At 40.4% G+C, this 72,089-nt stretch overlaps 2 protein-coding genes, 1 long non-coding RNA gene and 1 pseudogene across 3 annotated transcripts; 1 reads left to right on the top strand and 3 right to left on the bottom strand.

Moving 5' to 3' along the window:
* Positions 1-5,035: 5,035 nt before the first annotated feature.
* LOC115006947 (kinesin-like protein KIF18A pseudogene) lies at positions 5,036-8,707 on the bottom strand (annotated as a pseudogene).
* A 13,189-nt stretch (positions 8,708-21,896) lies between these two features.
* LOC115006684 (uncharacterized) lies at positions 21,897-37,306 on the bottom strand. Its single transcript, XR_003832103.1, has 5 exons — positions 37,257-37,306; positions 35,619-35,703; positions 23,342-23,607; positions 23,018-23,062; positions 21,897-22,236 (listed from the first exon to the last, which is right to left on the bottom strand). It is a non-coding gene; the product is annotated as an uncharacterized LOC115006684 (long non-coding RNA).
* An 88-nt stretch (positions 37,307-37,394) lies between these two features.
* On the top strand, positions 37,395-39,743 carry dnajc19 (DnaJ (Hsp40) homolog, subfamily C, member 19). Its single transcript, XM_029429975.1, has 6 exons — positions 37,395-37,540; positions 37,945-37,996; positions 38,686-38,759; positions 38,897-38,976; positions 39,156-39,226; positions 39,541-39,743. Exons 1-6 carry the CDS (start codon positions 37,538-37,540, stop codon positions 39,609-39,611), a joined length of 351 nt encoding a protein of 116 aa, XP_029285835.1. The 5' UTR covers positions 37,395-37,537; the 3' UTR covers positions 39,612-39,743.
* Positions 39,744-41,691: 1,948 nt separating this feature from the next.
* Positions 41,692-51,909, bottom strand: fxr1 (FMR1 autosomal homolog 1). Its single transcript, XM_029430211.1, has 19 exons — positions 51,664-51,909; positions 50,303-50,355; positions 50,088-50,181; positions 49,916-49,987; positions 49,502-49,650; positions 49,164-49,257; positions 48,846-48,962; positions 47,948-48,118; positions 47,611-47,689; positions 47,292-47,393; positions 47,022-47,125; positions 45,939-46,070; positions 45,520-45,763; positions 44,622-44,715; positions 44,368-44,483; positions 44,045-44,254; positions 43,638-43,715; positions 42,901-42,986; positions 41,692-42,743 (listed from the first exon to the last, which is right to left on the bottom strand). The coding sequence occupies exons 1-19, from the start codon at positions 51,799-51,801 to the stop codon at positions 42,573-42,575; spliced, it is 2,304 nt and encodes a 767-aa protein (XP_029286071.1). The 5' UTR covers positions 51,802-51,909; the 3' UTR covers positions 41,692-42,572.
* Between the last annotated feature and the right edge of the window lie 20,180 nt (positions 51,910-72,089).

Here is a 72,089-nt window from a genome sequence, read left to right as displayed (position 1 = left end):
GTGTGTTTTTAATAGTTTCTGGACAATAATGAAGCCTTATGTCACAGAGGTATGAGGTATAATAGGCTTTGGCTACACATGCCACTTTTCTGTATCAATTTATTGTTGTTGATTTGTTTAAAAAAATAGACTTGAATTCAAACAAACAATAAAATAAATTAATAAAAATAAAAATGTGACAACAAAGAGGGACTATTTGGGAGTAAAAATAAGTTAACACAGAGATTTATGAGAAGAAATTGTGATATAAAAGACAACCTTGAGACGGTATGTGTCAACATAATCGGCAAGGCGGGCCTGCCCAGCAAAGAATGAAAAGAATGAAGAGGTGAAAGAGATAGACAGAAATACTCGGGCCTCTCAGGATGGATGGATTGATTAAAGAAATGAAAGAAATGGAATTAAAACAGGATGGATGAGATACGATGGAGGTAAGAGCAGTTATTGTGTAAGGCCTGATGATGAAGACAATAAGATTGATCTCTCTTAATAGTTTACTCCTTCTGTCGCATTCAAATTGTATTTTTTTTTGGAGGGACAAAATTAAGACTACAAGAGCTAAAACTTGAAAGCTAAACAAATTGCACCCAAAGTCCTACAAACAGCGATTTTGCACATTGAACATTGACTGAAGTGTATCAGACTCCTGCTGGTATGGAGTGTACACTACTGTAATTCTGATATGGTTGACTTGAATGAAGATTTTGGGCTGACATATCTGAAAATATTTTATGCCAATTATGCCGTGGCTTTTTACAAGGGCTAAGACAATGTTTAGAATTGGTTGGAGGACTTTTTGGAATTGTTGTTGAAAAGACCCGTATAAGTCCTCCTAGACCTGGACATTAGATGCACATTAGACAGACCCTTGGACTTGATAAGGTCCTATATATAAAACATGTAATCTAAAACACTGCATCAATGTTCCAGAGTTTGTATTTATCATGTACAAATGGTGGATTTTTGTTTTGCTTTGTATAAATGATGAATTGTTATTACAATATTCTGCTGGCCTCTTTTGTTTATGCTATATGTTGGTGTTGTATGTGTGTAGTACTGTCTGACTTCATGTTGTAGTGTAACAGTGTTGATATTCTTCAATATGGCTCAAAAAAAGCCACATTTACTCAAAATAATCACAAGAATTTGAATATTTTGCTGTACCGAAAGCGGGGGAAAAGTGATTCTGGAAGATGTCTCCAGATGATCTCCACTGTACTACATGTATATTAATTTCAGTATTCATGCCTAGCAGCCGAGGCCGTGCCACAACCTTTAGGCTGAGCGGCGATGTTAGCAGGATAGCACATGACACTGTTCTCCACACTCTCCTCGAAAGGTCTCCCTCCTCTCGCCTGGTGTTACACATTATCGCAGATTTTCCTCTCTGTACTTATCAGGAATGTGACATTGCTGTGGAGGTGCGCAGCCGAGAGAAGATTTTTACTTTTTTTCCCCCCCACCTTGCATGCAAAGATGCAACCTGTTATTGTAAAAATCAAGCCCCTCTCTCTCCCTGTATCCCTTTAATTGGCTGAAATAATAGCCTTTCATCAATACTGCCTTAAAAATGCTTGGCACCGCCGCTATTTCGCTCACCTCCCCCTTTTTTCTCCTTTATTCAATCAAATCATGGTCAGTGCGGATCTCCACCGAGGCCACACTGCAGCTACGTCTTTGTGTTTCAGCATTGAGAAATTAGGATGGAGACTTCACCACAGAGAGGCAGAGGAGAGGTCTCATTAGTCCACAGATCACAAAGAGGAAGATTATCAGTCTTCACACAACAGTTTGAGATTTAAATGACATTAAAAGGACGGCTGTCATTTTGATATGATACCTCTATCTGAAGAAAAAGACAAAATCCAGCGAGGAGCTTTTCACCTTTTCAATATGACTGTGCTGCTATGTGATACCAACATCACAGAGGAAAATTACAGCCATACAAAAGTGGACTGTTGTCATTATTTCAAAGTAAATACGCCTTGAGAGTATTTCTTAGTCTCTCTACAGTATCAGTGTGGTGCTATAGAACATCTTTAGAATAGTAGTTATAAATTAAGATAACCTATTATTTTAGGTATACCAGTACATTTATGTATATATTCACGTGATTAAGAATGTACATTACATTATCTTTTTTTTCAAGTGTATAAATATTTTAAACACAAATTATTGGATCAAACTGGATGTTTTTGTACTTACAAGAAAATAAGAATTCTTGTCTCATATATCAGACGGCCTTTAAAGATAACTGAAAATATGTGTGTGTTTGAGTTTAAGAGAGGAAAAAATACCCAAATAGATGTTTGCCTGAGTTTCTTTTTCTCTCTGTACGTTCCCTCACTTTCTCTCTATTTATGCACCAAACACAAATTCACATCACGACGTTCAGCCGCACTGAAAGGCAACACGGCGCTCCTTGCCATGCACATGTAATTTCTAATGAATACATTTTTTTCCCTCCCCCTCTGTCTCTGTCTGTTTTAGGCCACAATCATTTGTCATTTCAGGAGCCCTTTTCATACATTTGCTGTAGAGAAACGCTCCATTATCCGAGCTGACTATCTTTTCTCCTGTCCGGAGTGTCTGCACGAAAGAGACCAGCAGGGGATTCACACACACAAAAACACATTACAGACAAGCGACACACACATATCTTTAGTTGAAAGCGACAGATTTAAGGATGGCTGCACTGCAGCCAAACTGACAGAAACGCTTTTATCACGTCAGCCAAATAATATTATTTTATGTGAGTGGCGAGGTTCTCATGTTGATTTATTGCACGAGCCAATAAAAACCTGTGTTAATTCCCTATAAAACTGTGCATTGTGGGACAAATGAGGGAAGTATAATGGAGTGCGATTAATCACATTACAGAGACATGGTGTGGTGACACACACGCACACACACACACACAGGTTATAATCCTGAGTCATAACTGTCAACGGTATAGTGGCTCACATTGAGTTACAGGACTGACTGGCTTCAAACAGGCCACTCCATAATAAAAATGATACCCACATTAGCAAGGAAATTAGACGTGACATGGAGACATATTTTTTGTGTCATATCCAATTAATTCACCAATTGTGTTTGTGAAAAATGAGCATTTGTAAAAACCTGAAATTCCCATAAAGGGTTTTGTTAAAGTGACATTTTCTTTAAAACGCAAGAAGAAAGCATTCAGTATAAAAGTGGAATTTCTGTTTTGAAATTGTCTTTGTACCAAAACCTCTGCAGACCGGGGAAGCACAGCGCTGTTTTCTGTTGCCATAAATAACAGTCTCATACAAATCACAATCAGTGCAGCTATATTTGGTTTTCTAAAAATAAAATCCCCTCACAATTTTTTAACCTCTAAATCCCTTTTTTTTGGCTTCATGATTTAGGAAGTAAAACCAGGAAAGTGTCTTATGATTTAAAATTTGAAAGCGTGATTGTTCTAGTTTATTAATGCAGTCCACATCCAAGCTTGTCTCGCGGCTCACAAGCAGCATGTCACCACAGCACAGCACCGCAGAGCAGATGACTGAAGTCTTGTGCTGTGATGCCATCTATTGGAGCCCCGGCCGCCTCTGTAACAGGGCGAAGACAGGAGAGGAGAGGAGAGCCTCTTCAAAGCAAAAACCACACAGACAGAGAAGACACAGAAAAAAAAGAAGCTCCAAAGCCCTCCTTCTGATCAACAGAAAAAGGGAATTATGAATGTATAATGGTAAATTTAAGCCGTACAAATAAATGGCGGGTAAATTAAAGTGATGGAATATTTTTGAGAGATTTGAGAGAATACAGATTTGTAACATGTGGCAAAAAAAATCGGAAATGACAAATGGTTGCATGTGGTTGAATGAATATGGCTAATAAAGTATTGTGTATCTGATTTCGTACCAAAAACCTACTTGGCAAAAAAAAAATGAATTCCGATTCAAATCACTCACAAATAGCTTGAATAGAAACAAAAATGCACTGGATGTAGGGAGTCTAAATTGAAACGGATGAATAAAACAACAATTGACATTTAATTCCTTTAGATTTATTTTATTTTATTTCTTATTCAAATGGAAGCAAATACATTGATCTTTTGTTTAGTGAAGCAGGGTCATATGACACTGCAGGATTCTGGATAACCGAGGACAAAAAGATTTAACCAAAAAAATATATATTTTTAAATGAGCCATCTACAGCAGCTGACTACGGGTTTGAGAAGTCCTGCTCTCAGCTATGAGAAGGTGAAATGGTTTTACAGATTTAAAATATAAGCACCGCTGCCATTGTACTTTTACACCTAATCTGCCAGATGTCCTGTCTCGTCCAGGTAAGGCACATAAACCTGTACCAACAACAATGCATAGTCTACACTCAACAGTATCCACAGTCGCACTTTCACTCATTCCAACTCGCACCCATCATCCCTCCTACATACTTGCCAGTCACCTATCCTATTCACTGTTATTGAATAGTTCATGGATATTGTGTACTTACACAGGGTTACTATTAGCTGCATTTCTGTAGATTTTGGGTATCCAATAAGTGTATGTGTTTTGTGTATTATTGAAAGGTTACGTGACTAATGAAAAAGAAGGAACACATTAAGTTGAACTGCTAAAAGCAAGTATCAGGGGCTTTTGTTTGTGGGGGAGTGTGTGGCCCACCAGAAAACTGCAATTTTGTGTTAATTTAGTTTAGTAAACTGAACAGTTAATTTCATTGATTTTCCAGGTCTAATATTATCCCTATTAATGTTGAATGTAAGCAGCACCAAGGTGGAACTGCTGACACATGAGAAGTTGCGCTACGGGTTGTCTTAGGGGGGAAAACTCCGCACCCTCCTCCAGTGTTGCCAACTTGGCGACTTTCTCGCTAAATCTAGCGACTTTCCAAACCCATTTGGCAATTCATTTTGTCAAAAGCTACTAAATCTAGCGACTTTTCCTGGTGTTATTGGAGACTTTGAGACTTTCTGGTGTTTTGGAGACTCTGACGTGAAGCACGTATCGTTCCGCAGTTACTGTCCTCCGCCGTCCCAAAGCTCTCACAGGCGGTCGGTGTCGCAGTAGCCTCGTGCTGCAGTCAGAGCAGAGAGGAGACCAACACTCTCCACGTCCAGACTGCAAATGAATCGCGCATGCGCAAAGCCGCCCTTACAGAGCGGGATGTAAATGTAAATGTTTCTTCACTGTCTCACTAAAATAAATAAAGCATTTGACTCACTCAGCCTCAGTCACTTACTCACCTCGTCCACTGTGCGTGTGTGCCTCTCTGTGACATACGCTAAACATCTAGCTAGCTCACCATGTCTAAAACTGTATACTCAAAAATACAGAAAGTGGGAATTACACCCTCAATTCAAAGGCTGGTTGAAGCCGTTTATTGGAGATGATACACAGGAATACTGCCTGTATTGTAAGGCTGATTTCTACCTCAAACTTTGTGATATAAAAAAACACACGACAACTCAAAAACATACTCAAAAGGCAAAGCCTTATAACAGTTCCACCCAAAGCAAGCTGCCATTAATGAGTAAAAAAATTGACTCGAGGCAAAATAGGAAAACAAGAATCAACAGAAGAAAGTTCATTTGTAGTTCTAAACATATTTAGGGTGCTTTTTAGTCACTTTTTGTCTTTCCCAGGACTTTATTCCTCTCTCCAACAGCCTCCATTACAATTACATGCAAATGGAAATTTTGCAAATTAGGCGATGACGTCATTTAGCGACTTCTAGCGACTTTTTGGACAGCCAATAGTGACTTTCTTTACCGAGAAGTTGGCAACACTGCCCTCCTCAGATGCAATCTGGATGACGAACTGAATGCTCCGTGTCTTCATTGCTGCTGCACTCTATCTGTATTTTACAGAATTCTTTATTGTTGCTGTGGTACCAACTTTGGGACCCGTAACAAATTGTGGGGGCTCGTCCAGGATCTGTTGTCTTTTAGTAGGAATCTGGTTCCCCTCATTGGCCTTGGGAGGATGGAGTAGTTGCCGGGATCTGAGGAGTCCGTTGACGTCAATGCTCGACAGGGACTACCACTGCTTATTATGATAGTTGAATTAATTGCAGTTTGATCACCATTGTCCAGAACCTCAAATGTCATGTTGGGATGCATGGCACTGGAGGAGCTCTGTGGCAGGTCCTTAAGAGTTTTTTTAGAAGGTTCTGGTTTGCACTGGAGTGGGAACATGCCCTCCACAAACCCTTGGGTCTTGGCGACAGTCAGGGGGTTTTGCGGTGGCAGTGACGCAGAAAGATTTCTCCTGATGGGCATTCTTGGATGTGCTTCCGGTTTCAAATCAGTTTTTATTCCTCCACCTTTTGATGATGTAACATCATTGCACAGTGGGATTCTTTTTCTGCACACATCTGCAATGCAGGGGCTACTCTGGTGGTATAGCAGATGTGAGAAAGACAGGACAGGCGCCAATTTGCTGAAGCCCAACTCCTCCTGTGACTCAGCTCCAATCCCTTCACTTTTCACCGTTCCATGTCTGTCCAGACCACACCTCTCTCCCTCAACACAAGGTCTCTAGTTCATGGTTCTCCATCTCATCTGCGGCATTGACCTTCCCAGCGCCCAGCAACGCAGAGTAGTGACGACTATAAGCAACAAGATGTTCACCATTTTCTGCGTGCGCTTGTTCTCCTGATCCTACAGTGCAGTGAGCTCGACCATCTGCTTGATGTGTTGTTTGAAATCATTAACCTGCAGCTCCAGTTTGTGGTAATGTAGGCCCTTATCTACCACCTCTGAGGTCTGATCGTTCGACTTCAGCAGCTTAATCTCATTCTCAACACGATGAAGCCAGCAGTCATTGTCCAGGAAACGGTTTTCTGGGTTTCTCCAGATCCAGCTGTTCCTTCCTGATTTGAGCCCGGTCCGAGAAGACTCGCTGTAGTTGTTCTGACACCCATTGGATCTCTGCTTGTTTCTGTGAAGTGATCATGTTAGAAGCTTCTCACATATCACTGCATACTGGCCAACGTGACTGTCCAAGCTTACAACATTTATTTTCAGCGAGGACTTAATCTTCTTGGTCCTGTCAGCATACTTCAATGTGTTGTAGGTGTCGAATGACTTGGACGAGGGACTAACATTGGCAATCATAACCGCCCTGCAGTTGCCCCCCAGGGAGTCTTTAAGTAGCCGTGTCAGCTTGCTGTCCCTGTACGGTATATGATTTTTCTTACTCTTTGGGTCCGCAAGGGCATTGATATCCTTTCCGAGGGCAAGGAGTGACCGATTGATGTTAGAACCGTCCCGGAAACACCCTTTGGTTTTGGTGGCGCTGGCTCTCTCGGAGCCTGCCAGATCAATCAGCCTCATTTTAGCAACGCTGACATTGGGATTGGGGCTGGCGGTTTTGTCCTGCTGTCTCACATACATCTGATATACAGCATGGGACCGGGAAGAGTTGGCATTCATGTCAGTAGGGTGCTGTGTCCTGTTGCGATTGCCGGAATCCAAAGCCTCAAGAATGTGCTTTGCCGATTGGGGCTGATGTAGTGTGAGGCCCTGAACCACCACTCCTTTAGAGCCGTCTTCTCTGACTGCAAGAGGGCCAACATTAGCCAACAAGTCTCTGATCTGTTCATTGTACACGACAAGATATGAGATGGCAACAGCAAACTCTTTCTCCTCCTTGGCCTCATCCATGCGGATGAACAGCTCTGTCATTGTGAGGTACATCACCCCAGGGTCATCTTGCGAGCCTAACATAGTATGTGTCTTGCCTGCTCCAGTAGCACCGTAGGCAAACACTGTTCAGTTAAATACATTCATCACACCGTCCAACACGCCTTTAGTGGTTGTAACGTGCCAGGCAGGTTGTGTTTTGGTCTTGCTGTGTTTTTCTCTCTCCTCCCCCTCTTCTCTCACCTATGCTCTAATTAGGTGTTGATTACCTGATTGGCTGGCCTATCAGGAGGAAGGGCCCTCAATAAAGGAGGACCAGGAAGAGCTGGCCTGCTCTCTCTTCAGCCTGCGTCGGGGTCTACTGCTGACGTCCTTGACCAAGCAAATTATATACAATTCTATGTTTGTGGTAACATGTGTGTGGTGTGAGGTTGTGGATTTAGGTAAGTTGGGGTACCCTGTACATTTTTCATCCACGTAGAGATTTCTTTGTTAGAAACACTAGTTTAGCAGGTTATTGCCACCTCTGTATGTGTTTTACACAACTTGTTATTAGATCAGTTAGTGAGGGCTTTTGTTTGTGTTTTGTTTGAAAGGACAGTAGTAGTCAGGCCTTGTTTTGTTTTGTTTATTTTGTTTGGCTCAACCATTTGGTCCCTTCCTCACCCTTACTTTCATTGGAACCAGTTTCATTTCAACAAATAAACAATTCTATACGTTCACTCCTACTCTGACTCGCTCAATCATTGGTTGTTGTGTTATTGTCCCCCTTTTCCCCTAGCTACACCTTGGGGACGTAGCAGTGGTACTCTCAAAGATGTCAACTTGAGTAGAGTGCTCGCCGAAGACATGGTCAAAAACAAACTTATGGTCCTTGTTAGCCTTCTTGTTGATATTTATGTTTCGTACTCTTTGGAACCCAAAAGATGCATCCTCTTCCTTGGGGTCAAATATGAGCATGTGGTTCTCAACCACCTGGACCACATTTCGACAGTTTTCACGCTTCTCAGTCTCACTGGTTGGCCTCACCCGCACAACCACCTTTACATGGCTGCACACGTCACTTGCCATTGTGGTCCCTTTGCAGTTAAGTGTTGCTTTAGTCAGTAACGGTTATCTTTCATTGCCTGTGACCACTGTAACGTTTTTTGATGAGACACAAGTTGGTCGTATTGGAAAAATGAATTTGCTAAGGAATTCGCTTGTGGAGAGATATTGAATGTAAGCAGCACCAAGGTGGAACTGTTGACACAGGAGCAGTTGCGCTCTGGGTTGTCTTAGGGGAGAAAACTCCGCCCCCTCCTCAGATGCAATTTGGATGACGAACTGAATGCTCCGTGTCTTCATTGCTGCTGCACTCTATCTGTATTTTACAGAATTCTTTATTGTTGCTGTGGTACCAACTTTGGGACCCATAACACATACACACCAGAATGACATCTTTTACTATTAAATAATGAATGGTCAGTTTCTAGACACTCAGTATCTACTACGTTGAATGAGAATATTTTATGTCAATGAAAAACATTTAGTTTGGAACATGTGGCTATGAAAAGCATCTACACCTTCATGAGACACTACAAGCCTTCATTGAAACCCAAACCAACAACATTCAGTGCCATAGAGAAAGACTGGACATTGGGCCTATATATCTGTAATAATTTATCAATATATCATTGAGCAATTACATGAAACACATGAAATAAGTGCTAAATTAATAAAACTATCTGCAGACTATAAACTGCATTGACTGTGCTTATATCTGATATTATAAAGGTTAATATTGCCTGATAATGACACTGACAAATTTTTAAAAAGGATAAACAATCTTTGTTTTAATTTCATTCTCTCTCAGGAACAATCTAGTGCTGCTGCTGATCTGGCACTTCTGTATAAAAGCTTGTCTGGTGTGTTATGTGCGACACTTAAATGTTGCTTATGGTTTGTACTGGTTTGTATTTAACTGCACAAACATACTGTACATTCCAGTTCCAAAAGATTCTCAGAATGGACTCAGTTTGTGCGTTTTCTGTGTGGGCGGTGTAAATTTCCAGAGCGCGCAGCACGGTTTGTACATTACAGATACCTCAGCACACAGGATTCAGTCTTTGGCTATAAGACCTCTCTGTTGTATGAGTGTGATTAAGTTCCTCTGTGTGCTGGAGATAATGAAAACGATCCTCTTGTTCCCCCTCTCCCTCTCTCTCTTGCTATCTTTCCTCTACGGTGTCTCTCTTGCTCCCTCGTCTCTTCATTCCCTTTGGTTTTACTGCAGGGGGCACTGATAGCACACCCCACACACACAACATGTGTGCACAAACAAACACTTACACAAACATCAGACCCAAAGCAGCAAGCTACAGATGCTAGATGTATCAGAACAGCGAGCACAGAAATATCGTGCAGATGTGGCTAAACTGAAACGGTTAAAAAAGCTGGATTTGTTTGGTTTCCATCTACACGTTTCCTCCACACTAAAGCAAAGCTGCGCCATCATCATTTCTATCACATTTCCATCAAAACATGCCACACAAATAACAGGAAATGTGCAGTCGACACTGAGAATAATGGCTTTGACATTAAACATAATAGTGCACTTCACCAGAATCAAGATCTAAGATGTTTAGGCTGTGAATATAACAACAAGCATTAAGCATGCAAAGCTGTAAAGCTGCAAAGACAAAAACAGGCATTTCTGATTTCATTTGGTCTCGTTTCTAAATGCTGTTGATTGGATCTCCTTCTCAAAATGAGCTGCTTATAAATGTTTTCACCCCGATGATCATAATTGTGAGACGCTTGTTTTTCCTGTGCTTTACTGATGCTCTTTGTTTGTCCATAGGATATGTCACAAGTGAGGCTCTGTATTGGATCGTCAGTACGGAAGTTATTTTCTGGATATAAACTACAAAAAAAGCCACAGAAACAGCCCTGCATTGCAGTGAAACCTCCCCTGTTCGTCAAAGTAGTGGAGTCATTTCAAATGAAATGTTATGAAATTGTAGAAATATTTTAACAATGATGATTTGTGTGGTCAAAGATAATATATTAGACATGTAGTGTTCCTACAATAGTACACAGCAAACAGACGACAACATGTTTAACGTGGTCAAATTAAACAATGAGAAAAGCTACATTTGTCAGATGAGCTAGAGAATAGAGAGCTTGAGTTTTTGAAGCTCACCAAATTACACTAAATCAGCAAGTGCAGTGGGAAATTACACAATGTACAACTTTGCATCGATGAAAGAAAGAAGACAGAAGAATGCCGTCTTTACTGATGGCAACATTCCTGCTATCGCTGTGTGTGTTGTTTGAGCAGGTGTCCACGTCCTTGTCTGTCTGGATGTAGCTGCCTTGTGTTCAGCACCACGGACAGAGCCCACCACGGCAGTTGGAATATTAGCCCAAGTTGTCCATATTTAAATCACCTGCGGTTTCTTTGTATGACAAACAGATAAAACATATGTGTAGATATGCATGTTCAGCTTTTATCTAAATGTGGTGTAATAGTCAAACGCATCCACACAGTATTAAAATGATGTGAATCACATGGCCTTCACTGTCACCAGATCTCAGACAAACCGCACACCTGTGGGAGATTGTGGTCAACAAAACACCAAAGAGGAAATGTATTTGTAAAGACTTTTGTTCCAATCCCTACAATAAAGTTCAGAGACTTGAGTCCAACATCGTCCTGTGGTTTGAAATGGATTGTTAAGCGATTTGTTGTATTCCACTACAGGCTTCAAACTTCTCAAATGTTCTATAACCACCACCGTCACTGGAGAGAAATGAAAGAGTTGTGCAGTACATCTATTCTCATATCTGTTCCTATGGCTGCCTGTGTGTACATGTGTTGTTTTCTTCACAGCACTTGCCTATGGCATCCCGGCTCAAGGCTAAACACTGAATAGCACACATGAGGCTTCACCATCAAGCGCCACAGCTAGCCAATAGCAACACAACTCCAGTGGCCTTGTCTGCAAAGCCGCTGCACTCCATGAGGCCCCTTCAAAAACGTCCCTAACCCCATCAAGTGCACCTTATTATCTGCCTGCTACACTGGCAACCTCATGTTTTGAGATAATAAAAAGGGAAATATAGATTGTATAGATACTGTAGATAAGATTTGATGGATTTATCAAATGAGCCAGTTATACAACAGTACTACTTACATTCCCATACATAACATAATTGATAATAAAAACTAGTCTGTATTGTGCATCTCTAAAAAGATATTTTCTAATGCAATAGTTACATTTGAAGTATATCATGAGTGATGTCCACTAAAACAATGGTGCCAGTGGATTTCATTGTTAAGAAGCTGCTGACTATTTAAAGACAAAAGCATATTAACCAGCATGATTGAATTACCATCTGAAGTAACCACAAAGTGATTTGAAAACAGAGCTGTGTAGGTGTCGATTGAGTTTATGCATTTATTTGGTAAAAGTGGAGAAATGTTGTTTGTAAAATGTTGGTTCTGTTAAACAGTGATACTGCAAAAACACTGCGCTCCATCAACCTTTAAAATATGTTTGTTGCATTCAAGACGATTCAAAAGTTGGAACATTAAACTAGATGCCATTCATTGTTGCTAAGCTTCCAACAAGTAAACTTACAGTAGATGGAACAATACAGAGAGGCACATGTTGGATGTTACACAAACAAGGTGATGTTTAGGTTAAGAGAAAAAAGATCCCAATCAATCTCACTAAGACAATATTAAGATATTAAAATCAAAGTCCCTGCATTGTATAATAAAACAATTAATCACAACCTATAACTTTCCTGACACTAGACTTGACTAGAAATAAAACTCCAAAGCCAGTGGGTTAAACAGAAGGATATACACAATAATAATAATAATAATAATAATAATAATAATAATAATAATAATAATAATAATAATAATAATAATAATAATAATAATAATAAGAGACTTTAGCTTTAAAGATCTGGACAAAACATTCACACAGGTCAGTGTTTTTGCTGATTGACTTTGTTTGAAGGCTTTAGTTAAATAGTTAAAGCTCAACACAATGCAGTGTTTCATATGACTGGGATATAAAAAGCTATGCAATGACTTGTGGTTTTCTCACTTTATTATGTTTAGCTTATATGACAGCTGAATTGTAAACCACTGGCACTTTAAGGTACATTATATTATTGTTTGGAATATGTCTTTGTTTATATGAAGGTTGCATTAGTATGCAGTGTTCGATATTGTCCTGTCCATCTTGCATCGTACACTTACCAAGACAAGTTCCCCAACGTTTGTTGTGATGGCGACAAAGTCAGCTCTCTTCTGAGAGTGTATCCTCTTGTTCTATATTTGTGCGCTGATCTACAGTAGTAAAACAATGTATGTGTCCATTGGAACATTAAAATTGATATACTATTGTACCATTACCCTGTCTATCTTTTGACCAGCTAGGCTAGAACATGATGAGTAAAACATTCCTCCAACAATTGAAACAACCATTTTTTTTTTCTCTTGGGGCTTCATTTAATCTTCCAGTTGTCCACCTCTGGGTGCCGAGCCAGTGTTTGAAACCCACTTACGTACTTGTATGAGGGTGACGGCCGTGGACTGCGAGGCCACTGGGTCTATCTGATAATTGACTGTCAAATAAAAGGCTGTTCCTCTCTGGACTCCTCTCTGACACCCACATCAATCTGTCTTCACTTAGAGAGGGCCTAGCCCCCCCCATCTCCACTCCCTTCACCGTGCCATTCATCCATTCATCCATCCACCACTTCATCCCTCGCCCATCCCCACCCCTCCCCTCTTTCCTTTATACCCAATTATCCGTCCATCTATCTATCTATTTATTGGCCCTGACCATTTATCCCTCAGCCTCTCTCCCTCCTTCGCTCTATCCCATCAACACCACTTCTCTTGACGTGCTAACAGCTGTTTGACAGTAATGGCTCTAAAAGCAGAGCAGGGTGCCAGTCGATGTGTGCGTGCGGTTGTGTGTGTCTTTGCACGTGTGCGTGGATAAGATAGCCGAGAGGCCTTGAGGCCTCAAGAGGCTTGCTCACACAGCCAGCAATGACAACTGATGGCTCACACACACACACACACACACACACACACACGCACCTGTATGCTCGCTTGCACGCCCACACACACACGTTCCAATCAATATTAGGTGAACGTCTATTAAAACTCACAGCTGGCATGTCATTGCAAATACTATTTCTTAGTAGAAATTGCACTCTCATATAGATAAAAGGCAAAAGAATAAACAATTTATTACTCCATCAACATGTTTTGCTGAACCGACACTGTAATTGCACTCAGTTGAAGGACTGGAAAACTGAAGTGTGAATGTCTGTAGAAGCAGTTTTTGGACAGTAGAGGACTGTTGTATACAAGTCATATCTCGCAGCAGTTATGAATCAACAATGTTACATACCAAGCTAACACTTAAATCAGAAACCCTTCATTAGCGTACTTTTTATTTTTTCAAATCATAAATTCTTTGTGAAATTAAACTGTGTTTACCTCCCTTGATGTATACATGTTTGTGTGTTTCTGCATTCTTGCGTGTGTGTGTGTGTGTGTGTGTTTGCATGTTCACCCCCAGTCATGTGTCCCTCCCCTCCACAGGCTGTGTATTGTGATGCTGTCATCTTGCTGTTTGACGGATGGCACACGATTACATGAAGCCTCATCCTCTGGCTCATCATCTGCACCATTAGTTATAGATCCACACACACACACACACACACACAGACACACTTATTTACTGCTGCCACTTATCCAGGCATCTTTAAGGCAGCACACACACAAAGACACACCGTGATGCATTTGTGTGACTTACATGTACATTTTTCATTCTCTGTGTCTTTTGGTCCGTGATGCTCCTTATTTAAATCCCACACACTTAGTTATTCTAATAGACATCTGCGTATTTTATTTCTACAGCGTTATGGTTGAGTCACAAATATGAAAAAGCAACAGAAAACAAGAAAGCAAACTTTAAAAAAGGAAGATCAAGTAAATAAAGAGTGAAATAGAAAAAGAAAAATGTAAATATACTGTAGAAGGTGTAGCTCCTTTCCTTTCTTCCCACTTCCTCTATTTGCTATCCACTTCAGCACTCTCTCAGACTAAATGTGTGCCTATTATGGGTAATCCACTATCCACATTATTGTTAGAGTGTTGAGTGTCGAGTGCTGAAGCTCTCAGTTTCCCACAACGTGGATTCAATAACAAGCAACAGTAAACTATGAAAGAGAAATAAAATGACAGTGCCAGTTTGTGTTTGTGTGTGTGTGTGTGTGTGTGTGTGTGTGTGTGTGTGTGTGTGTGTGTGTGTGTGTGTGTATGTATGTTTAAACAAAAGGCAAATGAGAGGTGTGACACTTTCCTTCCTAGTGACTAAATTGTGATTTAATTTTAAGATACCAGGCTTCAAGATGGTAGAGGAAATCACTGTTTGCAAAATAACCCCAGCAGCATGTTTCTCTTAAAATAACATCTAAGTGCGACACTGACAAGACAAGCAAGTACAGTAAACTGATCAAATAAATTACCTGAGAGCCAAGTAACAGGAAAACAGGACTTTTTCATATTAAAGAGACATGCAATGACCACCATTGTGTGCTTGAGTTGTGGCTAAGCAACAACCACGGGGCAAAATAGTCACAGAAAAAGCAACAAAAGGAGTGAAGTGCAAGAAAATTACAACAGACTTTGATGATTTATGGATTTCTATAACGGCATCTGAAGGAAGAGGGAGCTGCAACCGTGTATACTGCTAGATCTGTATCAGTAATGTTGTAGTATCGGACAACATTTTAATTAACGTTAATGCAAATGACTAATGCATTCAGAGTTTGTCTTGTAATAAGAATGAACTCAATTAGCAAAGAAGATGGAGAGAACTGTAAGAAGCTTCTAGCTTTCTTGAAAGAAACAAATTCATAATGTTGGCGTCACAAATTGTTAACATGTCTTCTGTCAGTGTCAATCAAGACACAGGTAATGTGATTGCAGAATCAAGGTAATGTTGAGAGCTTTAAAACCAACTGTAATACATTTACTAAAGCTAACAATGATGCGTTTGTTTTGCAAATGAGCAATTTCACCAAGAGTCACAAAGGTTGGGTGATGACGGTGAAGAAGGGCTAATATGGGATAAAGTAAAATTAAAAACACAATGTGAATTTACAGCTACTTATAAGTTTATATGGTGAATTGTTGCTTATCAACACATCCAGCAGTTAAAGAGCAACATTGAGTATGAACCTGAAAATGAGCAGAATATGTCTCCTTTAAAACTTGCTAAACCATAAATTGCATGTCTAGATAAGTCTGATAAGTTTATGTTATGGCTGAAACAACTGAAAGTTCAATTTCTTATTAGTGCAATCAAGAAACCTCTTTCAAGAATAACATATTGAGATTCTGTTTTACAATTTAAAGACCTGTTTCATTTGCATGGGATCAAAATAACATTAAATCTCTTACAGTCCTTTAGGCATTACATCTTTTCCATGAGTACCACTAACTTTAACTCTCGCCTGCTTATCAGCATGAAACAACTCCTGACTTCTGATCCACACCTGGAGCTGAGAGCCTTTCTACAGCAACTAACCAGGAGGTTTAACAGCATGACTGTCCCTTGTTCCTCTCCGTCCACTAATGCAGCTCTTAACACTCTCATCACCTCTCGCTATAACTCTCATTAGCTTATCTGGACAAGACAAAAGGGGAATATTAACAGCTCCTAGCCCGTCGGGGGCCAAGCTGTGGTGTCACATCTAGATAGCAGGTATTACTGTGCGAGTCTCCCCATCCTCGTCCCCTGATACAACTCTGTAAGCCTCTCATTGCCTTATCATCTTAAGACAATACCTCCCTGATTCCTCCCTTCTATCTGAGAGTCGCCGTATTTACAGAGATATTCACTGGTCATCCATTACACGTGGCACCTGAGACTCAAATACACGACCACCAAACTAAACCTTAACCCCTCCGTATCCTCATTACCTTATCTTGGGAAGACAAGGAAGAGCAGGGGTAGCTTTAGTTAGCTTAAGGTCTGACTGGTTGACTTTGCTAGCTTTTGGATTAGCTGTATGGCTAACGCAGCTCCCGCAGGCCAAGGTGAGGGCCGTCTTAATGCAGCAGCTTTGGGGTAGAAAGCTGCCTAATTTCAGCTTCTATCGCTTCTAGCAGGGCTTCAGGAGGCTTCCTGAGAGCCACAGTGAGCGGCAGCTAAGACAAAGTAGCACAAGGTTAATCCCAGCTGTGGAGAAGTCAGAAGGTATTAGAGAATATTTAAATGAAGGGACTGGTACACACCTGTTTAAAACCTCCGTGTGGGTGAATATGCATTCTTTCTAAAGAAGGTTTTCAAAGACTAATATGCAAGCAGACACAACATTGCAAAGTAACTCTGCAGTACAGTAAATGTTTGAATTAAATCAGGATATATTTGTGGGAACATGACAGTGGAGAAATGTAGCTTTGTAGAAAAACTTCAAGCCCTGCCAAAGTGACAAGGAAGTGACATTTTGATGGTGCTCGCCTCAACATTGCAGTGAGGTTTAGGTTGTAACAAGTAATGTAATGCATGCCTGCCAACTCTCCCAATTCCACTGTGATTCCATTATGTGCATTTGTATATTTTGTTTTTTTTATCTGTTGTGCTGTTACTCATACAGTTTTGCCAACTCTCACAGAAATTGAAATGAAAAATCTATTTTGATTGACAAGTTCCCAGATTGGATTGTTTACCTCGACTCACACGACACACTTGTTTTCAATGTGACCTGTCAACCCAAAAGGATCTCACTATGAAAAGGGGCAAAAATGTTTCATGCTTCGACTAAATATTAGGTTTAAATTAGAACTTTTATACGAAAAGTGCAAAAAACTAATTAAATAAAATGATTATTCTCAGTATATTAGACTAAACGGTTGATAAAACCTCTTCATGGAGTCCCATCCATATATAAACTGACACTCAGGTCGAGTACATTTGAACGATTCTTCTCTGTGTTGGACATTCCATCCAAACAAAGCCGACATTTTCTGCCCGAAATCCAGACCAAGATTTGTAACGTTGGAAAATAAAAAGCGAGTCTGAACACATGATCAAGTTCCTCCAGCAAGCTACTTTAAGAGAGCGAACTGTGACGTCGACAATGTGAACGTATTAAACACAGTTCAGCACATCAGAGAGGTCTGTCCCCAGCAGACAGGAAGGATAATAGTTCAATCAGAATGGAGTTTTATTGTTTATGTATTATCAGGTACAATGTAAGTAGGTTTTCACTTACAAGAAATAAAAATGTCATGAAACAAACATAGAATTAAATAATTACAATACAGATATTTAAGAGATACTATAAGAACAAATATTATAACATATATGTTTAGCATAAGTGTAACATATACAATGTTAGTGTAGTACGTAACTTATATTTTGGAACGAGAGAGCTGTATACTTATTAGTATTGATCGGTGATGTGCAAAAGTTTACATCTTCGTCTTCTCTATGTAAAAAAAAGGCCATTCATCATCAAATAAGGAGTGGGTCTGAATGAATATGGGCCCAAAAATGTAACAAATATTCTAGATTTAGTTAAAAGGTGCGTTTACATTTGTACACATGGTCTGAGGCAGTTCTAAAATTGTTTGCAGAGTGACAGAGACGATCATATTAAGGTAAGAACATTTTGATGAATCCCAGATTTGTGCGTAAAAGCACAGTTTGTGAACGATGCCCATTGTACTAACACACAGCCTGCCTACTGCTTCCACAAACACACTCATGTGTAGTAAGCAGGGGAATCAGAGTTCATGGGTTAAGTACAGAAGCTGTCCAAATCAGTAGGTCAGCTGGCAGCCAGAGGAAATGACAGGTTTAAAGACTGGCTGCTGCTGCTGCTGCTGCTAATGACTGCCTATGCACAGCTAGCGGGGTGGAAGACGAGCCTGACTGACAGATGCACACACACACACATGCAGGTGCAGTCTCACACACACACTTACAGATGAAATCAGCCCTCGGCCTCTCATGTTCGATGAGCTGTAATTGGTGGTGAGACCCGACCATCCAGTCCTGAGAGTCGGAGGCCCCGCTCACTACTTTAACAGCCCATTAGTGGTTATTAGAGGGTCCTCAGGGAGCTGTACGGGTCACAACACATCGCTAACCTAGCAGAGATTAATAAACCGTGAGATTTAATAGAGAAGATGCTGCTACGGTCAAATTCAAAATAGCGTGTGATACTGCAGAGGGTGACAGGATAACAAGAAGCAGCTGGAATATTAAATATATATGTTGATACTTCCAGTCATGTTTGATGTTAACTGGTGCCGTAGCTGCATGGATGTCTTTTGGATATTTTTGCTGGATAGACCGGGTAGCTGAACAAGTGCATATTTGTTTTAATAAATAATTAAATGCTTATTAAGCAAAAAAAAAAAAAAAGATTAGCACACACTGCTCATGTATTCAAGACACGTAATGCAAATAGTTTCTGATTTATAAGGAAAATAGTCTGTTAAAGTTTAATACATGACTTCAGTTAATGTCTAACAAATGTTTCACTCAACAATATTTGCTGGGAACTTGTATGTGCTTGATGAAATCCTCCTCAGTTTCTTACATTTTTCCCCCTTTAATTGTGGGGTTTCTTTTAGGAAGTTTTTCCTTGTTTTTCCGTGCGAGGGTCTAAAGACAGAGGGTGTCGTATCCTGTACGGTGTGTAAAGCACACTGAGACAAATGTGTAATTTGTGATATTGGGCTATGTAAATTTGACTTCCTAATGAAACGTATAATAAACTAATGTTTCTTTCATAGACCTCTTTAAAACTGCACCGCAACAGTAGTTTGATGTACCGATTCAATAAAATGCTGTGAATGCAAGAGCAGTGTGTGGGAATCGTCTTTGTTATGTAATAGTGAACAGGCAATATAGTGTAATATCGATATTAATACATAGTTTATACTTTCATTCATGTGTTATTATTGCTGGTCATTTAGCAGACGCTCTTATCCAGAGCGACTTACAGTGAACTAACTACAGGGACAGTCTCCCTGGAGCAACTCAGGGTTAAGTGCCTTGCTCATGGGCTCAATGGTGGCAGCCTGGTATAGAACTCACAACCATCTGGTGTTCTATTTGGACGCCGTACCACCAGACCACCAGTTATTAGCATAGTGTTAGTATATAATGCAGCATTAACTTGGAAAACACCATTTTTTGGCAAAGAGATATAAGACTCAATTTGAAAGTTTATTGAATGAAAAGGACATTAAAAGTTTATGTTTTTGATGTTTGCATTATTCATATAATATAAAATAAGTTTTCAGTGGTTAAGTTAAGATACAACATTTTTAGGTAAAATGTAACATAAGGTTAAAGTACTGTTAGGATTCAAATACTACAGCATGTGACTGTATGCAATTTAAAGAAACAAGAAAGTGAAAAGCCACGCACGCACGCACGCACGCATTGCACACACGCACGCACGCACGCACGCACGCACGCACGCTGGGGAGCGAGGGGTTGAACGGTTTGTTGGTAACAATCAAAGCAGCGATGCATGCCGTGTGACTAAGTGACTGTAACCCTCCAGACAGACTGGGACTCAGCCTGTTAGTGTGTGGCAACACCAAGATAGCTCATTACCCATTCTGTTCCAATTGAATTTTAACCAGCGTATTTGTTCCAGTGCAAATTCTGACATTTCAATATGCCAACAGAGAAATCAGCTCATTTGAATGTTTATGCTTGTGTATTGTTCCCTGAAGAGCAAACAGGGGGGAGGAGGAGAAATGTGAAACTTTACTGTTATAAAGTGTCTGAGTAGTCGTTGGCAAAGTAAGATCTACTTTAACAGGGTTTTCTGCAGTGTTCATTACATTTAGAGCTTTTTTTATACGACATGGAGTGCAATGTATTACTGTTTTCACTGTCATAGCGGTGAAGGAAGAGAGAAGCACACTGTAGAGAAGACGTCAGCCAAAGACGAACCCTGAGGCTGCTCTACACTGCTTACATATTATGTACATGTACATAGAAAAGTAAGCAGTGTCGGTACTCAGCACTCGATCTTTAAGTTCTGTAAACAAGCAATACCACAATGTAGAAACAGCCATGTTTTCAAATGTACAAAATGCAGTGTTTGCATCAAAATATACTTAAAGTACTATTACTCGTAATCTGCAAAGTAACTAAGGCTTTATAATGACGTAATGTTTTGGGGTAATAAGTACAATAGTTGCCTCTGAATTAGTGCAGTAGAAGTATGAAGAAGCAGAAAATGTAAAGAAAGTAAAGTACAAGAACCTCAAAATTGTACTTATGCTCTATAGTACAGCAGTTGATTGAATGTATTTAATTACTTTCCAGCACTGACAGCAGCCATGATGATTTTACTGAGACGTGGACACAGTTCCTGATTCACATCTTGAAATCCGACATTCAAAATAAAAGTCATTTGGAAGCATTAAATTAAATAAATAATAATAATAAACCCTCTATACATCTACAGTCCTGTTTCACTGTCAACAGGCCTGTTCACCAGATTAAATAATAACTACATTGTTTGTGTTGATAAATATTGAGTTCTGAGTTGTGTTACATAGTGGATTATCTCTGTAAGAATGATATTAATCGAGTGGCAGTTCAAGGTTTTGAGGCAATATCACTACAAATAGTTGATCCGTCTTTTTTATTTTTTACTCCCAGCAACCTGCGACATCTACGTCTTATTCAGTTTAATATTTACTCCACATCAGAGAATGTTTTTCTACAACCCCAATGCAAAGTGTCTGCTACATTCTCACTCGCTGCCTTGACTTGCTGTGCACTAAAACAATTGTTTGGTCATCACGATCCACTGGAGCTTCACAGAAAATTAAGTGGCATCACGTTGCCCTTTTCTAGTTGTTTGATAAGATCATAAAGAAATACTCCACTAAAAACAACAACTCAATAACTGTGTTTGGCTGTCGCAGACCAGAGTGTGAATTCTAGACTTTAATCCGGACAACTTCTGAGGAGTAAGAAGGTAAAACATATAGTGAGCTACAATAAGATATTTTTCATTTTAAGATGTTTTATTTGAGATAAAAACATCTTAAGTGGCAATAGCCAAGTTTGTTTGCTGTAACTTATCCTTATGAAGTAAATGTTGCACCATGTACTGGCTATACAATAATGATACCATTGGTATTTAGACTGGTTCCTTATAATCCTTACTTTCACTATTCAATTCTGTCTGCCGCCAGGTACGATCTCCCAGGAAAATGAAGGCTTTATTTACATCACAATGCCCTGGGAGACAAAATACACTGTGCCCTGTGTGGTGTAGCTAGCAGCACTAACTCCAAAAGTTGCAAAAAGTCTGCAGATGTGGTCATACGTTCACTTACTAATTGGCAACGTCATCGCGCTAGAGGAGAGGGAGAGACCCCGTGCTGTTGGCATGAGAGCCGTGGACTGTGATTACTGTGAGCAGCATTGGGAATGAATAACTATACAATATATTTGAATGTATTTCTTGCTTTTTCCCAGGTGGTCTGAATGAGTCTCTGAATGTGTTGTGAGTAGTAGGCACTGAGGGAAACAGAAAGAATACCACTTGGAAACACTAGAGTGGGAAAGTTGAACATAACTCCAACAACATCACCTTCCATTCAACAACTTCTAAGATACTTCTCATGTCATGCTGAATGGACTGTCGAAAGGCCGGTGCCACACAGCAAAGTAAAACCTCCCTTCTAATACATCAAGGGTGCATATGGCACAAGGAGCCACATGGAGTTTGTTTTCATCTATTGCACAGTACCAGAATAGAAAAATAGCTCAAAAACAATCCCATTGAAACGCCGCTAAAGTGAAACATCATGACATGTGGCATCATATGTCAAGTTTGAATTTTATGAATTGCCTGTTAGCGGTATAAATGCTTCCCCCCTGCAGCTGTAACTATAAACAAGTTCTCCTGCTGCACTAACATCAGCAATACAAAGACAGGTAAGCAGAGATGTTCTTCAAGTGCAGGAATAGATTCAAAGTTAAAGCGAGAGAGACATCAAAAGTATCAACACAAACAATATACATGTACAAGACAACAAACTTAATATGAATTTCATTCATGCTTTTAGCTATAAAGACTGCAGGAACAACCCTAATTTAATTCAGGCACTTCAGAAAGCACATGAGTTACACAATGAGTGAGGAGGAGAGGCAATGGCTGAGAATTTTAAAAAGTGAGTAAAGGGTGAGATATACAGATAGTGGGCAAGAGATATAGACTTAGAAAGAAAGAAGAAAATAGAGAAAGACCTATACATACATATCTGTAATATTTGTCATATAAATTGTCATAACTCACCATTCTCTGCAGCGCAGGAGGAAACATCAGGTAACAGCAACTAATCTGTAGGCCAGAGACATTTAAACGCACTTTAATTACATGGGATTATGAATAATTAAATTATTTTAACTTCAAGAAGAAGTGCCACTAATTTATAATCAGAACCTAACATAACGACACTCAATTTAGGCTGTCAAGCGGTTATCATTACTTTGACTACATCTCAGGTAAACTGGGTAAATGCTTGTATAGGCATCATGCAGCATCTTTTTAATATATGTTGCTACTCTTTTTCTGAGTCAACAGGTTAAGTTTAGTTTGCACATATAGAAATTGTCAGACCTGAAATAATCCCGTGCAGTCTGCCCAGGTGTCACTCAGGTAATAATCCAGCAGATCCATACAGGTAAACGTCTTCTTTAGCACTCAGGTGCTTTACTCCAGGATTTTCCTCGCAGAGGGACGAAGGAGGAAAACAGTCAGCGTCTTCCTGCCCCTCGTAATCCCTCAGCACAATGATCCCTGTGGGATGTTTCATCTTCTCTGCATCTTCATCTCTCCTCTACGGAGGTGTTGCACCTCTTGAATGCAGGGCTGGCCAGACGCACCTGCAACAGGACGACAGGTAAGAAGAGATCAGCAGCCTCGAGTGCCGGTGAAACCATTCTTTCATCCCTCTTCTCTCCTCAGCATCGCCAACTCTGTCTCTTCCTCGGAGTGTCTCTGCCAAGAGTAGCCAGGCACAGCCGTCCTGTTTTGCCGCTCTTTGCCAAACACACAAACATACACGCACACATACACAGAGGAAAGTGTTGTGGGTTTCTTTTTTTCTTTTTTTTTTCAGCAGCAGCCGAGCTAACCCTGAGCCGGGGCCCGGTCTGCCTTTGAGATGCTCTCTAGCCTACAAACACAAGACGGCTTTCATTATCTTGCCCGTCGCAGCGCAAGGCCTAGCTTCTAAAAGCTACTGATTTCTTTCTTCCCTTAGCCCCCTGCACAAAGGGAGGGCATTTTGTAAATTACTTGCTCGTTTCAGACCAACAAAAGGTACTTTCATTGAACCCTCCTCTCCTCTCTCTCTCTCTCTCTCTCTCTCTCTCTCTCTCTCTCTCTCCCCCCCCCCCCCCCCCCCCCACTGCTCTCTCTATCCTCCCGCCATTTGATTTTGCTCAAATTTGATTACAAGGCTTGAAAAAGGAGGGGAAGAAAAGAGAAGAGGAAATAAGAAAGCCCCACAGATGGCGTGTTCATTCAGTGCTGTGAATGGCTTTATATGGGCTGCCTTTATACATGTGGCAATCCAAAGAAGCTTCAGCCGCTCCGCAAAAAAAAACGAACTTGACAAAATTATTGGTTTGGCGGCTTTCTTACATGACTGACACGGGGAGAAAGAAAAGCCTGCCTTCTCTTTCTTCCGCTCTCCTTGTCTCTGCACCTCGCACTCTCTCTGGGCCGTACACCTTAATCAAAACAAACTAAATGAGATGTTTGACTGTGAGAGAAAGAGGGTGTTTGCCTGCATGCATGTTGTCATATTAATAACCACCTGCCCTGGCTCTGCACTCGGCCACATTCCAAGACGACAAAGTCACACATTCAGCAGAATGGACTGGAAAGGAAATTGATAAAATGAGACACACTCTGACCACTAGATTTGATAACAAACACACATATAGCTCAAATCTAACAGGTCAACTTGAAAACATTAGCCAACACAAAGCGGAGTGTGTTCTGTTCTCTCACAGGCTATAATCCTGTTTCCACAATGGACCACTCACTCTGCACTTGTATTCCTCACGAGGATAATTATAGGTCTGTAGTCTCACACACACACACACACACACACACACACGCACACACACACACACACACACACACACACACACACACACACACACACACACACATACACAGCTTTAGAGCTCTCTTGCTTTCTCGCTAACATACACACACATTTGTAGCAGAAGGGTATCCAGTAAGAAGTGAACTATGACTTGTTATCCCATTACCAGATCATCGCACACTACAGAATGTAGGATGAAGTGATGGTCTGAGACGTGGCATGGCCACTCTGGGTCACAGAGGCTAATATACAGGAGCCAGTTAATTCCTGGATCCACTGACTAGCCATCAGAGTCCAGGTCGCAGGCTGTGTCATTCCATCAGTGAGATGACGGCAACCATCACTGAGGTCAAAGCAACTGAAAGTCTTTCAAAGGGCAGAAATTCAACCGTTTTAAATCCTCAAATTGTCCTGTAGCCTTCTTTGTTTTTCCTTTTTTTCTGATATAAAGAAGATGTGATTGACACACCGAGCAGCTACTAAATTGTTCTATGACTCAGGAATATTTCGGCATGGAAATCAAAAGGTCTTTACCCTGCCAGCTCCCAAGTATAAAGTTTGTGCAATGTCCGATGAAGCCCAAGTGTGAATAGAGCCGCAATATATTGTAGGGGCATTCACGGCGAGCGAGTGGGTGCATTGAATGATGTTTCTATTGCGGCTGGCGTGAAACCAAAGGGAGACAAACATCAGAGGATGAAGAAGCAGGGTCATTTACACGAAGACGCCAACAAAACTTTTTTAACTGGACGAGATTCCAGAACTTTTTTCTGTCAGGGCCAATGCCGGGAACGAACCCGCTACGTGACCACGGTGTAATCCGCGTCATGTCCTGACTCCTGCACACTCTGACAAAGCGCCTAAACCAAACCGAGTATTTCCAGTAAGTGAGAACGCTGCCGACACGGACAATCTCTTGTTGTGTGCTACATTTGTAAAAGGAAAACTCCAGGGCAATGAGAAGGACCTGATTCTCCAGATGTTGGACGGAGTTCATAAAACCGGCTTAAGCGTTGAGAGCTTTGCTAGCTATTCTGTGAGGCTGTACTGAAAAGGCACCGCGCAGCTTTTAGCTAAATGATAACGTCGGCATGATAACATGCTGATGTTTATGAGGTGCCAGGTTAACTATCTTAGCTTTGTGTGTTAGCATTCTAACCTGTCGATTAGTAAGTTACTTAGTTTGTTGTATTTAATATGGACATCACAGTAGCATTAGAATTGTAACATACATTTGTGCACACCTCTGCTAACATTTGCAAATCAGTCATACACCGAAGTAATGTACAAATGTATTACAATTACTCCTTAGGGGAACCCAAACATGTAGTACAAAATATGATCTTAATCAATTTAATAGTTTTGTCTCCTTCTGGACCAAAGTGGTGGAGAGAAAAACAGCCAGACCGACCAACATTGCTACGTCACTAGCACGGTTAAATAAATTGAAATGAAAGCACATAAAAGAGCCTTCTATTTGCTTGACAAATTCCTTAATTATAATCTGTTACTGTTGCTGAGAAAAGTATTCGCCCCCATTGAGTCTTTCCACATAATCTGGTGCAAAATAAATTCATTTTACATTTCTGAGAGGTTTGACCAAAAGTATCCAGAAAGCGCTCATTTCAGTCCAAATGTATATGAAAGAATTTTCTCTTGCTACAGCATATCTGTCAAACATCTAATAAATTAGAACTTTTTTTCAAAAAGCTCTTACTACAAAACAAAAAAGCACTTGTGCTAAGGGAGTTTTTAATATGAAACTTTGTGTAGTGACAGAGTTGTTCTGGTTTGAAATGCTAGATTACACATGAATATCTGTGTAACGTAATATACAGCTTCAGTTAACAAAAAAAAACCTTATTTGTATTTGAAAATCTTGTCTCTGTACAATGTGTGAATGTGGACACAGTTCTGAAAACACCTGGTTAACACATGTTATTACAGCTGTTGAAATTGAGGTACGTGAGAAACACAGAATGCACCTGAACTCCTCTGGGGGGTAAAACAGCTTGGAGAATTGAAATAATCCACTGTGGAATATTGTTTTAATACAACAATAACCCTGGGCTGCATACTCCAACCTAAACCCTCACACACACAGCCACACACCCACCCACACACACACACACCCACCCACACACACACACACACACACACAGCTTCGGAGAGCAGAGATATAAAGCTGTAAAACGCTGACAGGACAGAACCGCAGCTCTCACAGCTTCCATATCTCCCACTTTAGAGATATTAGTACCACCAGCCATCATCACCAGCCGACCCACATTACATTTTCCCTCCAACCTGCCTGACGGAGGCTCACCAAAGCACAGTACGGACGCACTTTCCCAGACATGCTGTTTTTTTTAAAGTGAGGACAATTTGATTCAGTTATTACTGATGAGGGCAGAGATTCCCTCAGTGGTCGGAGAACATTCATAATCAGCGGTTAGGTCTCCATCCGCAAACCTGAAGTAATTATTGTCTCAAGATAAAAAAATGGAAAGCAGGGGTGAGCAGGGGGTTTTTTTCTTTAAAAAAGAGAAAATAAACTAGAGATAGAAATGACCTTAATATTATTTCTCTATCTGGGTATTTCCAATAAGAGTATTCCATCGGAGGGTTTGATAAAAGGATTATGCTGCGAGCTTTATGTGGCTGGAGTCAAATCTGGGTATGGAAGGAGAGCTGTTTGATTGAATAATTCTTGTTTCCTTTCTGCCTGGCTAGCAGTCCTCTTTGGGAAAAGTAAAAAATCAGCATTATGCCAGATTTATACATGTGCCTGTGTCTGTAGAAGTCAGTCTGCCCGTATTGCATGTCTGTCTGCCAGCACGCCCGTCTGTCTGACTGTCTGTCGAGGAAGATGTAAAAACACACCTAACAAAATAAACATATTCATTCTGTATTTCTCATTGCCGACTATTTTAATTTTAAACAAGTTGCGTCACAATGTCACAAACTTCTCACCAGCATCTAACCAGGTAGGTGAAAGAGAACGTGTACTTCTCTGCCCAAATGTCATACGTTATTTCTCTTGTAACGTACAAAGTCTTTTTCATACCTTATGCACCAGATAAAAAAAATATTGTTTTGAAACCAGAAAGAAGCCTGCAATGTTACTGTTATGACACACTAGGTTCTTCAGCAATAAACTGGTGTCTCACGATAACAATGTGTGTTTCAGCGGTTTACTTTGCCCGGATGATATTCTGCAGAAAAATATTCAAACAGATTCTTACATGTAAGGGTTTATTTTCAAATGTTGTCAAGTGTCTTTTAATATTAATTAGCTCTGTTAATCCACATCAAATCTACCTCTCTCATGACTATGAAGGTTATCATCATAACTTGAGAGATGAGAGACGGGATGTTGAAAGTTACATTTAAAAAAGACGCAAGACTAGTTAGTCTAAAAAGTTAGTTTTCATTTAGGTTTGAGTTTTACAATTTTAAATGATTGATTATTAATCTTTTTTTGTAAAATTATAAATGTATTTAATATTAGACCATTTCTTTTACTTTTGTATTTTGAAACATGTAACATGATTTAATTTTTGTACAACAATACTTGCATTAAACACATATTTACTGTTTAAAAATATTATTTTTGGTTGAAGTAAAAAAAAAAATATATATATATATATATATATATATATATATAATTATACCACTACAATCCAAACTAAGCGTAACATTTTCAAGGTAATTTCAAGATAAAGAAAAATCCTAAAAGTATATATTATTTTGCGGTTAGTGATTGTTGGGGTCGGTTGGTGTCTCGCATGGAAAATGGAGCAAAAAAAGAATTCCATTAATGGATGAATTTTGATTTATATTTAAAAAATAACAAAGCAATGTTCATCTGCTGTTATCGGGCATCATCAGCAGGCAGAGAAGCTGCCGTTCAGGCGTTTGACCTCAGAGTTTAGTTATCATAACAGGGTGGTGACCTCACGACCTGTAGTCATTACTGCTGCCTCCTCCAATCAGCCCTCCACAGCTCTGATAAAGCCCTCTGGGAAAAAACAGGCGGCTGGAATAGAGGTGACATTAGATTCGTATTTGTGTGTGTGTGTGTGTGTGTGTGTGTGTGTGTGTGTGTGTGTGTGGTGTGTGTGGGTGTGTGTGTGTGTGTGTGTGTGTGTGTGTGTGGTGTGTGTGTGGGGGTGTGTGTGTGTGTGTGTGTGTGTTAGAATTCAGGATTAGCACTTAGGTATAGGGTTAAGTTTAGAATTAAGATGAAGTGCAGGTGAGGAGAGGGGTTAAAAATGAGCAGTTTGGTGTTTGAACTTCAGGTTTAGGTGAAATGGTTACTACATTAGCTGACAGACGGAGCGGTAGGAGGGTTTGGGATTGACAATTTGGGGTTAAAGCCATATTCATTATTATATTCTAATGGATTTAATGTAAAATCAAGATATATTTTCTTTCTCACTCGAACAGGCTCAAAATGTCACAGTAACAATTTGAATGAATCTCAAGCCTAAACATAAAAATAAAATAAAACTAGCTTGTTTTTCCTGTAATTGAAAACATATGGTGTAGAGCTGACAGAAAATGAGGGGAGTGCAGGTTAGATGACATGAAACCAACATCCTTGTCTGGATGTGAACCAGGGATTTTGATTACATAAGATGAGGGTTAGAGTTAGGGTCTGTGGATCTGATGCAGTGACTCCCTCAATCTTGAGTAAACCACAGAAACTTAAAATCCCTAATGAATGCATAGCATGATACGACTTCATAGACTTTTGTATCAGGTTGTTATTAAACGCAAGTTAGATTTTGATCACAGGAAACTGAATGCAGAAGTATGACATAAGTTTTCTATTTCTGAGTGATGTTCGTTATTTTGAAAAACTAAAATATCCCATTTTTTCAGGGTTCTGTTGTTAACAGATATTCACTGCACGAGGAGAACGGAATTACTTCACCCAGCTACTTCAGTGTGCATTTTTATTTCTACAGAAATGTTCAGTGGGTCTCATAACTCATAACATAACGTAACTCGAGTGGCTCCCTTGAGGGTAGATCAGCGTTCAGGGTCTAACACATGGTCACATCTATCTGAGGCCACACCACCTCTTCTCTCTCAGCACACAGAGGTGTACGGTCAAACATCACTTGAACAAGAAAGTGCTGCAGGCTCGGATATCTTACGTTTATAGAGTAACTGAGTAATATTTTAGTGACTGGGCTTTAATATTAGACTGAATCCACTAAAATCGGAGAGAATTACTACCGAGGGCTTGATTGAATAAAAAGCATCAAATGAGACAATAGTTGTGCAACATTAATATTGCAGTGTTGCACTAAAATAATTCAATATCCTCAAGTTGTGTTCTTAAAAACATATCTGCTTTTAGGTCATTTGTTTGAACAACAAGAGGTCTATCCACTAAACTTATGTCACCAGATCGATGAGCATCATAAAATAAGTTATAATATTAAAAGAAAGTACAAAACTTCAGATAAATATTTCCATAAGGAATCGAAACAACAGTGCAAAGCTCACTGTCATATCAGAGCCTGCAGGTCACCTCGGTCCACGTACAGTTAATGCAACATTAATATTGCACTAAAATAATTCAATATCCTCAAGTTGTGTTCTTAAAAAAATAATTATTAACTTCATAATCGATTGTATCAGGTTAAACTGTCCCCAGGTGGAGGAATGTAACTAAGTACATTTACTCAAGGACTGTTTTAAGGTACTTGTACTTTACTTAATCAATTCCATTTAATGCTAATCTACTCCACTACATTTCAGAGAGGAATAATGTACTTTATACTCTATTACAGTTAGTATACAGCTTTCATTTCTAGTCAATTTGCAGTTTAAGATTTCGACTCTCATGTGTCAAATTAAGGTAGAACTAAACCAACAGTAAGCAAAAAATACAAACATATCAAGATCTTATAAAATTGGATGCACTGTAACCGTATATAAAATAGTTTAAATACGCTCCGGCTCGATCAACTACGAGAGTAAATGCTACTTGCACCAATGCATCAATAATAATAAGCCAATAATATAATATACAATTGGATTACTCACAAAGGGCATTCTTCTGCATTAAGAACTTACTTTTGATGGATTTTTCTAAAATGTTCATACTTTAACAAATATTGTGTGTCAGGCAAATATGAAAGTGCAGTGGTACTTTGCACTGAAAACACTTAAACGGTCAATGCATTGGGTGTTTAAAAGGTAAGCGTATTCCTTCATAAAACTCAGTCCCAAGACAAAATACTTTTTGAGACCCTGACAGGAAAAACAGAAGAAAGGGAATGCAGAGTTTATAAAAAAAACTAAATCTGTAAATCTGTAGGGTACCAACAACCACTTATTTGACTGATGGAGAAATAACATGCCCTGATTCAACTCATTTAAATACAAATACAATGTATGTTTTTTTGCTGGGGTCAAAAGAAACAGATTCTTTGAGACTTTTAATACTTGTAAGATGTAATGCAACTACTGCTGTAAGAGCTAAACTTGGACATGGTGATTTGTGACATTATAAAATTATAAAAAGAAAAGAAAACATGACCATGTTTAGGTAATATGATGCATCCTGTGGATGGCGTAAGCAGGCAACAAAACCAATGTTTTTATTTTGTTTTATTATGTTAAATGTTTAATGATTTTAGTAGCAGGGAAGTTCTCTAATGATGTGTTGTTCTTGCCTGCATGGTCAAATATAAAATCTATTCTTAGTTGAACAACTAATTGCACACAATTTATGGAGGGAAAGCATTGACCAACACTGGTGTCAGCAATGTCGAGGCTACTGAAGGCTTTGGCTAAATAAATATTTTTCGAACAGAGGTTGTCCTTCCTCATTGCCTGTAATATGTAGAGAGGTACAAGAAGATCTTAGTCCTTTCTTATACTACTTTTCATCCTTCACTTTCAGTCTCCCATCTCGCTGCAAAATTCAGAATTCCTAACAAATTTTGATCATAAATTGTAACTTGTTAAAATATCACAGACAACTCGGCAGTCATGTAAGACTGATTGTATACAGATGCCTCTAATAATTACATTATTATTATTATTTTGCTTACTAATGGCACTTTTACAGTGGACCAAATTAAAACAGTACTTGATGAAACTTTGTCTTTAATAAATCGATAGAATCTGCTTTTAGGACATTTGTTTGAACAACAAGAGATCTATCCACTAAACTTATGTCACCAGATCGATGAGCATCATAAAATAAGTTTATAATATTAAAAGAAAGCAGCAAAAACTAGCTCCAGCATGTAAACAATTCTCTAGTAAACATGGCAGAGTTGGTAAATATAGTACGAGCTTGTGTCAAAAAGCTACATGTATGAAGGTATCGTGTGAAAAAGCCAACATAAGCGTCACGCCTATTGGCCGAAATCAGTTGAGGTTCTCTTGAAGTCACTCTAGAAAATGATTGGTCAGGAAAATAATCCACTAACAAGAGGTCACAGCACCGTCCATTAATATCTGACGTCAGCAAACTACTTCAAATTAAGCAGCAGGACAGTTAAAGGCTTTCATTACTTCCTTTCTTTAGTTTAAGGGCTATTACAGGGAAAGCATTTCATAACAGAGGATGACAGCTTCATCAACAACAACCATCTCAGAAACGTCTGATCAACCATTGACAAAACTTCAGATAAATATTTCCATAAGGAATCGAGACAACAGTGCAAGCTCACTGTCATATCAGAGCCTGCAGGTCACCTCGGTCCACGTACAGTTCGTTCTGCTCAGTGCACAATGCAATTGTAAAGTCCTGCTGCAACTCACAAAACAATCAAATGCAGCCCTGCAAGGATCAAAACTTCATATTATCCCTCTTCATTTCTTCCAGGCAGCCTCATAGTCTACCTCCTGAGCGGGAAAAAAACACCTCTGTCCCTGAAGTGTCTTATTGTCATTCCTAATCACTCCTCAGAATCATAAACAATCTCACAACTTTTTTTTTTTTCTTATTCAGCCATCTCTGTTTATGCAGTTCCCAGAAGGCATTGCCTTTCAGATGCTCCCTCTCCGGCGGCAAAGATGTCAGGAAAACAAATAACGGCGCGAAACAAAACAAAACGAAGTCTCCTGAAATACCTTGTGGATGCCCAGAGGAAGGCGCTGGACAGACAGATGAGCAGATAGGTTTCCTCTGTCCTCTTCTCTCAGGCTGCCTCCTCTCTCGGCGTGCTGTGGAGAGTGACTGCTCACAGCCCGCCTGGCATATCTAATTAGAGCCAGGCTGTTGCCACTATCGGGCAGAGGATCTACCTCTCCAATCTCTCCTGACTCAATCTTCCCCATCTCTGATTTTCTTTTATATTTATGCTGGAATATTTAATTGTAGACAAAAGGTTACTCTGGGCTCTATTCATCGCACACAGGCAGAATAATCTCCTTTAAAAGGCTTGACATTTCAGGCTTTTCAAAAGGGGCTGAAAAAATTATATCCCCGCTTTTGTTAATCAATGAAGTAGAACTCCCCCGAACAAAAGAATTAAATTGCTTGGTTGGTTTAATAAAACACACAGAAATAGCTGCTTCCTGTGGGCTTTTGTGCTTGCCACTGGCTCCCCCCATATGCAACCAGCACTGTAATTCCATATGATTTGGGGGGCAAAACTCTCATTTCTCCACACAGTTGGCTTTTTAAATCCTATTGAATGAGCAGTCTGTGAGGCTGGCTGATTGGGACCTCTTGCCTGAGCCTGGCTGCCTGGCTAGCAGAACAGGCTCTCTCCATTCAAATATGACTTCCACTAAGGAGAGACAGCGGGTCCACTACAATTTACAATTTCTATACTGCCCCTGCCTCAGAAAAAAACATTGTAATTATGCAAATGATAGGGGCAATAATTAGGCCCTTCAACTGTCGCATTGTGTTAGCTGCCGTCGTGTTTCGGTCCAATGGTGGAAGAGACGCAGGAGGGCACGTTGGGGTTTAAATTGCTCCTTACAGACAGCCTGCAGATGTTCACAGCATCTTCTGTCCTATAACTAGCCATCACCCAGTGCCAGGATGCCTCCATATAGGACACAGTAGCAGCAGACAGCTGTTGTTTTATCCAGAGGCCCGCTGGCATGTGACACACTTCAATGTACTCTTCAGTGTTTTACTTGTGAACACTACCTGTATGTTATGTCCACTACGAGAACAGCTCAATAGGCCAGATGACCTGCCTTTACTGTAGGCGTTGTATTGTAATTAAGAAGAAGCAAAAGCTGGTAATTAACTTTTTTAAAGTAATTTTTAAAGCAAAAATGTCATTCACTGGTTCAAGCTTCTCAAATGGTAGGGTTTAATGTTTTTCTCTCTTTTACATCACTGTAGACTTAATATGTGTATCTTTTTAAGGAAATAGTGATTTCTGACCGTTTTTGGCTATCAAATTAATTGGAAAATAATCAACAGATTAATCAAAAATGAAATCATCATTAGTTGCAGCCTTATATACTCTAACTGTATGTATGTGAAAAACAATAGAACATGGGTAATGACTTTTTACCAACAAGATCAAGGATGTTAATGTGCTGCAGGTATTCTACTGGCATTAAACGGTACGCAGAAGATCTTATATGACTTGTCCAGCATCTCTGTTGTCCAAGTGGGACAATATGTCCAGCTGCCAAGTTCATACCTTTCCATTAACATTGATTTGGTGATTTGCAACTCAAAAGACGTCTAGATGTTTGGATTAAGACTGGGCTTGATATGTCTAAAGACTGTATGACTTGTAAACTCTTGGTTACATATAAACGTTTCAAAGGAATGTCAATGACTATTTGCTGTTGCAATAACAGTTAATACTAAAATAACTTTTAGTTTTAACCTAGCTACAAATCACCTTAATATTATATTTCATTTAATATAAATCTGGGCTTAAAGAAAGAAAAGCTGAGGCTTGGATAGAGCCTTTAGTTTATGCAACACATATTTAAGATGTGACGTCCATAAGTCAATTATTTAATGACCAACAGAAGATTAAAACCTATTTGTTATACTGCAAAGACCTCCATCAAATCATCTTCATAAAGAGTTTTCTGTGCAGTTTCCCTTCTGCAGTGACCCTGCATCATGTCACTATTAAGTGGGGATATTAAAGTGTGCCACCATTGCACACAGAAGAGCCATATATTAAATTGACAGCATTAGACTATTTATTAAACTAGAACTGGTCTGGGGAAAAAAGCCCTGTACACCCAAACGGTGGTTTAAACTTATGTGGGCCAAATAGTCTCACCCTAAAGGTTTCAACAAAGCAAACAGGGGAGTGACGGAGATGTCAATCATGAACAGTCCACATGTGCTTGCCCAGTACTGAGGAGAGCTCTAATCATCCAGAAAAAATAATCACCTTTGTAAAGTTTACTATATGGGGAAGTATCATACTTGTGAGTAGCCAATTGGCTAAATTGCAACAAGTGCAAATCATTGTCCCCACTTTCTCCTAAATGCAGTGGATATGTATCACTGGGTACAGTGAATGAATTCTCATTTGTATCATTATTTGTAAAAACTGAGCGAGTGAGTGACAGTCAAAAGCTCTTCTTCATCCCCAACGTCATTCTCTCCAACACGTGCACATTATGTAGCATGCCAAGTCATAACTCATAATGTATGTACATACCATTTTCACGCAACACAATATTTTCTGTTAGCATAAAAGGTGAGGAAGTAAAGACCCATTGATACTTAATGCTTTATTGAAAAAGACTAGTTAAATAATAGACAGAAACAGGTCAAATCCTCTAAATCAAGCAACCACTCACCTACACGACCCTTTCAACCAAGAACTTGACTGCAGAGGCCTGGATGTGAATGCTCAATGTATTCCCTGCAGTTCCAATCTTCTTCCTGTGGGCAAACAAACAAACAAACAAAGGAGCCCTTAGATGGGCAGTTTATTTTTGGCGTCATTGGGCAAAAATTCCATAATAACTTTTCCGCATATTGTAACTCAAGTGGTACCCCAGAGTAGGCAGTTTCGTGAAAAAGGCACAAAAAAACCCCGAACTTGAAACTTGAAAATACAGCCCTCATCATACAGTGTTTGAGGTTCATTCACATGAATAGAGGAAGGAAAATAATTTGACAACTTTTTAATTGTTCCTACTGTAATTGTTTTTGCGGTCTTCTGCTTCTGAGCTAGCTGCAGCCGTGAGCCTTTGGCTACGACTAATTACGCATCTTGTAAAACTCTTTTTGATACGTCAGTCTTCCTTATCAAGAATGCTTTGCAGTTGTTGCCAATGTTGGAATAGCAACTTTCCCTGCAGGATGTTCCTCTGTTGAATCAGGCTTTCACCATCTGAATGGACATCCAAGCATCTGCAGGTGTAGAACAGCCAATATTCACTCTGAAATTACCTGCAATTGGCCAAAGTCTCCCATCATGGGCAAGATTTTCTTAAACCTGAAAACAGAGCCAAGAGGAAGTGCAGAAGACAATCCCTATGTTCCAATACCCATACTACCATACTATTTAGTACGCCAGAAAAAGATTTAGTATGTCAAAAGCAGCATGCCAAAAATACCAGGATGTCCTACTGCATCCGGTTGCATTTGCAGAATGCAAGCGAGCATGTTTTTCTTGCTATTATGACCCATAATTCTTTGCGCAGCAGATATATGAGCAAGAGCATCAGTTTTCTCTCAGGCCACCTGAATTACAACACCCTGAAAGGTTATTATGGAATGTTTGCCCAACAATGCCAAAAATAAACTGCCTACCCCAACTTCAAAATGCATTGACTTATTTTTTTAATTGTGTTGACCATAAACTGGGAATTACAGTAATAATATAACAACTTTTAAATGTAGAACTTAATATGGCTAATGTTAGAAAATATCAGAGATATTGCTGGGTAACTGACATGGCTAAATCCTTTCAATGTGCTACACACATTTTAGCATGTATATACTGTGTCCTCTAATAAGTCACATGTGACCAGTGTTTAAAAAATGTTACAAAGCTTATTAATTTGATGTAGTTTCCTATTCATCCAGTGCTCTTAGCTGCATTCAGTGCATTTTTAAATGCTCACAGTAGCCATAACAAAACTGCAATTCCCAATGCCAGCTAATGTGTGACTTGTTGTAGCAATGGCAGTGCAGTCAACTAAAACTAACTACCCACCATAAACATTAGCAATACTCTTAATAGCACATTACAATGTTAGTTTATATCAAGAACATAGGGATGACCTCAGCAAATGCAAGGGAGCATTGTAAATATTTACAGCTAAATTGCACACAAGCATTTGGAGGAATTATGAACTTTAGTATGCTGGTTTACGTTAGCTAACATTAGAAAGTTTTAGCGTGACCACATAAACTAACAACTAGCTTACTTTATCTGTTCAAAGCAACAACATTTAAATAAAGGAATTTAAACAGGATTTAATTACCAGCAAAAAGGGAACTCCAAACTTCAACATGCATTCATTCATTAGGAAGACTAGCAATCAAGCATCTGTTCGCAGGTGAGGGGATTAAATAGTGTTGTAGGCGGGGCTAGACAAATTAGAGAATTTGCCGGGGGGAGGAGAGACAGAGAGGGAACAGCGGCTGTCAACGCTTGTACGACAGTTCGCGCCATTTCCGGCACAAACACAAGCAGCAAGGAAAACATGAGAGGTCAAAAGTTATGATCCTGATCTTTATCAGAAACGGAACGTAACAAACAGATATGGTAGGTCAGACTTATTATTTACTAACTGGAGCGAAAGTCTGTAAACGGTTGCATGACGAGGAGTCTGCCGGAAACCTCAATAGCGTTTATTCTAAACGGCTAAGCTAACGTTAGCTTCACTCAAATGTGCATTACCCAACACGACCTGACCTAACTCGGTTAACGTTTGATGCACCGCTCTAATTAGTCAGTTTGCAGACGTTAGCATAATAAGAGATCATTAACAGTGATTTGAAACAAAAGTAGCTAACGTTAAATTGCGTATGCTTCGCCATGTGCGAAGGCTTGGTCAATGTGGCATTGTTTACATTGCATTGTACCGTAGGACAGCGTGTTAATAGGTTATCTGTGTGTCCTCATGAAGTGTTTCTGATGTCTCTCTCTGTCTCTCTGTCTCTCTGCAGGCCAGTTCCGTGGTGGCAGTGGGACTGGCTCTGGCAGCAGCTGGATTTGCAGGTGAGACCATGCTGATAAGTGTGTTACTCATCTTAACAGAGAATGTGGAAAAGTTAAACATAGAATTAGTTCACCAATCACCTTGACACGACTAATAGTTCAAAGTTGACTGTCTTAAGTCTAAATAAGAATTCAACGAAAGTAAATGCTTCACATAGAAAAGAAGCAAACCAACCAAAGCTAATTATTATAAAGTATCTCAAACAAACACATTAACAATAAAAACATGCAATGCAGAAAGTATAATAGGTACCAGAAATGCAGTTTCTCACTCTATTCTCATTATTTATTTATTTTTCAAAGGGTGGGCAACAAGTCAATAGTATTGTTATAATATGATTACTTTGGTTGTCATTTACTCTTTTGTTAAAATTAATTTTTTTAAGCAAATTGTAATCAAGAACTAACTAAATGAGTAAAGTTTTGTTTTGAGAGTGTTCCTGATGTTATGCATAAGAGTGGAATTTTGTTCATTCATCACTTTATGTGATTTTCCATACGTTTGCAATTTAGTGATATCGATATGGGAAAAATAAAATTGATTTTAAACATATCTCACAGCTTTACTACTAAAAGTACAGTCAGTATTTTTGTTTAAATGTAAAACAAAATGAGTAAAGACAATTCCACAAATATTAATATCAGATGATATAAATATGCTGCATGCTTCCCTCTTCTTTGTCTCACAGGTCGCTATGCCATGCAAGCCATGAAGCAGATGGAGCCTCAGGTGAAAATGGCCCTTCAGAGCTTCCCAAAGACGGTAAGAAGGAGATGCACATATTAAGTTTATCTCCAAATGGAAGTATGATATGTGCTGGATACCTCTTGTACTCTCACTTAACCTTTTAATGAGTACTGATCAGTCAGTGGACCCATCATGTTGAACTGTCGTTGCAGACTTTTGGAGGAGGGTACTATAGGGGTGGATTTGATCCAAAGATGACCAAGAGAGAAGCTCTCCTGGTTTTAGGTGTCAGGTAAGTGGACACTCTTTCCAACACTGGGCCTCAGTCGATCTCACCAGTTACATGTTACTGTACATCACATAGGTTAAAGTCTGTCATTGTGCTCTGGTATGACAGCAGAGTATTTGCCAACCACCACCTTTCACACTGATTTATAATTATTCCTGTTGTACCACCGTTCTGTCTTGCAGTCCCACAGCCAACAAGCTTAAGATCAGAGAGGCACATAGAAAAATGATGATCCTGAACCATCCAGATAGAGGTAAGTGAGGCTTTAAGAGTTCCTGTAGACACTGTCCAGTGTTGCGCAGAGTAAATAAACATTGTATCTACCGTACACTGCATTAATCTGCTTTGTTCCAAGTGTTACTTTGCTGGTTAGAGATGAATTGCTTCCATTACTTTATTTGCCAGTATGTAAATGTAAACTTCAGTGTACCGTTGTTTAGACAGAAAAAGTACATGTAATAGTGACACTCTTTAACAGGTTTAAGTCTGTTCTAAAGGCAAAGAGATGTAAGCAACATGATCGCAATATTTAATTACTAAAATGTAACGTGTGTGTGTGTGTCACAGGTGGATCTCCCTACCTAGCAGCGAAGATAAACGAAGCGAAGGATTTAATGGATGCCCAAGGAAAGAAATAGAAGTGGAGATGCCAGCGAAGACATAAATGTGATTCCACCCAGCTCTTATACGTGCTGTTGCACTGACTCACTTGAACAATTACCAGACTATTCTAACTGAATGTTCTCAAATAAAATCATGTTGTACAAATTGTTGATGCAATTCTCCTTCAATATTGTGTTTGTGTATTTTAGATTTACTTTACCTTTTTCAGGGAATGTTTCTCAAAGGTTGTTTTACACAGGACAGGGACTTTAAACGATAGTTTCACATTTTTTCCAAGTCTTATTATCATATGTACATTGAAAGTATTTGTTCACTTTGTGTCGATTTAAATAAAAAAACTCCAACTTTGGAAGACACCTAACTCGGACTGCTGAAGTACGGACAGGAGAATCAATTACAGCAAACAAAAAGGTTTCCCACGCAGCCCAGTGTGTATCAGCGCCATGGTGAAGGGTTTGGGGGGGTTACAAACACCACAGATCTTACAGTTGATAAGCAGTGAAGCAGCAGTCAGATGTTGCATTTTTATTAGCAGTCCCTCAATATAGCTCTGACAATTTGTAAAAGCGCAAACGGTAAAGAGTGAGGCTGAAAATTGTGCTGATTTTATGCAAGCATTGTTTTCCTGTGAATCCTTGAAGCTTCGCTACGACCCGTCACTACCAAAAAAAACAACATGGAAACGGCCTTGGCATAGGTCTGTGCTCAAGTGCTCTTCTAGTTACTCAATGAAAGAAATTACCAACCATAATTAGTAATAAAACAATGGGTTTTGATCCATGACCGTAACATGTAAGTCATGTGGAGGCTTGCAAATTATAAAACTTGGGGAACCCCAGACTGTCACTGATGTGACCAACCCTTTAATACTGGATGAATATGATTTGATCGGTAAACCTAAAATGACTAAAATGCTCCTGTATACTAATGTGACACTAAGAATCAGATTTGGAGAACTTTCCCTCTTTCAGGTACAAAAACAAATGGCACCACTTTGCATTGTATTTGTACAACTTGTGTTATATTACTTTTCGTAAGAGAACCAGACACAGTTGAGTTTTAGATCTACATGGAAGATCAAGTTTATTTAAGAACTACCTGCATACAAAACATATTGCACATCAACCAACCAGAATGATCCTTTAAAAAAAAAAAAAAAAAAAAACATACTGTAGTTGACCCAACAAAAACACTTGGGATGTCACAACTTTCAGTAGTCCAAATTGTCATTTGTCTCAAAAGAAAACCCTTGGTAACGCATATTTTAGTGTCAAGAAAAAAGAAGAGCTTCTCTTGTTTTTTTTTTGTGTTTTTTTTTTTTTTGTTGTTTTTTTAAATACTGTACATCTTTAAATAAATAAACCAAATAAATCTCCTTTCTTAGTGGAACAGTCGTGACCAGTTTCCAGCCAGCCAGTCTGTGGAAGAACCATGAAAATGACATCATCGTCACCTGGGCTTGGTTTTCTAGAAACATCTTAACACTGGGGTTGTCAAAACAGGACTTATGCAATAGAGGGCATTTAAAAGGATATATTAACCGCCAATACGCTACGAATAAGCTTCGAGTCTCTTTTGAATTAGCTGGATCTCTGGGAGGAAACATCACTCATTATCCCTCGTCATATATTTGATGAAAATGCCCGATGTTTAAGAGATGTTTCCAGGAAACCCAACACTGATGGCTACATCTCTGTCGAGCACTTAACAGCAACAGGCCGGTTTCCAGACTCAACTACAATCAACTTTTTAACAGAAAAAAAAGGTTATATGTTTCAGTGCAAAGAAAACAACTCTACTATTGTTTGTTTCTTTTCCAGACACGCTGTAATAACATTTCTTGTATGACCAAAGTGGTTGCATATTGAAAAAACAGAAAGCAGCTAATATCAAACTCCTCAACAGAGATATTACTGTGTATATATATATATATATCTATATAGATATAGGTACATATATAGATATACGTACATACATATATATATATATAGATATAGATGTATATATATATATATATATATATATATATAGATGTATATATATATATATATATATATATATATCTATATTTCTATATAGATATATATATATATATTTCTATATAGATATATAAAGGATAACTGGACTCATTTTCCCCACAAAAATTAAGAATAGTCACACCTGATTTTAAAAAGATATGCCTCTGAAATCCTTTCAGGGTCTTTCAGTGTTTGCCTCCACCTGCCTACAGTGCCAGAAGGGCACATATAGCACAAGGAGACAACTCGCCCGGTTCATCTGTGGCAGGCGAGCGTGATCGAGTAACACAGAAATAGAAAGAAAGATTTCAGATGGTGTGCAGAGCCAGGCAACAACATGTTGAATCTACTCTCAAGGCACAACAGATGATCACATGTATGTCAAACATACTTGGGTTTCCAACAAACCTATCTGCACTGTGGTACTGCTCATGCAGAATATTTAATTTCCGAACTACTTCAGATGCACAAAACATCCTGAAAAAGGTTGCGAGTCCACCTGGTAAAAGGCAGACGTGTTTCTGTTCTAAAATCCTGCTATGATATTATTTTTACCGATAAAAAAAAGGAATCCCTGTCTGCATTTTATAACTACTGCATTCAGTCCGACCTCTCCCTGAGCTCTCAATGAAGAGTGGACCGACAAGTATAGTTAAGTAGATGTCTGTGTGTTTGACTATCTTTGGCAAGCTCATACAGGAAGAACTATTGTAAAATAAAAATAAAAACTGCAGTAAAATGAATAGTTGGACAGAACACGTGTGTAAAGGGGAGGTTAACGTTCAGACCTCTAAAACGGCGGAACGGGTTTCAAATACTTGTAAAGTTAAAAAAAAGAACAGTGCTTGTTGTGTTTAAATGTTTCACATACAAGGCTGCTCTGGAGACAGGGATAATAAATCAAGTGCAGCCAAAGAATTCCAAATATTTGAAACCATTTCCTTTGCTCAGGTCTGATTAGGAGAGTCCGTTAACAACAGGTTGTGGGTTAGAGTCACCCTGACAGGAGACTTTGTCGGGAGCTCCTGTGGCACTGCTGCCCTCAGCGTCGCCAGCACTGATGTTAGAGCCGTTGGTGGTTGCCGGGGCAGATGGTGGGCTGTCCTCAGCAATAGTATCAACTTGACCCTGAACAGAAAGTGGGACGTACAAGTAATGCACTTCTAATGTATTCAAACAAATTCACCTTTAAGTATCCACATTTCATAAAGCAGCATCTACATCTTGTTGACGTTAACTGTAATGCAGCTGACAGTTTATTAAGACATGACATTTAGGTACTAACCACATCCTTGTTTTTCTTAATGTCCTTGGGGGTCGTCATCTGTCTGCTCTGAGATTCAGCCCGGGATATGTAGTCAGCCACTGTCACTGCACAGACAACAGAGAAAAGAAAACCACTGGTCATGACATTGTCTGTTTTCTTTAAATATCAGATGCCAAAATTCTCTCTTGGTGCTGTGAAACTGAGCACATCCGTCCCACACGTTCAAAACTTATTGATTTAACACTTTCACAGTTTTGAGAAAAATGTTACAATAGATCCTGTCTGGCCGTCTGAAAGGAGCTTTGCAAAGAAGACTCTCCAAACAGCACTTCTTCTTGTAAAAACACAAGCCTAACTGGAGCCAACGTGTACTTGACATCCAACGCAACACAGAAAAGTGAGTTAGAAGTTAGGCTTGACACACCACACAAACCAGGTCTGCCATTGACAGCCTGATAACGTGAAAACAAACAAGCTGTGGCCTAGTTGTTAGTGATAAAGTATTGCACCGATGAAATAATACAAGATGCACGGCAAACCAGTGGGGATTGTGTCAGACAACCGACCACATCCAAATCATTTAGCAAGCAATCACCACGTAATTAAAGAGATCTAAACCATTTTAACAACTTTTTGGTTTAGTATGTTGTTGGTATCACACGGGGGGGGGGGGGGGGGGAACTATGTGCAACCTTTTAGCCAAGCCATTAGGAGCACTGTTTATGGGAGGGGATACTGGCAGTTGCCATGGTTACCTGGCTGCCTCTCCTCAGGCAGGCAGATGCGGCGACGTCGACTACGGTTACGACGCTGAGGTTTAGCTTCTGAGTCATCTAAGGGTGTTAGGCCAGCACAAAGAGAGGGATTTGAGGCTTAAATTGCCTTTTAAACCAGAGAACTGTCTTTGAACTGCACAGGCTCCTTTAACACTTAAAATGGGAAATGATACACACTCTGCACAGCTCCGACAGCTAAAAACTGCACTGCTAGCTCTAAGAAATGTCTGACAGACTTTCTTATGAAGACATTCTGCTGAAGCATTGACTGTTTGTGACTAACGTACTCTGACAACAATGTTTAACATGTGTGCACCGTTTGAAGTTTGGGTGTGCATGAAGAAGTCTTGTAAAAATGACCTTTCCAAATAATGTGACTTCCCTACCGATTCCATTTTCACTCATTGAGGCGTTGTCCGACTCGCTCATGCCATCCAACAGTGTGGTGTCCTCGTCTGTTCTGCGCCGCCGAGATCTTCTGCGGCGGTTTGCGGGCAAGTTGGACTCGCTAGCATCCGTATCAGCTGTCTGATCCGTCTCCGTGTTTGTCTCCGCAGCTCCGTAGGCATTGTTATCCTCATGGTCCCGAGGCCCGGCTGGACATTCAAGATTCACAGAAAATAGTTAATATCGAGATTCAAACTAGACTTTGACAAGAGAAAGGTATTTTTGTGTGCCTCTCTTTATATCCTATAAGACTACATTTTACCAGAGCTGTTGCTGTATCCTCCTCTTCCTCCTCTCCCCCGTCCTCCAGGCCCTCCTCGGCCTCTGCCGGGTCCAGGCCTCCTGCGGCTGTCTCTTTGTGGTCGTGAGCCTCTCTCCCTGTCCATGCAAGTCAGTCAGTCAATAACATGTGTATGTGCATGTTTGTAGCGATAACACAGCTTTCACTAAAAACAGAAAACAGCTACACATCATTTTGTACATCTTTGGGCTAGATAAAATAAAATAAAAACGTGCCTGTCCTGTTCCTCTGCAGCAAGGGACCAGTCACTGAGCTCATCCCTGCGCTCTGAATCTGTCTCGGAGGCATTGGACTGCTCCGAGTTGGTGCCTGGAAGAATCAAGCAAGAGAGAGACCGCCAAACAGAAAGGTTAGGACAGAAGTCTCCGTCTCTTTTACTTCAAAAATATTCCAACTTTATTCTCGAAATCTCAGAGAACACAGATATGTTTTTGAATGTGCAGAAGGTTTTTGAACAGGAGCGGAAATCTTGCTGTAATACATAGCTATTAAACTATTTAAGTCCAAGGGTTGATAAATCAATTATGAATTCATTTATGCACATTTCCCAAACAGAGAGGAGGGAAGAGTTCATCATGCCTACATGTGTGTTGCCTCAGCAGGGATAACATTTTGAAATATGGTAAATATAATATTTGAAAGCAATACAGAATGCCTCACTGCATTATATTACAATATGTTTAGAGTTTAGTGTTTTCCTCGGCATCAATAAAATCATTTCCACCATAAATTTGTCAGAATGCAGGAAATGAAGTTCAAATTTTCCTGGGGGAGGAACCCCCAAAACCCCTGCTTAATATATGCCCCCCCCTCCATGTTAAAATTAAATCTACACCCTTGGGTTTTCTTTCAAATAAATACATTTAATATCCCCTTAAAGTATCGCAAAAGTAGGCATTCCACGCATACGTTTTTTTAATTATTTGCAAAAATTGCCTTTTATAAATTTGAGGACCCGACCCTCAAACATACTCTGATGTTCAAATAGTTGGATCCTTCTTTTTGTCCTTCTATTCCCAATTGGCAACTTCGTACACTGTTTTCAACACCGCAATATCTGGCAGCAAATAACTAGATTATTTTCTGTTATATTTGATGTTAAAAGATCCCCACCATATCCAGTGCTGTAGCCGTGGCCTCGGCGCCCACGCCCTCGACCGTTGTAGGAGCGACTGCCATGTAGGGAGGATGAGGAGGCATTGGCACTGCCATCTGTATTATACCCTCCTCCTCCTCCTCCTCCTCCTCCTCTTTCCCCTCTCTCTCCTCTCTCTCTGTCACCTGAGCGGTGACCCTGGGTGATCTGACGTAACTGTTCATCAATCTGCATCCTCTCCAGACGGAGCTGCTCAACCTCCTGGAAGGGGTAAAATAAAAGAGGAAATGGTAAGAATAAACAGAAAGAAAGAGACAAAAGCAAGAGACTGTCTATGATTGTATTCCTTTCAGAAAATTAAGCAAATCTCTGAGAATCTTTTTTCTTTCTGGTGAAGGGTCATCACTGGATACACAGCCATAATCATCGTACACACATCTACAAGACATCCAGCGAGCTTCGTGCTGTTTATTCTGAGTCTTGCTAGGCTGCTTCCCTGTGTATAATCCACAAACTGCCTCAGCTCTTCCTTTAACTGCTGGCCCTCTGCAAGAAGCTCCACCATTTCCTAAACACACCGTGCAAACAAACGCACACAAAGCACAACACAACACTTGCATCAAACAGGACACACACGTACATACCGGTACATACATACAAAGTGCAAAAAGTACACACAGTGGAAATCACACCGCAGAACAGCAAAGTGATTATCACACATTTGTATGGCATTCAAAATTAACTCAAAAAGATTTGTTGTTTTTCTGACACGGCAACACATTGCTTTGATTTATTTACCACAAAACCTACAATGTGACCAATCAGTCACCGTCATCTTGTGAGTCACAAAAAAGTCTCACAGGACCAGACATGTAAAGACTTTGAGAAGCTGGGATGGACATTTTACACTATTTTCTGATATTTAATAGACCAAACGATTAATAAAGTAAATAATCAGCAGATTAATTGATAATGAAAATAGTTGTTTGTGGAACACAAGTAACCACCCATAAAATATATGGATTCTGCTCTTCATCTGCCAAATTTGGGATTTTATTTCATACAATTGGGTAAAATGTTGAGATCCTAAAGTGTGTATTATTCATATTAAATCATTTATAAATACTGATTCCTGAATTCTCCATCACATATCACTTTATTTGAGTATCTTCACAGCACATAGTACACACAGTGTTGCTGTTTAGACTTTAGCAAAGCTTATGAAGCGCTATAGACATGCTGGTTGCAAAGTAAATGCCAGTCAGACCAGATGTAGGGAAATTATTCCAACATGTGTCCATTTTGCCGCTTCATGCAGCCAACTCAACTGGTTGGCCAGGAGATGCATTAGGAGGCAGCTTGAAATGGCCGTTAATTGAAGCTGTGGCATAGAGTGAAAGCAAAGAATTGGCAAAACCATACACAAACATGCAACAAAACAAGCCCTTTTCTCCCTATTCAGCATGCACACCGGGGCCCACCAACACAGGAACACGTATACACACAAAGGTATCCTTACATTGAGGTAAGAGATGTGGTACTCCAACAAGACTTGAACATTGCCAATACTCTCCTTCGTACCGACAAAGGTGAATGGGACCATTCCCTGTGTCAACAAAACACAAAAAAACAAGGCACATGTTAGTATGGGACTGACTGAACCAAGTGGAAAGAAAGAGTGTACATTATTTGTATAGAGTTAACAAAACTGGTGACCCCTATCGATACTCTACAAGCAGTTTTATCAGTAGTAGCAAAGACGTGGGAGTAGCAGGCTTACTTCCTGTCGGGGCTTGCTTGTTGTCGTTGTCTCCTTCTATCCTGACCCTCACCACACCGGACTTGTCCACAATCTCCTGGATGACCTTACCGTTCTTACCGATCACTTTGCCTGGGGACACAGAGAAGGGAGAAGATGAGAGGGTGACTGGTAATGATGACACACAGCTGCAAGTCAAAGAGATGATGAACTAATGAAAGTGAAAGCACTTCATAATGGAGTGAATAACTATGGTACATGAAGGAGTTGTACAGATATTCTGGCCAGTGACCCTCGTAAACAGATTTGGGGATTTTCCAGCTCAGGGAGTAAATGTGTGTCTACATACCAACAAGGGCCCTGGGCACCTGGACAGAGTCCTCCAGAAACTCCAGGTAGTTCCTGGCCTTCTTCACAGCCTCCGCTGTCTGAAAGAGATCACAGGGTTACTTTATCTGTGATACGTTCAACACACGTGCATAGTCAAACATGTCGACATACCAAATGCAGATCACTTAATCATAACAAGATACTGGACAAAACCACAGTAAAAATGATAAGAAAGCAACATGTACAGTCTCCACACCGTTTCTCTCAACATCTGTTGTTGTAAAAACTTTGAATGTATCCATTCCTCTTCCCCATCATTGATACCTCCACCAACACTTGGGCGCAAAACAACTTACCTCTCCATAAATCCTGAAAGTGCCAGTCTCCTCATCGAGGTCAATGGCAGAGACACCTGGAACTTTCCTTGCTTGCTGGATGTTGCTGCCGTGGCTGCCGATGGCCAGGCCCATCAGATCCGTTCTCACCATAAACTCCTCCTGGAAGGACGACACCAGCTGCCTGGAGGTCTGCACAAACACAAAAGCAAAGTTTGATTTGTCATTAGTTATTCTTTTGCTTTTAATGAATTCACAATCCTTGAACTTCAGTGTTATGGTCCAAACTGACAGAGAAACAGTAAAAGTTGTCAAAATGTAAAAAAAAATAAAATATATATATATATTTGTCAAAAATGTTATTCTTCTCAAAAAAAAACAAAGATTGCTTAACAGAATTTTGGGTTCCCATATCCCATATTGTTTTCTTTACATTTAACTCATATTATCAGTAGTATTAGTGGCATTTCTGTAAAACTATCCACAACAAAGTCAATTTAGACCATCAGAACATACTTAACTACCAACTCCTTTACCAAGTGCTCTTATAGAAAGTTTAACTTCAGAACTTCTTATAGTATGGTCATGTGGTTACCAACTGACCTTTATAACACCATGGTGACCAACTGACTTTCAAATGACCAGGTTGAGGTTACCAATTGTCCCCCCCTCCAAGATTACTACAGCCCCTTTAGCACATGCCCTGCAACCATGAAATGATCTAGACATTACCCGGGGGATCTGTATATGAGATTCATTTAGATCCAGACATCAAACCGTACTTTTCCATTTCCAGGAAGGGAAACTCGGGATAATGTGTGGACCTGATTCTCCAGACATTATCCTGAGTTCATAAGAGAAAAGTGACTCAAGCTGCCTATGGGACCTCCAGTTCACCACGGTGACTAAGCCCACTGACCTCCAGGTGTTTTGTGGCCTCATGGTTGCGTGACACTAGCAGCAGCTTGGTCCTGATGCTGCGCAGGTGCATGTCACTCAGCAAAGACACACGCTTCACGGTCGTCTCATTGGTAGACTACACATACAAACACAGGAAATAAAAGAAAAAGAAGGAATTTACATATTTTGAGCTCTTGTTGACGACGACTAGAAAGTAAGGAATAGGTGAGTCATCCACTGTACAAACATGAGCAGAAAGAAGTTGCGAAATATCATGCATCAGTGTAGTTGTTAGAAATATCCAAATGTCACCACAGGATTACAGTGAGCCAATTACCACAATCACTAGTTGGCTGGTCTCAGGGCAGTATGAGATGCGACAGGCTCCCACGGCTTTCTTAAACTCCTTATGGGCGTTCTCACCCTGGCACCTGTAATATGAGAAAAAATTAGAGATGAGATTACTTTAAATTTCTCAATTCCTAATGTAAACAAATGGTTTACCCCTGAAGGAATCTTAAGATCGATGTGATGCTCTATAAGTACAGACCAAATGCAACACCTAACATAAACAATTTTCTGTATAAATGCATGTTATTATTAATTATAATGAGAGCAAGCACGTGAATTTAACATTTGTCCCTTCCTAATGCTGTCAGTGTAGAGTGCACATACGCTTCTTGTAGATCCTGAGGAACAGGGACAGTGCACTTGTGAAAGGAGTTCTTGGTGATGGCCTTGTTAAGGTTGACTGGGCGTAGACGCTCAAAGGTCACTATCTCATTGTAGGTGGCGTCGCAGGCGGCATACTCGATCACATAGAACTGAAAAGACAGAAAGGCTTAGTGAGTAAAATATCCGACATTAATTAATTTTAGCATATACAAAGCAATTGTGAAACCTAGCTTTTTAAATAGCACTTTAATAGGACAAAAACACAATTTTAGCCAAAATCTTTACTCAACGCTCTGCCAGTGAATGATAATACAGCTACAATAGAGCATCAGTAAGAATGAAACACTATTAGCATTCATTTGCATGTAAATATTGAATGTATAGAAATGTGTCTTCATGAGGAACAATACTCACATCTCCCTTCATCATGCAGACTTTAGCCAGCCACCAACCAGAAGGCTCCTGATCATTGGCTCTGGAGAGGATCTGAGAGGAGTTTAAGACCAAAACAAGTGAAAAAAAAAAAACATAAAGGGGTAAGGAAGGAAATAAATGAAGAAAAATACTATTTATGTGTCCTCCTCACCTCCACATCCTCGCCCTCTCCAATGTCCTTCTTGCCGTCAGCGGGCGGTGGCATCCTGACATCATTGAAGGGAACCTGGCGCTCTGGCTGCCAACTGAAAATAAGATGGTAAATTCTTACCTTGCTAAAACATGGTAGTATCCTACATTTGTCTAACATTTTTTAACTTGACATGTTTTGAAAACAGTTGGACTACAGGAGAAAGAGAGACTCACTTGTTCTCAAAGGCAATGGTGAGAGAGTCATCGTGGATATCTTTGACAACGCCCTGCAGGACAGACAGACACACAGACAGGGATAAACACATAAGAACATGACCGCTGACTGAAATAAAGTGCCGCCTATTTAAGTTACACTGACTGTCCAGGACAGAAAGTGTAGACTTTCATAGATGGAAATACACAATATCAAAAGGCATGCATTACAGGGACATGGTTTTAATTTAGAGGAGCTCAATTGCAAGTTTGACGAGCGCAATGTATAGAGCACATTAATACCTAGATTTGGCCTAAAATCAACTGACTTGTTTGTTAGAGTGTGTTAAGTAACCTGCTCATGTTGTTTGAAGGAAGACTTATTGTGTAAATTGTATTACATTTTAATAGAAATATAGAATCATATCCATAAAACTAAGAATTCAAGATTCAGCCTGGGCAACTGACAAGCAGGGAAGTGGACAAAATGAGTCATAAAATGAGGGTTGGGAACACAGAGAAAAGCAGTTGGGGCCAATAGTAGTGCAGGAGTCATGTGAGGAGGTGAGGCCAGAAAGGAAAATGAAAGAAGGAAAGAAGTCCATGGCACGCAAGGAAGAAGAGATGGGAGGGAAAGAGACGGGACTGTCGCAGACAGCAGGTCTAGAAATAGCCTTTAAGTCTACGGTATCAGTGACCCTCTCCTGGCATGCCAGCTGGTCAGGATTGACAAGGAACAGCTGGCTCACACATACAAAAAATAGCTTCGGCGTGATGAAGTATCAAATAATAGACAGCCGTCGAGTAGGTGCAGTTCAACGAAGAGCTCAAAATCCCTGTCATAACTGGCTGCTGTGCCTCCTAAACATCACATACTTTAATAAAACATATGATCAAATCACTAGTATCAGTTAAACAACCCAATAACCGAATAAAGGATGTACGATCAGCATAGCTTGCAGCACATATCTTGCAGCATATCTTACAGCACAGCGTCTAACCACAATTAACTTGAGCCACATCTTTTTGACGTCAACAATTAGCTAACTTTTAGCTCGGAGAAGCTGCAAATGAACGTGAAGTGCAATCAATAAACGTCTTTATCGGTTATACACTTTAATAATCGAAGATAAAACCTTGTTTAGTGCTCTCTGAGCAGAGAGAAAGGTCGCTAAAAAGTGACAGTTAGCGAAAGCTAGCGAGCGATGCTAGCTTAGCCAGCTAATTTTGGCTAGTATTGCTAGTACAAGCTAATAGCAAGCAGATAGTGGGTTCAGAGCAAGTCTGAAACTGTTGCCGTGGTTCGTGAGAATTGAATTTAAATATTGTATCGTCTTAAGTGGCTATCGTGTTTGATGCTGAATTAATAAGCCGATATTTACCTTGTAATAAGCCCCGTTGGAGCCACGGACCTCCACCACCAGTTCTTCCATATTGGACACGCAAAGGATCTTGGGACGACAGGTGCTCCTTGAGGCATCAGGGGAGAAGTTTGAAGGCTGGAGAGGTAACTGCTCCATGGTAGTGTGGTCTGTTTACTGTTGAACCTCGATACAAATATAACTCACTGGAAAAGCTTGATTGTTTGTCCTTACGCCAATAATTCAACACACTGAAGCCTCATCTGACAGCTTCCTGCTGTGTTTTTGTTGTCATGGCCCTTTAAGAGAGTGTAATTAAAGCAGTGGTATAGAGTAACTGAATACTACATTTACTGTAGCCTACATAAATACAATTGTGAGGTCCTTGTACATAACTTTAGTATTTATATCATTCCATGACACTTTATTATTATACTACTCCGCTACATTTTTGGAAGCCAATATTGTACTTTTTACTCCACTACATTTATTTGACAACATTACTTACAAGTTACTTTGCAGATTCATAGTATTCATTCAAAATACAGTATAACAGTATAAATCAATTGATAAATAATGATGTATTATTATGGATTATGCTACCCAGCAGTATATAAAGTAGATGAAATTAACCTCACCTTTACCAGCTAGTGATGTGCACATTAATGCAGCACTAATTATAATCCATTAATATATTATATTCTGATAAGGTCCATTCTGCACAATGAGTACTTTTAACTTTGATACTTTAAGTATATTTTGATGCCAATAATTATGTACTTTCACTTAAGTAAGATTTTGAATGCAGGACTTACTACTTGGTCCAAGTCAAACCATCTGCAGCTGAACACTTCCAAGACCAAGGAGATGGTGGTGGATGGAGGTGGTCAGGTCCTACAAATATCTGGGCCTGCAGCTGGACAACAAGCTGGACTGGACGGCAAATATGGACACTCTTCATAAGAAAGGGCAGAGTCGTCTGTACTTCCTGAGAAGGCTGGGGTCCTTCAAAATCTGCAAAAAACTACTGTTGATGTTCTACCAGTCTGTGGTGGCCAGTGCTCTCTTCTATGCTGTGGTGTGTTGGGGAGGAAGCAGCAAGAAGAGGGATGCTGGGCGGCTGGACAGACTGGTGATGAGGGCTGGCTCTGTAGTGGGCACAGAGCTGGACTCCCTGGTGACAATAGCAGAGAGAAGGACCCTTGATAAACTGTCATCCATCCTGGACAACGCCCACCACCCTCTGCACAGCACATTCACCTGGCAGAGGAGCGTGTTCAGCAGCAGACTGCTGTCCCTGTCCTGCTCCACAGACAGGCTCAAGAACTCTTTTGGGATTCAGATTCAGATTCAATTCAATTTCAAATCACAACAGCCTGTACTTTCACTTTCACTTTGTATTTATAACAGTTTTATTGCATTTCTAGCATTTATGACTTTATCACTTAATTTGACTTTTTATTTTATTTTAAGTCTTATTTGAAATGTACATCAAATGTTTCAAGCTACTGGATGCCTGAATTTCCCTCGGGATAAATAAAGTATCTATCTATCTATCTATCTATCTGTCTGTCTGTCTGTCTATCTATCTATATATCTATCTATCTATCTATCTATCTATCTTGTAAAAAAGTATTTTAACTCTGTGGTATTGCTACTTAAATAAAGATCGAATTACTTATTCCACCACTAAATAAAGGTTAACTCCAATCAACAATGATATGCATCTATTCACAATCTGTAACTAACTAAGTGCATTTACTCAATTACTGTATTTAACTACAATTTTGAATACTTCCATTTAATCCCGTTGGCTATTCATTCCAGAAGATTTTTATTTTTTTTACCCGACTACATCCATCCATCCATCCATCGTCTACCGCTTATCCGGGATCGGGTCGCGGGGGCAGCAGCTCCAGTAAGGAACCCCAATCTTCCCTTCTCCGGGCCACATCCTCCAGCTCCGACTGGGGGATCCTGAGGCGTTCCCAGGCCAGTGAGGAGATATAATCTCTCCACCGAGTCCTGGGTCTTCCCCGGGGTCTCCTCCCAGCTGGACGTGCCTGGAACACCTCCCTAGGGAGGCGCCCAGGTGGCATCCTTACTAGATGCCCGAACCACCTCAACTGGCTCCTTTCAACGTAAAGGAGCAGCGGCTCTACTCCGAGTCTCTCACGGATGGCTGAGCTTCTCACCCTATCTCTAAGGGAGACGCCAGCCACCCGTCTGAGAAAACCCATTTCGGCCGCTTGTACCCGTGATCTCGTTCTTTCGGTCATGACCCAGCCTTCATGACCATAGGTGAGGGTAGGAACGAAGATCGACCGGTAGATTGAGAGCTTTGCCTTCTGGCTCAGCTCTCTTTTCGTCACAACGGTGCGGTAAAGTGACTGTAATACCGCCCCCGCTGCTCCGATTCTCCGGCCAATCTCTCGCTCCATTGTCCCCTCACTCGCGAACAAGACCCCGAGGTACTTGAACTCCTTCACTTGGGGTAATGGCTCATTCCCTACCCGGAGTAGGCAATCCACCGGTTTCCTGCTGAGAGCCATGGCCTCAGATTTGGAGGTGCTGATCCTCATCCCAACCGCTTCACACTCGGCTGCGAACCGATCCAGTGACTGTTGAAGGTCACAGACCGATGATGCCATAAGGACCACATCATCTGCAAAGAGCAGCGATGAGATCCTCAGGTCACCGAACTGCAACCCCTCTCCTCCACGACTACGCCTCGATATCCTATCCATGAAAATCACGAGCAGGATTGGTGATAAAGCGCAGCCCTGGCGAAGGCCAACATTCACGGGAAACGAGTCCGACTTACTGCCGAGTATCCGGACACAACTCTCGCTTTGGGCGTACAGGGATTGGATGGCCCTCAAAAGTGACCCCCTCACCCCATACTCCCGCAGCACCTCCCACAGTATCACCCGGGGGACCCGGTCATACGCCTTCTCCAGATCCACAAAACACATGTAGACCGGATGGGCGTACTCCCAGGCCCCCTCCAGGATCCTTGCGAGAGTGAAGAGTTGGTCCGTTGTTCCACGACCAGGACGGAATCCGCATTGTTCCTCTTCAATCAGAGGTTCGACTACCGGCCGAACCCTCCTTTCCAGTACCTTGGAGTAGACTTTACCAGGGAGGCTGAGAAGTGTGATACCCCTGTAGTTGGCACACACTCTCTGGTCCCCCTTTTTAAATAAGGGAACCACCACCCCGGTCTGCCAACCCCTAGGCACTGTCCCAGACTTCCACGCAATGTTGACGAGGCGTGTCAACCAAGACAGCCACTCAACACCCAAAGCCTTCAGCATTTCTGGACGGATCTCATCAACCCCTGCGGCTTTGCCACTGTGGAGTTGTTTGACTACCTCAGTGACTTCCATCAGGGAAATTGATGATGATCCCCCATCAGCTTCCAGCTCTGCCTCAACCATAGAGGGCGTGTTAGTCGGATTCAGGAGTTCCTCAAAGTGCTCCTTCCACCGGCCGATAACCTTCTCAGTTGAAGTCAGCAGGGTCCCACCCTTGCTGTACACAGCTTGGATGGTTCCTCGCTTCCCCCTCCTGAGGTGCCGGATGGTTTTCCAGAAGCACCTTGGTGACGATCGAAAGTCCTTCTCCATAGCTTCTCCGAACTTCTCCCACACCCGCTGCTTTGCCTCTGACACGGCAGAAGCTGCCGCCCTTCTAGTCCTTCGATACCCTGCAACTGTTTCCGGAGTCCTCCCGGATAACATAACCCGGAAGGACTCCTTCTTCAGTCGGACGGCTTCCCTGACCACCGGGGTCCACCACGGTGTTCGAGGGTTACCGCCCCTTGAGGCACCTAAGACCTTGAGACCACAGCTCATCACCGCAGCTTCAGCAATAGAGGTTTTGAACATCGCCCACTCAGGTTCAATGCCCCCAACCTCCACAGGGATGGCTGAAAAGCTCCGCCGGAGGTGTGAGTTAAAGATCCCCAGGACAGGGGCTTCCTCCAGACGTTCCCAGTTCACCCGCACTACCCGTTTGGGTTTACCAGGTCTGTCCAGAGTCTTCCCCCCCCCCTTGATCCAACTCACCACCAGATGGTGATCAGTCGACAGCTCCGCCCCTCTCTTCACCCGAGTGTCCAAAACATGCGGCCTCAGGTCAGATGATACGATTACGAAATCGATCATTGACCTTTGGCCTAGGGTGCTCTGGTACCACGTGCACTTATGGGCATCCTTATGTTCGAACATGGTGTTTGTTATGGCCATTCCATGGCTAGCACAGAAGTCCAACAACAAACGACCGTTCGGGTTTAGATCAGGGAGGCCCTTCCTCCCAATCACGCCTCTCCAGGTGTCTCCATCGTTTCCCACGTGTGCGTTGAAGTCTCCCAGCAAGACTACGGAGTCCCCTACTGGAGCCCCCTGCAGGGCTCCATTCAGGGTCTCCAAGAAGGCCGAAAACTCAGAACTGCGGTTTGGGGCATAGGCACAAACAACAGTCAGAGTTTTCCCCCCCATAACCCGAAGGCGTAGGGAGGCGACCCTCTCGTCCACCGGGATAAACTCCAACGTAGCGGCGCTCAGCCGGGGGCTAGTGAGTATCCCCACCCCGGCCCGACGCCTCACACCTTGGGCAACTCCGGAGAAGAATAGAGTCCAACCCCTATCCAGGAGTACGGTTCCAGAGCCAAGACTGTGCGTGGAGGTAAGCCCCACCAGATCCAACTGGTAGCGATCCACCTCCCGCACTAGTTCCGGCTCCTTCCCCCACAGAGAGGTGACGTTCCACGTCCCCAGAGCCAGCCTCTGCTGCCCGGGTCTGGTCCGTCGAGGTCCCTGACCATCACTGCCACCCATGTGACAGTGCACCCGACCCCAGCGGTTTTTCCCATGAGTGGTGGGCCCACAGGATGGATGGATGGGAGGCACCACGTAGCTTCTTCGGGCTGTGCCCGACCGGGCTCCGTGGCAAACCCGGCCACCAGGCGCTCGCTGTCGGGCCCTCCCTCTGGGCCTGGCTCCAGACGGGGGCCCCGGGCTTCCTCCGGGCAGGGTCTCTCCTTTCCTTTCCCTTTCTACCCGACTACAGTTAACTATATTTAGGATGCAAGTTACTTTGCAGGTTAAGAAAGTCCATACAAAATATAATTGTATAAAATATGGTGTACATAAAGATTACGATAAGATTAAGATTAAGATTACGTTAAGATTACAGTAACATAAGATTTGTCCAATACTATTTTTTTATACAAACCTCGCTCAGTATGCATAGCTAAATAAATTGTATAAACAGTATACATTTATAGGCTTTATTGTGTATTTATTTATTAATATATACAGTTTATATACCTATAGCTTAGGCATGATATGTATGTCTATGAATCATAGGTCTTCAACAGGGGGTCCGCGACCCCCAGGGGGTCCGTGGAAGTACTGCAGGGGGGTTGCGAAATTGTTTGTAGATAAAGCAAGAAAGAAAAAGAAAAAAAAGAAAATATTTATTACAATTTTTATTTTTTGCTTTGCGCATTCACATTCCCTCCTCCGCTGTACTTCGCGAAGGGCGACAACACACACCTACAGTCAGAGAAGGAAAGGAAAGGAGTGAACTAAAATAAATTTGCGTCGCGCCACTAGTGGAAATGTGGTGCACCATGATCGTAGAAGTTGCTTCTGGTGGTCATTCAGAAACACTCAAAGGAGGTGGAGAGGTACAGTATTGTCCATGATGCTCTAAATATACCCAACAGAAGATAGTACAGTCAAAATGAGCTCCTTCTCCACCAGCTACAACATCTAATTCTGTTTACTGATATGCACCATTAATAATAATACAATAATATAATATATGGTAATATAACAGGTGTCATTCCTCTGCATGATGAGTATTACTTTTGATGCTTGAAGTACATGTTGCTGATAATACTACCATGGTTTAGTGAAGTGAGAGATATCTTTTTATTTATTTTTTTACAGATATATTGCAGTAGTAGCATTGCTATTTTTATTGATTTCTTGAGTAAATAATTACAATGCTGGCTAAAGCAGTCAGTTAACAACAGTTAGATATATTTGTATATATTAGGGGGACCTGCCACTTGTTTTAAGCTCCTATCATGTCCTACAGTGTCCATTAGAAAATGTCACAATAGGCATAACTTTTCTAAAAATTGTTAATGCCAACATTATTTTCGCATTTTAAAGCACATATAAAACCTTGGTTTCTCCACCTAGTTTGTATTACTTGTTTGATTCAAATATGTTGCCATATATCTTCGGATTAGTACACTGGGTTAAGTCACTTTTAAATGTATGACACAAATAGATTTGTGATCTATCTATTGAGGTTAAACCTCCTATTACATCTTAAAATGATGCTTTGCAGCTATCTATTTTACAAAAAATACAGTGAGCAGATCATCCTGATCTGATAAAGCAAACTTTAGATTGTGCTTGTAGCACCTATACACTGGGACTCACTCAGACTGTTATTGTTAAACTTCATTTTTTTGATGTTCTCGTTATTATGTGACCGACATGTCCCGTAGATCTGGACGCACTAATGCAGTATAATTAAGAATCACTGCACTCACCAGTATCTGCTGTGTTAAAACCAGTCAAATCTGCAGTTCTAACTGAAAGTTTCACCCTCAAAGCATAAATAGTCTGATGTTCACATTCGCTGTATCTATATTCTTTTGTTATGCAAGAGTAATAGGCACACACATTTCAGCTGATGCTCACCTACAAGCTGGAGCAGTGTAATATACTGTATTGAAACACAAGGCAACCATCTGCAAGACTCAAATGTGCCAAAATATCACATTTTTAACATCAAAAGTACTTAACTGAAAATACCTTTACGTCCAGTGGGCAGGTGATAGTTTCCTCCAGCTGATGGCTTGTGATTCCAGAATCATTCAAACGTTTATTCATCAACGATGCAGCTCATGAAAAGTTGGAGATAATTGGAGGTTTGTTTAGCCAGGTATATTAGTCATATGCAATCTGCCATCCCTCCAGGACCTGCACATCTCCAGGACCCAGAAGCGTGCAGGTAAGATTGCAGCAGACCCCTCCCACCCTGGACACAGACTTGAGTCACTTCCATCTGGCAGGAACCTCAAACCTCACGCCATAAAAACAGTTTCTTCCCCTCTGCAGTCGGCCTCATCAACAAGGCCAGACATCCCCACTGACACGGTCTCTCCCTCCCCCCCTCTACACGTTACATTAATGTACTGCTTATATTGTATATTGCACATTGTCTATAGTCTTTATTTTGTCCCTTCTGTCTATATTTTGTCTATATTGTTACGTTTTTATATATTTGACGATTAGCACCTACGTACCACAGCAAATTCCTTGTAGGGAAACTTACATGACAATAAATAAGATTCTGATTCTGATTCTGATTCTGATATACATTCACAAGTTCTTGGCTGCTTTAAGACACACATTAGTTTCTTACTTTGAGTGTAGTCAGTCAAACATAGAGCAGGCTCCGGGCGTCTTTTAGAAACAACCACTGTGACACCTAGTGGCCAACAGATAACCTCCTGGGGACTGTTACTCCTGTACACCAGATATTTATTCTGATTTGGCACCACCATGAGACTGCACCAGAGATACACGACAAAGCTCAATGGTAAAACAAACTTCAGTTTGGCAAATGCAGTCAAATTTAGAAATCTATTACAGGAAATAATATAAGAATGGTTGCATTTGGTGAGTGCTGGGCTCACAAAAGCAACCTGTCAAATTGTGTTAGGTGATCACTTTTAAGTTGTCACCAGTTTGGAAAAGTCACTCTGACTTTTGCATGGTCATAAAATATGATCGCTTACAACAAAACACTGCCTGGGCATGACCTAAGATTAATAAACATGAGAGATGTTTTCAAATGAACACAAAAAACAACACCAAAATTCAAGAAGCGGCTATTGCAAGTACACATATTATTGCATGCTATCATTTATGCCTGCTGATGTTGTAAACTTTATTTTTATGCAAGCATAAAAATGTCTTTATTTCCAATTATAATCAATTGAAAAACATACTTATTTTTCATCAATAGTCAAACTCTTCCCAGTCATTTATATAGTCAAAAACGACTGAGTGGGCCTTTTAGAGAGTGTATGTAATTCCCAGGTACATTCAACAGGTATGATATTAGATAAGTGTCATTTTGTTTTATACTTCTTTGTTATTATGAGGACAACAATTCTAATTTGCTTCAAAGGTGGCATATGATGTCCCCATCATATAATATTTTGATATTTGATATCACTGTCATGTTATCATTTAAACCTTGAGAGCCAAACATTTACAAAAGAAAAAGTGTAATAACACATAATGGAGCTATATCGACATAAAGTAGTCACACATGTAGGAAAACAAAACAACAAACAGTAAGTGAACATCAAAACATTATTGCCTAGTAACTAAAATCAAACTCTGGGCAAATGCACAGAAAATGCTAAATAATATTAAAATAAATACATATGCAAATGAGCCAGCAAGCACACTCAAAAGCTACATAAAAGTAGCCATTATTATTAACACATAATACAATATGAATATTAAGTCATACCAAAACACATGACAAAATCACCTTGTTTAAGTGATACTGTAGCATTTACTCATGTAGATTCAGAAGATTGGATGTATTGTGAAAAACTGTGTTTTGTCTTGTCTGATCATCTCTCCCTCTTTCTATTATTTAAGAACATTACATAGTGATTACATTCTACTACCAAATTCAGTATTAAGTCATTGCATGTAAAAAGATTTAAAACTTACAGGCAAAGAAAATCTGCTGCACGATGAAATAAAGATGAATTATTACGCAACAACAAATAAAAATGCACATCTTTACAGATGTTTTAAGGTATCTTTTGATGTATTCTGACAATGTGATGAAGCAGAGTTGCAGACAGTGCGTCTCTGTAGTGTTTGTGTAATTCAGTGTGTATGTGCAGCTCTGTGCTGAAAATATTCTTGCTTGGTCTGAAGACATTACCAAAGACCCTCACAGTCTGCCTGATAGTCTGTTCTCACGTTCTGATTTAAACCAGTTTACCAATTCCATTATGCTAAGCCCGAACACTGGTTGGGAAATGATGAACGATTATGTGAAACACATAATCTCCCTGCTGCACCATCATTGCAATATGACAGCCAAATTTCATTCATCCTATCCAATTTCTTCCTTATTTAAGGAAAGAAAATTACTGGTCCCAGTAATCAGATATGTAGCGAGGCTGTGTGCAAGAGTTAAGCCCACTCCCATTAGGCTTTCTGCCTTGCTCCTGCTGTAGTCAAATACACACACACACACACACACACACACACACACACACACACACACACACACACACACACACACACACACACACACACACACACACACACACACACGTCCACATGTCTGACCCTCCTCAGTTCTCACATCTCCTTTCAAGGACTATTATTTGGCCTTGATATATTCTCAACAACATCATCCGTTAGCGATGCCAGTTTGAAACACAGTGTCCCTTAAGTGGTTTAGAGAGCTGCAGACAGGCAGTTCTCCCCCACACACACACTTCAAACTCTGTCCTCCTCTTCTCGCTCTTCTGAAAAAGGCCTGCACAAATGTTCTTTTTCCAAACAAAAACATTATTTTATTTTGGAATTAGGCTAAATTAGATAAGAATGCAATTTTGTTTTGTTGGCTGTGATTATCTTCCGACAAAAAAAATCCAATGTAATAAGGAGACATTATTTGGCACCAATATTCATTCTCCTCCTCTGGAGTAAAATCACCAGCGAGCTGTTACATTAAACACCATGTAATTTATTGCTAATACACTCTGGATATCATAGGCTCTTAGAAAGCTCACAAACAGAGAGAGGTGTTTTGAGCCTATGGCTGTTTGTTCTCCTCCACACATGTCCAATTTCTCTTTCCAATTGGGAATGCATTATAGGTGTAATTGAAAATTAGTAGTACATCTTTTCAGTTTTTTTTTTGTTGTGTTTTTTTTCAGGGGGGTAATTTATCAGGCTTCATTGTTCCTGTGTGACACCTCCAGGGCCTGTTTCTAACAAGGAGCCTGGAGCACCGAGAGGCTTTCTGCTCGCCCAGGCCCCGCAGCGCTTTCTCTGCTTTGTCACTAATTGTGGCCTCCTCTCCACTGAATTGTGATTTGGGTAAAAGAGCTTGTTGGCTCGATGCAATGAAGCTGCCGGTGACGCTCTCACCATTATCAAAGATACTCTTGATCTTTTCAAAAGCAGGAAATAGATTTTTTTTTTCAAGCCCTGTTCAATCACACAGGGGGTTGGAGAGGAGGGGAGGAAAAAGTAATTTGCAATGCGTCCATTAGTTCTTCATTAAAGCAAGATTAAATTGCACCTCAAATCGCATCTGCCTTTTTCTAGAGTAAAGGGTGACAGTTTTAGGGCCAAAACTAATTACTAGTGCCAATGAATGAGAGAGGAAAACAGGGCTGTTTTTACATGAGATAGTGTGGCCTGTCATTATATTCAGACTAATTCCACTCTGCCTGCTCTCTTAATGAGACCAGAACGTCCTCACATCTCTCTCTGTCTCTCTGTATCTGTATCTGCGCTCGCTCCAAATGTATAATTTTGATAGCACTTGGAGTTTGCATTAATTAATTTTTCCGCGAGACCAGCTACAAGTGCCAAATCTGTGATGTTCTGAATTATCATTTAGAGAGAAAGAAAAGACAGACAGGCAGGCATAGACAGACAGACAGACAGACAGACAGACAGACAGACAGACAGACAGACAGACAGACGGACAGACAGTTGCTGAAACAGTAACAGAGGAAAAGGCAAACTGAAAACTGAAAATATTAACTCTGCTTTATTTCTTCTTCTTCTTCTTCTTCTTCTTCTTCTTCTTCTTCTTCTTCTTCTTCTTCTTCTTCTTCTTCTTCTTCTTCTTCTTCTTCTTCTTCTTCTTCTTCTTCTTCTTCTTCTTCTTCTGCTAGTTATGAGACGTCACGTCACTGTGAGTCCCTTTAGATTAATTTACAAGTGAGTGAATTACTTAATGTTTGATGACCAGGAACACAAACACTAACTTTGTGGCATATACAGAAAACAAAAAGTCAGAAGAGGCAGTCACAATCAGCTTCACATTTGAATAATTGCTCATATTATCTGTTTTTATAACATTGGTTTATATATTTTCTGACATTTTATTGGTGCTTCTTATTCTTGAAAGGTGACATAAGGTTCTCATATAATGACAATTATATGCGAGCGACCAGATATGCTAGAACGCAAACCAATAACCAGCTGCAGTGATGTTAGGTTAAAGCTAGAGTGTGGAACTTTTGTCTCCTTGTCTAGCAGTTACACAAACACATTTGTTGACGCGTTTAATGACGTATGCCTGCAGGTGACCTCGACACATCTCCCCCGGTGATCCGTGTTTGTCCACGCCATCGATGTAACCATTCCTCTGAACGCAGAGTTTCTTTTTTATCTGGAGAATCCATTGCAGAAACTTTTCTTGGCCGCTTTTTTAGGATTTCCCCACCTACTCCTAGCTGCAGCTCCGTCGCTATGGTCTCGCCCTCAGCGTCAGTGTGATAATGTCGCCACAGACACCAGAAACCATAACTCTATACTGCAAAATACTATAATGTGAGCGCTTTCCCTGGCGACGAGAGGCTTAATCAGCTTTGTGCGAACTCGTTTGGAAAGGGCTTGAGTGTAACCGATGTTCATTTACATGTAAAAGTTCTGAACTCCAGCTTTAAGGTTAGGATGTTCTCACTCTGGAGCAACTCTTCTGTGTTGGTGCAGTAACATTAAAAGAGGCAATGAAATGATATCAGGAGCAGATTCTGGCACGTAGATGATCTGAATTATGTGAAATGACGGCAGTCTTGCTGCAACCACCATTAATGGATTTTTTTAGGCTACACAGCTTCATGGTCACTTTTCCAGTAAAAGTAAATTCAATTTGCTTTTTTGTCAGTGTAAAAACTTCCATTAGTTACCTTCTAGTATTGAAAACTCTCATAAATGTACTTCAGCTGCATGAACATTTGAAAATTCCAGCTCATAGTTTGTATGGTGTTACAAAGAAGCAGCTTTATTTAAAATCTCACCGCACCTCAATACCAATTTCAGATGACTTCCAGTATACTGCTGTTGGTCCGTCAGAGGCTGAGAAGCAGACTCTCTTTGCACTGGTCATTTGCAAACTACCCTGTTTTGCAATAATCTGTATGTACAGTAATGTATACGGCCCTGCGCCCCAGCTCCTTTCTTCCACTCTCCTCTCTCCCCTCTGCTCGGATCGACACACGCTCTTCTCCTGTGCTCGAGGTTGAGGGTGGTTAGATTAGAGCTAAGAGCTGAGAGCAGCCGAGTCTCACAAACAGGATTTATCATGTTGTCTCACAGTGGCAGCCCTGCCTGGGATCACATGGTACTGATGAGCCCTGGGGCATAACATGCTTATGGCAGATACACTGCGATTTACAGAGACAGGAGAAGTGCAGAGTACACCAACTTAACATGTGTGCATTTGTTAACAGTGCACAAAGTTGAGATGTTGGCATCTTTAAATGAGTCAACAATGTTGTGAGGATTTACCTCTGCGCTGTGTATAAATCTCTTAATGCACATTACAGGCTTTTCAGAGTTGCCAGCTGATTAGCCCTCTCAAGACGATTTTTGCCATCCTTAAAATATATATTTTTTTTACATACAGTGCATTTTTCTCCTCGCAAGGTACAAAACCGCCTTTCCTTGCAAAAAAATATATATGCACTAGCACTAATTTTTTAAGCAGAGGAATCACCCCACTGGTTTCTGCTGAAGTGAGATTTGGCTGCAGAGACCGCGCTGGTTCCAGAAATTCAAACCTCATACCATTCCAGGCTGGGCTTATCCTAAGCTTGTTAGTATGTGTGATGCCGGGACCGATAGGGACCTCTACATTACCATAACGCTGCTGAATTAACTATGATCTTCCTCTGCACCGGGAGAAAAACTGGCCCACAGAAGTTTTGCAATATGCTGTGCAGGATATTATGATAACATGCTATAATAAATGTTTATAATCTACTTAGTGGAGGAGCAGGGTTCAAATATGTTTCTATATTAGGCTTATTAATGCTCCCACAGATTTTCTATTCCACTGTCACAGTGGGCGAGTGAAATATGCACACTTAACCAGAAATAGGAAAATAAAAGGTCTCATGTGATGATTAATTAAAGTAGAGATTGTGCAGTGATACATCACACCAACAGAGACAAGCGCGGCAGGTAAAATGTAGTCGATGTTGCATCAAACAAAACCAGCGAGGACACTGAGGACACATCCTCTGTAGTGACTCTAGAGAATTTGGGGGCTTTAATTACCTGAGGAGTTTAAACACAAGTTTTGCAAGAAAAACTCATCATGTATAATTTATGTAGTTTATTTTAGTATAATGAAGAGTCAATAATCTTACTTTTGGCTGTTTTTGCGTCAAAAAGTAAATAAAAATGAAGGGATTTGTTTTCTTCCTGCACCATGATTATGGCCTGGCACTGTGAAGAGAGCTTTAAAATAGCATTTGGACCATCATGCAGGGTGATCCAATTTACTGAAAATGTAATTTAGCATTTAAGTTAAGATAAGAATGTAGCTAGTCAAAAATGTTGTGACTTTTTTGTCTTGTGCTTCATTTAATACACATTTCCTCTAACTTTCAGACGGACATTTGTTATGTTTTTGGAGAGTTTTGGATCTCCACAAGAATTTAAAATGAACTTTTGTGGGTTTGGACACCACAAGTTTGTTAAGGCTACCTCATTGGTGGATCAGTCAGGTTTACAGGAATTGTCTGACATTTTCTTGTCGAGAGTTAGATGAGACGAGCGATGCCACTTTCAAGACACCAAGCTCACTGTTTAAGTTATATCTCTTTTGTTAAATATGTACAAAAAAGTAAGTGTTAAAATGACTCCTTATGGTTTTACAGAAGATTCCTTTACGTTTTTGACAGATTCTGTATCACACTCACGGTAGTTATTACATTATTGGCTGCTACACGAGGTTATGTGTTGGACAATTTCTTGGCGGATTTCTTTCGAACAAGCCAAGCTAGCTGTTTCCCTCTGTTTCCAGTCTTTATGCTAAGCTAAGTTAAGCTAAGCGACCTCTAGCTGTTCCTCCATATTTATCGTACAAACATGAGAGTGGTAGAAATCTTCTCATCTATCGCTCAGCAAGAAAACAAATAACCGTATTTCCCAAAATGCTTAAATATGGGATTAAGATGAAACAATGGGACTGTTCATTTTAAAAATGCAATACATATTATATTGCAAAATATTCGTACTTTATCTCAAGATAACTGTTCTGTTCTGACTGTATATAAATTAATAATCAATCATTGCAGCAGCTCCTCTGACCTGCTCCGCTAATCTGACTGCTGGGTGAATGTTTCTGTAGAAATACCATAAGGCCTGTACACATTCAAGACGCATTAGGCGACACACTCCTAAAGTATCCTTATTATACTTCTCGTCTTATTTTGATAAACAGTAATTTGGTGTCATGGAGGACAGTAAGGAGTGAATAGGACTTGTCTGTCTATCTGCCTCTCTGCCATTCACACCATTTGTGTGTTGGGTTAAGACTCCCCTCTCTCACTCTCTCTTTCTCTGTGTTGACACATATACATATCACACACCAGGATTAGCATGACGGTGACTGTAACAAACCTCTCTTTTGAAAAAAAAAAAAAATAAGAGGGGAAAAAAGCACCCTATTCTATAGTGGAGGTGCCCAGCCAGAAAATAGCATACTTAGACAACAATGGCGTGGTAAGTACCTTAGCAAGGATCAGCGCTGGCAGAGTGAAACACATTACAAAACAATGGCTGACTGCCTGCCTGCTTGGATGGCTGTCAGGAGCTGTGGGGCTGCCATGAGCTGCCATGCTGTCATTTGTCAGGGGAGAGAAAAGGAGACAGAGACACACATCATCATCTCGCTCCTCATCGCCCGTAACGGCGAGTCTAATCCCGCCTGCCGACGGATCTCCCATGATCCCCCTCTGCAAAGTGCGGCGTGTGATGTTGTTCCACTACATGACAACAACAGGGATGTGGGTGCAGAGATGACAGGGAGGGACATCAAAGTGTCAGTGGTTTGATCTTTGCATTTAAAGTTTAAAAAGTGATTTACAAATATAAAAACAGATGGATTAGATAATACTCACAAGAAAAGATGATTCATTATAGAGCTACAGCAATTAAGTCAGTTAATGTGCATTTGTTTTGATAATTGATTCATTGTTTAGATCATTTTAAACATTTTATGGGTTCAGCTTTACGAAAGTGAATATTTAGTGCTTTTCTTTATTATCACTGTTAACTGAATATCTTTTGGTTTTGGACTGTTGGACAGACAACACAGGACATTTGAAAACATTACCTCTGGAAACATGTGATGGACATTTGTCACTGTTTTCTGGACATTTCATAGGCCAAACATTCAATCAGTTAATTGACATATGACAATAATTATTAGTTACAGCCCTTATAAATATGTAACATAAGAGTAAAATATATATATCTACAACTAAATACAGCAACAGTAAGACTTGAGTGGGTTTTGAGGACAGAATTGAATAAACTAGAAACAGCTCCCATCATGCTGTAACAAAAAAAGATTAACAATCCAAAACAAATTAAAAAACACAATCCTAATTTAAAAAAATGACAAATAATCCTGCTGTTGAATTATGCTAAAATAACATAAAGAATATCCAGCAATTATTAACCTCCATATCATGCGTTTGAAATTGCACATTTACATTCCAATATTTTGATAGGATCTAAATCAGGAAGTCAAATATATTCCAGTTGTATTATTGGGCCAATAATGAGCAGAGATTGTTTAATGCCAGTTAAAAGAGGAAAGGGCTTCTGTAAGTAGAGGGGGGAGAGGGGCGTTACTAATGATATAAGAGCGAATGTTGGAGCATCTCCTGGAAATCTGGCATAAATCCTAATGTCGCTCCTGTCCCCCTTTTAATGCAAACCAAATGAGTCTGCACTGTAATAAGAAGCTTCCCAGAATTAGTTTCCGTTTGCAGAAAATTGCGAGAAAACCCCCCCCCTAGTACTTTTATCTATGAATTTCACTCCAGCATAAGCAAAAAAAAAAAAAAGCCAGACCCTCCTCCGACATTATTTGGATGACGTTCCATCAGTAGCAGCAGCAAGAAATAACATTGTGCAAATTCTATGCATGTTAATGATAAATAGGAATCCACCTGCTCACAGATAAAATGAGTTTAATTTCCCCCCACCCACGCCCATGTGCCTGCCTGGCCTTTTAGAAATTACTTATGCACAGCTATTATTAAAATAGGGCCAGAGCAAATGAGAAAGAAGCGCTATCTCTGGAGAGAGTGGCTGGGTTTATACTGCTGCTGCTGCTGCTGCTGCTGCTGCCAGGACTCTCTGCTTCACACAGTCAGCGTTTCTTCCTCACACACACACACACACACACACACACACACACACACACACACACACACATGCAAACACATACACACACACAGACTGAAGCACACCTCACCTCCTCTCAGCTCTTGTGGCAGCTCTGACCCTGTGTTTACTAAATTAACCCAAATCCCTTTTTTGGAGGGGGGGGTTTGAAGTGTAATGGAATTTGCAAGCTTTGTGAGAACATCTATTTGTATGTGTGTCTAATATGCGTTTGTGTACCAGTGGGAGTATGTATGTGTGTGCTCCAGCGTACATTTGTATACTTGAGCGTGCGCGCTTGTTTTGTATCCGAGTGTAATTTTGTTGTTGGAAGGAAATTTCTTTTGGGTGTACAATGTGCTTGTCCCTGCATCTTCAGAGAAGCTGAGGATGTAACAATTGAATGCTGAAAGCTTGGAAAATATCAGTCATAAGTGGTGACTAGAATATTTATCTATGCATGGACAGAAAGGGAGGGGGAAAAAAGCAAAATTGCAAAAAGAGGGGAGAGAACGTACGCCAGGTATGAAAAGGTCAGGGCAGGAGTGTTTTTGTACACAGGGTGCTGTACTTCTGTGCCACCTCTGCTCCATTAGTAAATCAACAGATTCCTCTCATCTCTCACTTTGGCCTTGAACACTTCCAGAACATTCATCCTTTTTATCCACGCAAGCTGAAGGATGTTCTGATGGCTGGCTGCACAGCCTCTCTCTCCAACCTGAACTTCTGCCTCTTCATCGCTCTCATTCAATAATAACAGCAACATCCAAACTCGAACTCATTAGGCGGAGAAGAAAAAAACAAATCTAAATTGGAACTGAATTGGTGACATCCTGACATCGTGTGAAAAAAAAAAAAAATCTGCCTGGCTGCTGGGAAAGACAGAAGAGAGTGTTCACCTGCTGATAATAGCGCTGTCAAAACTGCATGGCAAAAACAATGTTTGAAGCTTCAGTACGGTACATGCATAGACACCGGATGCCTCTGACTGAAAGAACTAAAAGAAACATTATGCTATTAGGCTGTGAGGAATAACTCAGAGGATTCACAGAACAATGATGTGTGGACTTGTTTGCATTTTGTCTTGGGGCTTCCTGCTGTGTGTGTGCTTTTTAATGACTGCATGCTCGCCGGGAGGAAAACGGCCTCAGAGGGATTTTAAGACTGTAATACATGAGGTTCACTCTCCACTTCACTCTCAGGGCAGCAATTATGTCAAAACAGTGTTTAGAGTTGTAACAGTAAAGAATATTTCTCTCCTGTGCTTGACAGGTTTTCTTTATGCCCGAGGGCTGAGGTTGAAATTACTATGGTGTTTTGTGACTATGTCAATAAATAATGTTTCTAAATGATATACTACAATTTACAAATACTATGGTTATTTGTATTACAGAGTGTGAGACCTTAACAAAAACCCTGGAGACATGTAATTGTGTTGACATACTTCCCCATTTGACAGCTTCAGCATATCGTTTAAGAAGGAATAATGTATGTAATGTATATATTTTGTATGTAGAAATGGGTATTTTAGGGTCATATTTTATTCTGTAGCAACCTATAATTGATTTAATGCAAAAGCGGAAGCAAATTTGTTTATTTTACGTCAGTGATCTATCTAAAAAACAGATTTAAGGTTTTAATTCAGACATAAAGTGGATGATGAAGTCAATGCATGTATAGACGAAAATCACATTTTTGCCAGTCACAGCCAGGAGTCCAAAGTTCCCCAGAGGAGCCGTCCAACTCCCAATGGAACTGGACTGGCCAGCAGAAAACAATGCTGGCATTTATCCATATTTTAGATATTAATTCAAATATATTTATTCTGCAAATTGTCTTTTACGTACAAGATTATCTATTTCGAAGTCTTTACCACAATGCCAGGAACACAACAATATGAAAAAGCACTTTTTAATTTAGCTTAAAATGATGTTTTCCGGCGTGAACTGTCACATTTAAGAATGAAGACTCTAAAAGGTATATGAATCACCCTCAAAGACTCATCATTTGTAATTTGTCTCGTAATTGTATATTGTCAACTCAGATAATTTAAAAACCACAACTGTCCTTAAAAAATACCGCGGACCTTAGTCTTCTCAATGGTAGCTATGGCCTTATGTAATTATAACATATATAAGTTCTCTTGGACACTTCACATAGATAATATAAAGACATGAGGCGATTCAGAACAAAGCCAGGTACATGTTGAATTATAAGCCACTTCAAATATACTTTTCACTTATTTTACCATATTATAGCTACTGAACGTATGTGGAAACAAGTCCTCAACCAATATGAATCCATTATGTTGACAACAGAAGAAAAAACACAATATTTGTTCTTTGAATTTCACATTTTTGAGTTAAGTTCATAAATATTAAGTAATTTGCGTTTGTTAAACTTGAATAGATTTTGAAAAAGGGATTCATAAAGATTCAAATTCAATAAGCAGATTCAGTTCTGGAATTGATAAACTGCTATTAAACTCCAACTCTGCTCCGTTGATGGTTGGTTATCGTGTTTCTGTTTCTGGTGTTTAACCTGTTTTAATCATGTTTGTAAAGCGTTTGGGTTACACTGTCCTAGAGAATGTGCTATAGAGATACATTTAGCTTTTGTTTGTCTCTTGCCTGCTGAATTAGCCCTGCAGGAAGCCCCGGGGCTTAACACATATAATGTTTCAACACAGGGACCTTTCACAAGACAAGTAGTCAAGACAGTTGAGTTGATATTGTGCTTTGCAATTTATCAAACAAACTATTTGAGAGACACTGTCTTGGCTCGTCTATAGGACGCCCTGGATGATAAGACGCCCCCTTTTTCCTACAAGACTTTTTAAATATCTTTTGACTCTTACAGACGAGTCCTGTTGATAAAGCTTCCCTGAGATATTACCACAAAGAGAAGTACAGTCCTCATCCGTGGAGACGTTTCTCTAGTAAAATAAATTCCTCAGCAGAACATAAATCCCATGTTTGTGTTTTTTGCGGCCCTTGATGGTCAGGGGGCCCCGGGGCATTGGCCGGCTCAGCCTGGTTGGTAATCGGGCCACATACTGTACAAGTCAAAGCTACCTGGATAAATACTGTGATCAAGTAGGTTGGCAAGACATTAAAAGGGTCCATTTTGCTTTATTAGCTGATGCCCAAAACCCCTTAAGACCGGTTCTGGATGACTACAGAAATCATTTTTAAAAGAAGTTTGAGTCTCTGTGCAGTATTGTGACAGCACCGAGACGAGGGCCAGTGACAGCGACAGGGTGAGAGTCTGATTGAATGGCAGCAGAGGACCGTACATCTTTAAATTCCTCATTATCCACTAACACACAGACACCACGGCTGCTGCTATTCCATTACTTACTCCTCCGTATTGTCATGCTCCGAGAATTCAATGTAGTACCTTTTATTGTAGAAAATGAAAAATGTCATTTTCCCCTTCTCTCCCCCCCCCCCCACCCCCCTCTCCTAACACTAATTTAAAATGTCTCATCTCCTTCTGCGTGTTCAACAGTCTGATTGCCTCAGTGCTATAGAAAGAGGCCTAAGAGGAGGAATCCCCTCTCTTTGTGAAAAGGAGTCCAGGTGGGAGCAGAGGAGGAGAATGGAGCGGGATGATTCATGAAGGCGAGAATCTGCAGCTTCATCAGAGTCGGTCAAGCAGGACAGCTGCTGCTGCTGACCTCCCGAACTACAGTGGAGAGACCCACACCCTTCAAGGACTAAAGGTCTTCTTATTCTTTTTCCCTCCAGCAGTCACACCGCTCTCCCTCCCTCTGCTGTTCTTTCTTTTCTTTCTCCACCGCTTTTTCACTCTCAGCTTATTGCAACAGAGCAGGGTCAGGACTTAACCCCCTGCCAGAAGTAAAGTCCTTCAGGTCTGCAGAAAAGGACGAGGTTTCTCTCGGCCTGAAATTCAGCATACATGAACATGCGTTATTTAAAG

Source organism: Cottoperca gobio, chromosome 4 (genome assembly GCF_900634415.1).
Source record: "Cottoperca gobio chromosome 4, fCotGob3.1, whole genome shotgun sequence".
Taxonomy (NCBI): Eukaryota; Metazoa; Chordata; class Actinopteri; order Perciformes; family Bovichtidae; genus Cottoperca; species Cottoperca gobio.
This window is presented reverse-complemented; position numbering and strand designations above follow the sequence as displayed.

Bases quoted from the DNA above. Each gene is read 5' to 3' on its own strand.
- dnajc19 (XM_029429975.1), top strand. The intron at 37,997-38,685 runs GTGAGACCATGC...TTTGTCTCACAG, and splicing joins GGCAGCAGCTGGATTTGCAG to GTCGCTATGCCATGCAAGCC. The intron at 38,977-39,155 runs GTAAGTGGACAC...TCTGTCTTGCAG, and splicing joins CTCCTGGTTTTAGGTGTCAG to TCCCACAGCCAACAAGCTTA.
- fxr1 (XM_029430211.1), bottom strand. From the start codon at position 51,801: ATGGAGCAGTTACCTCTCCAGCCTTCAAACTTCTCCCCTGATGCCTCA. The intron at 49,258-49,501 runs GTATGTGCACTC...CTCATATTACAG, and splicing joins CCTCAGGATCTACAAGAAGC to GTGCCAGGGTGAGAACGCCC. The intron at 48,119-48,845 runs GTCAGTGGGCTT...GTGTTTGTGCAG, and splicing joins AGGCCACAAAACACCTGGAG to ACCTCCAGGCAGCTGGTGTC.